Source organism: Ostrinia furnacalis, unplaced genomic scaffold (genome assembly GCF_004193835.3).
Source record: "Ostrinia furnacalis isolate ACB-3 unplaced genomic scaffold, ASM419383v2 OfSCF4239, whole genome shotgun sequence".
Classification (NCBI taxonomy): domain Eukaryota; kingdom Metazoa; phylum Arthropoda; class Insecta; order Lepidoptera; family Crambidae; genus Ostrinia; species Ostrinia furnacalis.
Window position 1 is genome coordinate 395,646 of NW_021134478.1, and position 72,089 is coordinate 467,734.

At 37.9% G+C, this 72,089-nt stretch overlaps 4 protein-coding genes across 4 annotated transcripts; all 4 read right to left on the reverse strand.

Annotated features, from left to right (window-relative positions):
- Positions 1–2,838: 2,838 nt before the first annotated feature.
- On the reverse strand, positions 2,839–5,439 carry LOC114359143 (uncharacterized). Its single transcript, XM_028313407.1, has one exon. The coding sequence runs from the start codon at positions 5,437–5,439 to the stop codon at positions 2,839–2,841; it is 2,601 nt and encodes an 866-aa protein (XP_028169208.1).
- A 1,940-nt stretch (positions 5,440–7,379) lies between these two features.
- On the reverse strand, positions 7,380–26,045 carry LOC114359153 (uncharacterized). Its single transcript, XM_028313419.1, has 3 exons — positions 25,667–26,045; positions 15,937–16,157; positions 7,380–8,415 (listed from the first exon to the last, which is right to left on the reverse strand). Exons 1-3 carry the CDS (start codon positions 25,782–25,784, stop codon positions 7,510–7,512), a joined length of 1,245 nt encoding a protein of 414 aa, XP_028169220.1. The 5' UTR covers positions 25,785–26,045; the 3' UTR covers positions 7,380–7,509.
- A 1,315-nt stretch (positions 26,046–27,360) lies between these two features.
- LOC114359151 (transcription factor HES-1) lies at positions 27,361–29,647 on the reverse strand. Its single transcript, XM_028313416.1, has 3 exons — positions 29,539–29,647; positions 29,154–29,301; positions 27,361–28,752 (listed from the first exon to the last, which is right to left on the reverse strand). The coding sequence occupies exons 2-3, from the start codon at positions 29,289–29,291 to the stop codon at positions 27,685–27,687; spliced, it is 1,206 nt and encodes a 401-aa protein (XP_028169217.1). The 5' UTR covers positions 29,292–29,301; positions 29,539–29,647; the 3' UTR covers positions 27,361–27,684.
- A 19,987-nt stretch (positions 29,648–49,634) lies between these two features.
- On the reverse strand, positions 49,635–50,616 carry LOC114359165 (enhancer of split mbeta protein). The gene has a single exon (XM_028313447.1). It carries the CDS (start codon positions 50,561–50,563, stop codon positions 49,811–49,813), a length of 753 nt encoding a protein of 250 aa, XP_028169248.1. The 5' UTR covers positions 50,564–50,616; the 3' UTR covers positions 49,635–49,810.
- Positions 50,617–72,089: the final 21,473 nt, after the last annotated feature.

The window sequence follows — 72,089 nt, forward strand, 5'->3', positions numbered from 1 at the left end:
CTCGTCGCTCGGGCAGAACATACTCGTAGATTAGAGATTAATGCGCCTACGCATTTTTGTAGCGTTACTGAGCGAACATGATTGTAAAATGTAGAGATAGGTACTTACGAGTCTGTTAATTGCTTTGGCATACCTACTAACCTACATTTCGTATGAGTAAAGGGAACCTTTCTTACTAAGGGCTGCTGAAAATCTTTTGAGATAGGCATGGCTCTATCAACTCTAGAGATACTTAACTAGTCCTAGAGATAGAGTCATAGAGTCAAAATACCAGAGTTCACAACATCCTACAGCTTATGTTACCTAGGCTTAGGATATTTAGTTTTAGGTTATTAAAATATCTTTAATACCAAATAAAATATTTTTTCTTTCTTTCTAAAATCTTTGTTTGTCACCTGTTATCCGCTTTGCAATGGAGGTAAGTCGAATCTTAATTTCGAACTCCTCCTATGTTCTTCTAATTTCGTTGCGGGTCCAATGACAGTTTAACTTTCCCCCGGGACAAACTTGACCTTCATTGGTTGGATTTTTATGGCGGTCAAGCTGTAGATCCTGGCTACACAGGAGTTGCAGTGGTGGGAACGAGAGGTGGGAATAGTCCCGTATCTAGGTTAGGGAAGAGTGGGAATTTATCACAGACATGATGAGCGAGAAAATTACAAAGCTATGAAAATGCACATTTTCTTTAAGGCTCAGTTCCATGTAGTAGAGTCCTTTCTACCCTTGGTTAATATTTATTTTCTATATGCAATATTACCTCATTGTCACATGGTATCATTTTAGCTTCATTTTAATTTTATTAAAAAAACTTGTTGGTTTTAATTTTATCGAATAGAAGGAAAGATAATATTTCATAACGCAGACGTAAACAAAGCTATTAATATCAAATTCTTAGCTCCTAAATATTGTTTTGTGCTGTTATCTCGGTCATTAGAAGATACTATACCCTTAAAAGTAATATATTTTAACTTAATTCAACAACAACATTTTAAATACTTTTAATATTTTATCATATCGAAATTTTATGTGCATAAGTATGTTGGCAAACTATACTTAGTCAATGTGTGGTCACTGGACATAATTATGATGCTATTACCTTTTCCCTTGCTAGATAATCAAGGGCCTAGAATTCTAGATTAACTGGTCACTCTAGATTGTAGGAAGATTATATTAAAAACTCATATGTACCTACAAGAACCCTTCTAGATAAACACAAGTCAGGTGGCCCCAACGTCAATTTATGCAAAAGTATTTGTTAACATGCCTCGCCGCTTATTTACAACTTTATTATTTTAATGGCAGCAAAGTTATAGAGATAATAATCCAATTTAATAACCAATTACTACAATTATTCATCAACTCGTCCTACGGCATAAGTGGGTCGGTGTCTTGTTTTACCTTGTCATAAAGCAAAAAACAATAACTACGAAAAATAAGTTTATAAATTAGTTTATCGATTAATTTTAAGCTCGGTAATGAAAATTAATAACGATATTGAAATCAGTATAGAAATAGTCTCATTTTTTTGAGTTGGCCCTAACGAGTAATAATATAATAATCAATCAATCGGTTAAAAATAATGCAACTGTTTGAAATCTGACTCTAGTAATGAAAATGAATGGCTTACTGTATGTATACTAATTAAAATATGATACTACGTTTTGAATTCAGAAAAGTTCTAAATAAATAATGTTACCCTTTGAAGTTAGACTAGAATTGACGCGAATAATTTTACTCTATCCTACTGAGTCTTCTTAAGCTGTTTATTAATAGACTAACAGCCGCCCGCAACTTCGTAACCGTTCGTGGATCCCGTTTTACCCTCTTAGGGGTGGAGTTTCGTAAAATCAGTTCTTAGTGAGCACCTAAAAGGAATCCCCAAGCAAAATTTGAGACTCCTAGCACTTGTAGTTTCTGAGATTTCGTGATGAGTGAGTCAGTCAGTCAATCAGTGACCTTTCGCTTTTATAAATATAGACACCAGTGATTTGCTTTCGTTTATTTAGGATCGAATATTTATTGATTGTTGATTATTGAGAAGTATGCAAGTATTTGTATACAATTCAGCTGCTTTATCAATATTTTTACGTGTGATAAGATAAGAAAGCTCTGTCCAAACTTTGACTCTATCAGTAGAGTTAATTAGTGATGTGACTAGACGTGTGCACGACCGCCCACTGTTGGGATCTGAAGTAGCCGCTCGGTGTGTCGGTGCGTGCACTGGGTCTGATCGGCGGAGCTCGAACCGCCAACCGTTCATCGATAGCTTCTTGATAAATAAAAACGCAATGGACTGTATAGCTTCTTTAATCTCACTTCACAAACTTTCACTACAACTATGAGGTCCTGTCCTTAACACTATTACACTTCGCCCGTCCGAATAGGGCAACCGCGTCGCGTTTAGGAGGAGCTTAGCTCGACTCGCACTTATTCCGATTTCTCTGCACTGACTGGATTCACGAACCGACGAACTGAACTAACTGCGAACTAACTCAGGAACGAACTCACTAACTCACTTTTGGGCTCGAGGCGCGCTTCTTATGTCTTGTCTGAGAGCGAGGGTTTAGTCGCGGCAATCGCCCATAATCTACACCAATCGCCATGCCCGAATGTAGGCTATCTCTCTTTCAAACCCTCCCTCTCAGACAGACGCGTCCGTGAGCGCTCACATGCCTATCTCGCTCACTCCTAAGCGATTCCCTATCTTCCTTTTCTTAATTATTTGTTTTCCTTAATTAACATGTGTCCTCTTTATTATTTTCATGTAAAAAGTAGTACATAGGTTTCGTCTTTCCTTATATATTACGATTTAACTTAGTCCTTAATAAATTACATCTTCTATAAAGAATTATTCATCATTTTCCATCTTTNGACGCCGGGTAAGTCCTTTAGACGGTTAGGCCCCTCCAGTAAATAGTCGTTCAAGCAGCGTCCGTCGCTTTGAGCTGCAGCGTCAAAAACCAGGCGTATCTTCTCTGGTTTGTTCAAATTTGTCGTCGCGAAATGCGGAAGGAACCACCTCTTTTCTTCTTCTAGTCGTGTCACGGGTTCCACATATCCTTTCTCTATTAATCTTCTTATTTGCAGCTCGTAACTTGATTTAAATGTCGGATTTCGGTCCATCCGCCGTTCGAGGTTCACGAGTCTCTTCAGCGCCTCCTTGTAGCTTGGAGGTAGGGTAACATTTCCTTCTTTCCAGGTTAACCCTACCTCGATGCGCCCGTCTGGTGTTCTGCGCACTGTCTCTCTGAACGTTGATTCGGCCTTCTCCTCGGCGGGCTTGGTGGCCTTCCTCACACCCACACCGAGCGCCTCCATTTCAAAATTCCAAGCCACTATCTTCTCTAGGTTGTCCACGATGTGGAGCACCGTTCCACCGTTCTTCTTTATTATCCTGAACGGCAGGATCCCATGGACCACCCATCCCAGCGGAGTCCTAGTTGCCGCCGGCTCGTGCTTTGCTCCTCGTCTCACGTCGGTGGCCACGAGCAAGTCCCAATGATCGGCCCCTATTAGGACCTGTGGCTTCGCCTTTCCATAGGTCAGACCTTCTATGTCCTTTAAGTGCGGGTACTTCAATACTCGGCCTGGTACTGTCTGAGGTGTCAGCTCGAAGTTCTTTATCGTCCTCAATACCAGCTCGTGCTCCTCATTCTCGAACCGGCCCTTTATGGTTAACTGCACCTCGCGGCTGGCCTCTTCTTTCGTTGTCGCATTGACCCCCTTGATGGTTATGGGCCTCGGCGTCCCGCCCTTGGTTAGCGACTTCGCTAGGTCAGCGTCTATCAGTGAGACCGTAGCGCCTTCGTCCAGAAGGGCGTAGGTCCTTACCTCTCCTAGAGGGCCTCGCAGGGTCACCGGACACATCTTTAAAAGTACCTGCCGATCCGTAGTTGCGGTCGCAGTCACGACGGTCTCCTGCACAGGCGTAGTTCTCCGGTCCGCGTGCAGCAGGTGGTGATGAGGTCTAGCACAACGATCACAAGCACGGGCTTTGCAGTTTTGCCGTCTATGAGTGGACACTAGGCACAGGAAACACAATCGGCACTTCTTTATCAGTTCCCACCGATCCGAATCACTTTTGTCTTTGAACCGATCACAGTCTGGCACTACGTGATCTCCACCACAACACACGCACTTTATTTGTCTTTTATTGTCACTAACTTGTCCATTATTGTCATTGCGTGCGGTCGTTTCACTCGCGTTATATATTCGCGCACTTTTCTTCACTGACGGCTTCGAAGTTGAGGCTTGCGTTCCGGAACTGGAGGCCATCGGCGTATAGGAGTACATCATCGCTTTGTCCGCCTCTTCCATTAGAAAGCGAGACAGTGCTACGATGTCTGATTCCCCCGGCCGCTTCCTGTCCGCTGCGAAGTCACACCACCTCGTCCGTGTGTGAGGATTGAGTTTCTCAATAACATCCCTCGCCAACATAGGGTTCATCAAATATCCACTGTTATCGATGTTCTGAATAATCGATACGATATTCTGGAGCTTGATGGCGAACTTGTTGAGATCCATTGCTGCGGCTCCTGGTTTCGGCAGATGTCTGATCTCTTCCAGCGCACGATCTATTATGTGCTCTGGCCTTCCATAGTACTGGTCTAACGTTCTCACTATCAATACTGGATCTGCTGCAGTGTAAAGTAGAGCCGCAACGACCTCTCTGGCCTCTCCCCTTAAACTTGACCGCAGCTTTGCTAGATTGTCGGCCGGTGTTCCCTTCGTTAAAATCCCGGAATCACGGATTGCCGCTCTAAACGGAAGCCACTCCGTTGCTGCTCCGCTGAATATTGGCAATTCCTGTCTGCCCGGCCGATATGCCATATCTCTGATGGCTTCTGCTAATTGCTCGATAGCGCGCCCGCTGCTTCTTTGACGTTCCCGCGCAGGCGTCCGCGTCGGCGATCTTGAGTAGCGCCCCTCATCGGGGGGCTCCCCCCGTGGCACACCCGTATCCTCAACACGCGTCGTTGTTGTCGCGGTCGCAATCGGCTGCTCGCGTAGCCAGCCTTCGACCCGCTCGTGTGCGTGGTCGCCGGTTTCGCTCGCAACTCTCTCTTCTTCTTGAATGTCTTCGATCTCGGCGGCCAAACGTTTCTTTATAAGGTCCGCTTCGAGTTCAAGTTCCTTCTTTCTAATCGCAGCCAACCGTTCCGCTGCCGCGATCTCCGCTGCTCTTATTCTGGCGGTCGCACTTGAGGTTGACCTCACTGATGGCGCACGTATGGTCACAGTTCTTGGCACCTCTGTTCGTGAGGGTTCTCTTTCTTGCCCCTCTCCTCTCGGGGGTTCCATTTCTTGACCCTCTTCTCGTAGTGGTCCAGTCGAAGGTGATTGCGGCGGCTCCGCGAACGTTCGCCTCAGCGTGGCTTGTCGCGTTCTCGGCTGCTCCTCCGCGGGTTCCCTGCCGTCTTGGCTCCGGGTAACCACCATAGTTCCAGTTGCTAATCGGGTTCTAAGTGCTCGTCGTCCGTAGGGTTCCAACTATGACCCGCTTCCTTACGTTCCGGTTTCCAAAGTCCGGGTTCCGTAGCTCGGGTTCCTTAGTTGGGGTTCCGTAGACCAGGGGTTCCGTAGTCCGGGGTTCCGTAGACCAGGGGTTCCGTAGTCCGGGGTTCCGTAGTCTGGGGTTCCGTATTCTGGGGTTCCGTAGTCCGGGGTTCCCTACCCCAGGGTTCCGTATTCCAGGGTGCCGTAGATCCAGGGGTTCCGTAGATCCGGCTCGAAGGACCTAACTGTGCACGACCGCCCACTGTAGGGATCTGAAGTAGCCGCTCGGTGTGTCGGTGCGTGCACTGGGTCTGATCGGCGGAGTTCGAACCGCCAACCGTTCATCGATAGCTTCTAAATAATAAAACAATGGACTGTATAGCTTCTTTATTCTCACTTCACAAACTTTCACTACAACTATGAGGTCCTGTCCTTAACACTATTACACTTCGCCCGTCCGAATAGGGCAACCGCGTCGCGTTTAGGAGGAGCTTAGCTCGACTCGCACTTATTCCGATTTCTCTGCACTGACTGGATTCACGAACCGACGAACTGAACTAACTGCGAACTAACTCAGGAACGAACTCACTAACTCACTTTTGGGCTCGAGGCGCGCTTCTTATGTCTTGTCTGAGAGCGAGGGTTTAGTCGCGGCAATCGCCCATAATCTACACCAATCGCCATGCCCGAATGTAGGCTATCTCTCTTTCAAACCCTCCCTCTCAGACAGACGCGTCCGTGAGCGCTCACATGCCTATCTCGCTCACTCCTAAGCGATTCCCTATCTTCCTTTTCTTAATTATTTGTTTTCCTTAATTAACATGTGTCCTCTTTATTATTTTCATGTAAAAAGTAGTACATAGGTTTCGTCTTTCCTTATATATTACGATTTAACTTAGTCCTTAATAAATTACATCTTCTATAAAGAATTATTCATCATTTTCCATCTTTACTTACGTAACTTACATAAACGGTTATTATTTCCATAAATTATATATCAAGCTATTTAATATTATTACAGAGACCATCAAATACATGTTAAAACCTTAAATATTCAATAATTAACATACAAACATACATATTTACAGTTTACGCGCAACGGTGTACGCATTCGTTCGCGCCACTATTTCGCCGATTTCCTTCTTCTCGGCGAGTCGTCCCCAACAAGACGGTAGAGACAGACTAATGATAACGAAATCTTTAGAATGTCGCATGAATCATTAAGGACTCAATCTTTATTAAAAGAAACTATTTCATACATCTTGATGACTATTTTTTGCTTCTGAGAATGAGTTATGCTGATTAATAATCGTCTTCAATATTGCTGTCACTTTAAGAGATATTTGGTTAATTGTCTGATTTAATTTGTATTGTTTGAGATAATTATGTTTTTTTCTACTCAAATGGTTGGGTACATTATACCGCACTTATGTCATTGTTTGTTTGCGGCATGAACTCTTTTTTGCGACATTGTATTCAGAAAGTTAAAAGAACAAAACGAGTCGTTTGCGGTTATGATTTTACAGAAAACGATCCAACTCCATTCAGCTCAATGGGAGCGCACAATTCACGTGACGAAACAAAAACTGTACGCGATCACAATGGGTTTACTCGACGCTCGGTTTTGTAAGAGAACGTACGCGACACAAATGGCGCGAGGGACTCAACCCAACGACCTTTAACGTACCAGTGACATTTCACCAGCGGCTCTTGTCAAAACGCTGTTACTTATTACGCCGTGTCAGGGCTGGAAACAAAGCTTAGGCAACGCTAATAATATCTCGCTCACTTACGCAATACGCAATCCACTCGCATAGTTTCGCTGCCCGCGCTCATGTACAACTAGATCGCTGGGTAATGGGTAATTGAATAAAACCACACCATAATAGATAATACATTTCATTTTATATTAGGTATCTATAACAATACTTTTAACAGTCTTAAAACGAACGACTTAGTGAGATAGACGGCGGTCAACGCCGGGGTATCTACAAATCTACAGTATGTACAGGGTCAAGCGCAGGTGAGAGATGTGAACGCGCGCGGCGCGGGGTTGGGCGGCGCGCTGTGGCGCTGCAGCCCCGAGCAGGCGCCCACGCCGCGCGCCACCGCCTCGAAGAACTGCCGCAGGTCGCTCACCGAGCGCATCGGCGGCGCCTGCAGGTCGTGCAGCGAGGCCGCGCGCCGCGGCGTCGTCTCCGCCACCAGCGGCTGCGTCAGCTGCTCCGTACTCCTAGCCAACCCACCACACCCCCCGCTCCTCGACAAATTCTCAAACAGCGCCCTTCGCTCCCTCACCGGCACGTACTTCGCCACCGCCTCGTGCGCATTCGGCGAGCAAGACCTCGCTCTGCTCTCCAGCGATGCGGTTTTCCGTCTCGCCGCCTCCATCGCGTGCCTGCCCCGCTCCGCGCCCCCCGCCGTCCCCTCCCAGCGTTTTAGGTAACGATGGCGACCTTGCTCCGATTCCCCGGAGCGCGCCGCGCGCGGCAGCGTGTGGTGTTGCGCGTTCAGTTTGCTGCAGTTGTCGCATTTGATGACCTCCGCTTTCCGCACAGGCGCGTCGACCACGTCTGTGGTTTTCAAAGCGTCGAGGGAGAGGGTCAAGTCGAGGCTGCGATCGGACGATGAGTCGTAGTCGTCGTCTTCCACGACGATGCCCTCGTCGGTCGCGGCGGGCGAGTGGTCCCGGCGCGGCAGCTGCGTCTCGGTGGAGGTCAGCAGCCTCCGGCGAGCCCGCGGCGGCGGTCGGGGAGGGCAGGAGGGCGTCTCCAGGAGCGAGGCCTCCTTCTTTGGTTCTTTGGCTGTGTCCGCGGCTGACAGTACGTCCAGGAATCGGACTTGTGGTAGCGGTGTTTGGCCGAGTATCTCGACGCAGAGCGCGCGCACCCATTTGGCATATTCCGCCGCATTGCATGTCTGCAACAATGAGAGAATTATGTTAACACAAAACTTATTTATGGCTCTATTATAACAAAGAACGAGAATCGGGTTTAATCCTGGTATAATCGGACCGGAATGAGGAATTCAAATGCGTTTGTCTAGGGTGACGATAATGAAACGGGCTATTTGAAAGAGGAAACTAGTCCTGGTTACATTATGTCGAGATCAAGTTCTAGGGATTGATCAAACGTGATTTCTTTACTTGTCAACACCTTCGCGATCTAGCCCTTCTTATGGTAAACAGCCCCATCAAAAGGTCGCCACACAAAAGGCGATGATTTACGACGTTTCGTTTTATAGAGGCATATAAAAGTGAGCGAATCGTGAGAATGTCGCCTCGAAGGGGTCTCGCAAGACGTTGCTTAAACTTCCTCTTAAGAATAAGTAGGTTTAACCAGCAATACGAACGGATGTGATAATAATTTCTTAAGAATATTGCAAGGAACGGCGTCGTGTGTCTCTAAAATTATTACCAAATCGACTCTAATTGAACTCGTGTTATCTAAACTAGATCTGTGGGCGCGCCGCTAATGTTTTTACTTTCTTATCGAGTATTGCGAGTACTCAAAAGATAGTGTCGAAAATGTTCAGTTGGGTTATCAGCGTTCGATATTTGTGCCATGTCTCAAAACATTTTATGTGGTCATTAACTAAAGATTCTACTGTGTCATTACTGGGAGCAGTGGCTATTATTTATGAAAGCATTGTCGTATAGACAATGACCACGGTGTACGTGACCGAACGACTGATCGCAAGTCAGTACTTAAGTTAAACATGCAATCAAGATTTGACTGTTTTTGTTAAGCGAAAAAACTAACGAACCGGTTTGGTGCCTTTCTAAACTACATGTGACTTAAGCACGTTGAGAGGTTGTAAAAATTAAAATTCTCATGTTTACTTTTTCACACTTGCAAATATTAACTTGGCGTTTAACAAACATTGACAAGTTTTTAAATTGTATTTTTTGCTCAAACAGTTCAGCGTCCATGGAGAGCCTTCAACAAGGCGTTACAAATAAGTAAGATTATTACTAGCTTATGAATCAAACGAGATTATATTGAGCTATGTAATTTAGGCCAGTACAAACTGGTGTTGCCTGAATACTGGTTAGTATACAGACGAAATGAATTCTAACCTACAATGTTATTCGATTAATATTCGATTTCAGTTACTCAACCACTACCAGGAACAGTACGAGTAACTTTTAATCGCTAGCAGTTAGTACAACAAATAATCGATTAGATCACGAGGAACGATCTAATAACAGACACGATGAGTTCCGATCACTATTAATTTTCACCGATTACCCAAGTTTTCATGAAGTTAATGATAATGGAAATAAGGCATTATCCGGATGCTTCGTTTTCCTGACTACTAATTTATGATGTTTCCAGCAGTAAGTAGTTATTATTTACTATCGATATTGATGGGAACATCGATGCTAACAACCTACTTAATCTTCTAATGGATGACCAATCCATTTGTTTTCAGTTTTATTGTGAAGAAGACTTACGAAATTTTATATTGAAACAATATCACAAGTCTACTTAGTTCTTGACTGGAACAGAGGTCATGTAAATAGGCTTATAAGAATGTAATTAGAAATATCTAAAATGCCTGAGTTAGAGTTAATAATAGATGGTGGCAACAAAATAGGTGAGTGAAACTAAAAACAACTTTAAAGACACAAAAAATTAAAAAGTAATAATATGACGCTTGATGATAATGATGCGAAATTTATTTCCTATCGATACTCCGATTCGCAACACTAGCCACAATGAAGACCGTCACGCGATAGGAACTGGCAGACAAAAACGTTTTCGACCGTTTTGATTGCTTTCCCGGATATCGGCAGGATGTTTTGTCGCGGAAACGAAAGTTTGCTTGCGGCTACACTAGTCTGCTGGTTAAAACGATTGTAGATTATGATGACAAGCGCATCTTCCGTCAATAGTGTTAAATTTTGTCGATAGTTGGGTCGGGTACTGTTAATCAGTATGGACATGTATGAAAGTGCGCACATTGGTATCGGCTGATTCTTCATGCTAATTAGAATCAGGTCCAACTATCGGCCAACTAAAAGTCTGCAGTCTGCGGGGAGTTTAAGATCCATTACTACGCTAGACTTAGACATTTAGGTAAACTATAGTAATAAAAATATTTTTCCTTCTTTCAAAACATATTTATGTCTCTAGATTAATAAAAAGGATATGGTTAAAAATAACCAAAAGTTAAGATTAAGGTCCGGGTTTTAGAATTGAGATGATATAAATTGAGATGAAATTTTTGGCTTGGAAATCTTAATACCGAAAACTTTACACTGAATCTATGGGACAAAACGATATTTCGGCTGCTTGCTTAACTATAAACAGATGTCGCTTTCTGAGCTCAGTCTACCTGCTTTTTAATTGGTGCAGAAAAAATAAAATTGGGAGCATGAGACGTAAATTCTTCCTTATTTATGTCTAGCAAAAACTTTAAAATGATCGCGTGACTGCCGCCTCTGAATGGACAGTTTCGTATACTCATTATAGTGAGACTGTTATGTTTAAAGTAAATAATAGGTTAGTGTTATCACGTAACACCGCACACAGAGCTTGCTAAACACCTCCAACAAATAGCTGCTGTAATAAAGAAAATGGGAGACATGGTAATACCCGGAATCAATTAATATTGATCTGATTTAACAAAATATAGTTCGTCTAGGTTCTGGTTAAAATTGAAATCCTGACCCTAAACAGTTTAAAATCTGTAATGCAGAACAGAGTTTACGAAAAACTGAATTTTAAAAGCAATTTCACAGATAGCTTGGTTCATCAAAACAAGTGGGATTATTTTGTTTTTAAATATTGCAAAAGACAAAGAAGTATTGCCCTTACTTCTTCATCCCTGGCTTCCGTGGTCACGACGGCTCTACCTTGCCCCCAGAAAATAATTGTTAAATTAAATAAATGCATGAGCCAGAAAGTTCCGACAACAGCATGCTGTACAACATTGGGGGAATAAATGAATAGAAACTTTACTATTATGTAACTGAAAAATGTCTAGAGATGACAATTCTGGGGTGACATGAGTTAAAAGCTTAAAAGTTTGCCAACCTGTGGCATTAAGCAAACACTGTATTTCATCTCTCATTAGCACTTACATTTCTGTCTGAAACCTTGACTAATGAGTGCATTAACTCCTTTTGCAGCTGACCTTATCTACACATTAGATTTAATTGCATCTTTTTATAAGAAATCGTAACACTTTATATGCGTTTAACTTAGAAATACGAGTGGCCATGGTGTTAAAGTCAACCTTCAACTGTTCCAATGTAAAAAGCCATCACAAAAATCACAAAGGCAATTCGTCATAAGCTATAACAATGGGAAACCATAACCTTATAGTGTACTGTGTAATAAACACACATTAAGTGTGTACATAGGAAATAAAGATATTAATTGGTATTTAAGAGATAAGATTTACATAATATAACGTGGCGTAAAAAGCATTTACGCCTAATCCTTTGTCGAGACTTAAATAATCAAATTAAATTTATGGTCTGGTAACTTTCAGAAAGTAATGATAGGTTTGAAAATGTGTTTGTTGTGGTGGGAAAAACCAAAATTTAGTCAAATGAGGTCAGTAACAGTCAGAACTTAGCTTTGTTCTTATAAAGTTTTTGTGATTTTTAGTGTTCACATTTTAACGTTAATTCTTTGGTTTCTTATAAGTATTCTTTTGATAAATGATCCGTCGATTATTTGCATTTTGTATAAGACGCGAATTTTTCACACTACAAGTGACAACATTAAATTTTTAGCTTATTCCTAACAGAAAACGCAGTCAATAATAAAATGTGAGAACATTATGAATAGAATACCACTACAAAGATCTCAGCCTGTTCGACCCGAAGCAGATTCGTTGAGCTTTTTATTAAGAATCTTTCAGTGAAAGCGATTGTATGAAAACGAAAGCAAACAGCTAACAAGTTTCTCTGCGGCCGATCCGTTAGACCCGGGGTCACGACCGGGGCCTGCTCATTCATACGTCGACCTTGTCACAAATGTGGGGTATATGCTTGTCAGAATTCTGGGTATTCTGTTATGTCATGAGACATTTGACAGTTTGGAAGAAACCCTGGATATTGACCAAAGAGTTTAACTTGCAGAGTATGTTTTACTATGGCCTTAATCTCTGAAAAAGAGTGCATTACATTATACTAATAATGTGGTAAAGCAAACAGCTAACCTTTCTCTGCGTCTGATCCGTTAGACCCGGGGTCACCGGGCTCATTCATACGTCGACCTTGTCAGAAATGTGGGGAATATCTTCTGGAATATGCTTGTCAGTTTGATATCAATTCTGGATTTCCTTTGATGGACATAAGTAGGACAAAGGTTTTATCTAGCAGAGTGCGTTTTATGGCCCTAAGTTCGCATTAAATGCTACAAATAATTGTAAAGCAAAGTTAAGAAGTTTTTGAGGTTCGTCTTGTTAGACCCGGGGTCACGACCGGGGCCTGCTCATTCATACGTCGACCTTGTCAGAAATGTGGGGAATATGGTATATAATATTATGCTTGTCAGAATTCTGGATATTTTGTGATGTCATGAGACATTTGACAGTTTGGAAGAAACTCTGGATATTGACCAAAGAGTTTAACTTGCAGAGTATGTTTTACTATGGCCTTAAGCTCGCCTTATGCTACTAATTAATGAGGTATAGCAAATAGATAACAAGTTTCTCTACGTCCGATCCGTTAGACCCGGGGTCACGACCGGGTCTTTGCTCATTCAGTCCTTGTCAGAAATGTGGGAAATATGGTCTGTAATATTGTTAGATGCTTGTCAGTTTGGAAGGAACCCTGGATATTGACCCAAAGGTTAACTGGCAGACTATGTCTTATGGTATTAAGTGACAAATTAATTCTTGTGGCGTAGTTTTGGGCCGACATTGTGTAGGTTTGTTGTCGACACGACAAGAAGAAGTGACGTCTACTTAATTACTTAAAAAAGATAGCGATAACGAACTTCAATCTGTCACGATTACTAATTGGTCTAGAGGCCTAGGAAAATCATAATAGATAATAAGCACGCAAGTAAGATAGGTCATGCACGCAGCACACACGACGCGTGTTAATTTGCATTAATTAATTCGCTCGATTCCATTACAAATTAATATTCAAATCGAGCAAAAACGTCACTTTCATTACTGCAACAGCATTACAAGCAACAAGAAAAGTGACTGCATGAAGATGTAGGTAGACTCAAACACCCGTAGTCACAAACATTACTATGAGGTCTCACAGTGAGCGTAAACGCACAGAATCCCAAAAACCTATTTATAGACAATACTTGAGTGGTGGAGTGACATACACGAATCAATCACAGAGCTCTATTCAACGCTGTGCGGTCGACTTCGCATAGCGTTGCTGCTTCACTTAAGCAACTCTTCTAGACGCTTTTCCTTTGCTCTACAGTGCCATAGTCGATGAGTTTGAAAGTAAAGGTGCGTTCACCTTGCTACGTTAAATAGACGCCCATGCGTGTAACAGGGCGTGTGAACACGAATGTCACACGCCACGTAATACCACGTAAACTTTAATTGACATCAGAGAGACATGACATTATAGGCGCAATGTATAAAGCGAGATAAATACAGAAGAAATGTACGAGCAGTTAGCTTTTATATATCTTATACGAGTAGTATTCTCTATGTAAAAGGTGCATAAAATCACAAAAAATATGAGATAGTTACTTAGACAATTTTCACGGATTGTATTGCATACAACTTGAATTATTTAACGTTTCAAGAAAACTTAATATGCCGAAACTTATCAGAGTTTAGCTGAGTGATGAGATGTCAGAACATTGTCAAACCAGTCAAGATTAGCCTTATCGTGCGATCGCATGCGACCAAACGATTTCACACCGGGAAACGTAAGAGAAACGTGACACTCCGAGCGGAGCCGACGGAAATGCTAATGCTAAATATAGGAATGTACCGTATGAGCAACTAACAGGTGTCATATTATCTTCCTACTTAGGGTAAGTTGTATGTTCCAAGCCAAGTTGAATAGAAATTGAAAGGCTATGATCATGTGGGTTTCTATATTTACCTCTTTCTTAGTGTAAAACACTAAGCTGACAGAATAATTTTAGCTCAATTCGGTTGTTTGAATCAGCGAATGTCTTCAAACTTCTAAGACAAAAACTTCTGAAGAAATATAAGTTATAGCCTGACCAGGAACATAAAAACCCTGGCATAGTGGCGCGTCAATTACATTTGATAGTGCAACACTGAGTACAGTCGTACTTGTGTTAAATTAATTGGCTAACTTTATGTATCAGGATTCAGGATTACGGGCTAATTTGATATTTTCATAAATTAACGAAAAAATATTATTATAGGTAACCTTATTTAAATAAATTAAATGAAACCATCAATCGAGCTAGTAGATTTATTTTATTATTCATCAATAATCAAATTCAGAACTTGAATATTCAATTGCAATGTTTGCTCATGAACGCTTCAAACTCGGTACTTCTTTCCCAATCTCATAAAATTCAACACTTAGAAAGTGTCAAAATTTTTAAAATAGGTAGTTGAAACAAACCACAGCTAATTTTCATAGTGGACTGTACTATACAATAAACATGTCAGTCCATTTGACAACCTTTGTCGGAAACATTATTCAATGAAAATATTGTCCGAACCCTTAGTATTTCTCTTCGACGAATACTTTAACACATTGTGAACCACTTTTCTTTCACGACTATAAAAATATTTTAGCAATTTAATTCATAAAACCTATTGCACACATTTAAAATAAAGTTTGTTTACACTTTGACAGCAATAGACTGACATGCAAGGTGACATGTCAATGAAGTTTTCAGTTACTGTTGCCATTAAAAGAAATTAGTACCATTAGTTTTCCGCAACATGGCGAGGGTTTTTATGTTCCTGGTCAGGCTATAAAATGATGACACTCGATAGGTAAATACAGACACTAGAGAACGCGAAATTTATTCCACGAAATATTTCTTCTCTTATAGTTTTATTTGTACCTCTCTCCTTGTATGAATTACTTTACGTGAAAACTGTCACCAGTAGTGCCTTTATGAAGCCTTGACACCAGAAAGGATTCAGGCTGTGCTCCCGTGGTAGTCACGAGCTCAACTACCGGACCTAAGTACGATAAGGCCATGAACTAGTCTTTGAAACTTATTCAGCTCTTTACCTGAAAAGTTCATTTTTTTTCTCTTGCGCCAGGCTACCTAAGTACACCTATTGCCTCGAGCGGGTTTTGGAAACTTCTTTATTTCTTTACCTGAAAAGTGGCAACGGCAGAGTCGTCGCGCATCCTCGACAGCTGGAAGGCATTAGGCAGGGTAGGGGCTGTGCGTAGGTGGAGCCCTCGCAAGGGCAGCCTGGCAGCAGGCCTCCGAGGCAGGGGACCTAAGTACACCTATTGCCCTCGAACAGGTCTTGGAAACTTCTTTATTTCTTTACCTGAAAAGTGGCAACGGCAGAGTCGTCGCGCATCCTCGACAACTGGAAGGCATTAGGCAGGGTAGGTGCTGTGCGGAGGTGGAGCCCTCGCAAGGGCAGCCTGGCAGCGGGCCGCCTAGGCAGGGTACCCTCGCGCCAGGCCAGCAGGCAGCCGCCTCGCACGGCGGCCCGCACCCACGCCCAGGATACGTTGTCGTCATTGTAATACTGACGGAGGACTCCTGGGGACAATGAGACGTCGCATTATTGATAAATTTTACTTCGTTCGTAAGTTGGATTCAGCTAAAAGACGTCCACAGCTGGACAAAGGCCTTCCCCAAGGATTTCCACAACGACCGATCCAGGTAATTCCACTTGCTTCTTGTAAAGTTAATGATTGATAATGATAACTTCAAAGGACATTGATAACTTTTCTATTGTAAGCTGCTAGCAAATACTATAATAGAGTCAATGTGCTTCTATGGAGAATCTATTTGAGTAATTGAGTTTATCGTGCCATATTTTTACCTCCTTATACTAACAAAGATTTTAATACTTAGTGAGCTGAATAGATCATGTATTAATGTTTGATGATTGTTTTGTATGACCAGTTTTCAATCGATCCTAAATATCCTAATTACGGTCACTTTTCAGGAAAAAAGGCTCTGAAAATTAACATCACAAAAGGATGGCACTCCTGTGGGTCTATTTACAAATGAAAGCTCAAAAAAGTATGTCAACTGTCATCAATTACATGTGCTTGTTCTACATTTTGGCTATAAATAAGTGCCACCGCGTGGTTGCGAGCGTTACAAAGCGTATTCGTGTCCCCAGAGATAAAGGCGCGTTTTTTCAAAAGCTATTTTAATTCCAAAGTATACATATTACATAATTACCAAACTATCCTAGATGGATAATTAAACGGTCAAATAAGATAACATTTTAAGTGGTCTACGTAATATCACAAAAATAATGAGTGTTGGTTTTGTCTATATTTTTAGACTAAAATGATACAGAAAATTTAATCAAATAATTATTTGCAGTGACGTTGAATACGATTGTCAAACTTAAACCACTCATCATTTTGGCTTCAGATTTGGCATCTCTGGAAATTCTCAATTTATCTAAGAGCCTATAGATGTGATTGGCGCGTTATATCAACACGTGAGGTGTTTCGCGGACAATCGTAGGCAAAGTGGTAGTTTACGTAAAAACTGACACAACAGAGAGAGATTTAGTAGACACACAGTTAAATTGGTTCGAATAAGTTAAGCACAGCACCACACCACACACAATAAGCGGTCAGCGCGTGAGGTAGAAAATTGTAAACATACTCGTAGTTGATTTTTTGTTCGAAGCATAAGTAACTGAAAGCTTTTACGAAATAGCAAAATTTATTTTATTGATGAATCTTCCTGAAATTATCTTTATGAAATTAAATAATTTAATGATTTGTGTTGTGGTCCATTTTCAAAACATTAAATGTGAAAATTTTTATTTCTGAAAATCGAGGATAAAGCGTGGATTGTATAGGTTATGTACTATCGGGGACTCTTCCGCCTGATCACTTTGTAGAAATTTTAGCGTAAGCGCATCGCTCCGGTCACGTGCTCACCCCGTCTCTAATTGGTTACGCATTTTACTATATTTTTACTACGACCAATAAGAGACAATCAGGGCTTAGGTTGCAATACGAAATACCATTGTGCACTTTATTGTCATAGGGTTAAGGTTTAAAACGAAATGTTTCTTTTTCTTCAATCTTTCTTAGTTTTAGGCTGAGTTGCACCATCTAACTTTGACCGTAACTATAACGGTAACCGGTGCTTTTTGTATGGAGTTTGACAGAATTTTGACGTTTGTTAAAGTTAAAGTAAGATGGTGCAACTGAGCCTTAGAATTTTAATAATAGAATTTGGTTACAAACAAATAGATATGTATTTTTTTTAATATTGTGTTTTTATACGAGGTCTGTCTGCTTTTTGCTTTGGCGATCTGTCGACATATTCTCTCCTTTGTTTTTTTGTGAAGTTTCGTGATCAATAACCGATTGATTTGTGTTGACCCGTGCTAGTAATTGGACTGTTTGATTGCCTTTTTATTGACCTCCGCTCGATTACTGAACCATGCCTCTCAAAATAATTCTTATATTTACTTACAAACTTATCTATACATTGTTAACTGTTTAAGTGTTATTTAGTTTGAAGTTTAATTGTTATAGATTTAAGACCTTGTGTAAAGACACTTAATGTGCAATAAAAAATTGAATTTGAAATAAAACTAACTTAATATTATAATATTTACGATAACCAATTACCTGGATCATTGCTACCTAGTGCAATATTTATATTAAATTTTAATAACGTAGATAAGTGTTTCTTTAAAACGGAAAACAAAATATGCATTAAAAATAAATAGAAACCTATTATAAGTTTTTATTAACATTCAAGGATTTAAGAAAGTTATAGCCAGATCTTACAATAATTGTTTTTAAGCCACAAATATTCCTTAACTCTTTACTAATTAATTCAATAACATATTGTTTTAAATTATTAGTTCCGAATAAATTAAATACCTATTAAATAAGTAAAATTCGAAAGTAATTGTATGATTTTGTATTTCTCGCCCTAACTAGCTAAACTAATATCATGAGATTTACACTCATAATATCAACAATAATTGTAGAAAGGGCTACTTTTTTCTCGGGAAATTGCATAGTTACCTCGGAATGTGCGATAGCAATTTTGTGACCCGAGCGGGCAATCGCTAGTTCAAATTTTACACGAAGCCTCATATAATATTTTGTAGCGATTCTTAATTGGGTTTCAAATTGACTAAAATGCGACGTTGCCAAACGAGCGCTACGGATGCGGGTAATAGGCAATACTCAATCCTAAGTGCTTTACATAGAGCTTGGTTTGCTAGGGCAAACATCTACAGTGGTGCGCCGACGCTGCTTAGACTCGAAACATGAATGAACTGGGAAATCGAGCGTGTGTGTGCAAACAATTTAGGCCCTTAAGGTGTCAAGGCGTTCGAGTCCCCGATAGTACCTAAATTATAAATAATAAATAGCCTGAAGTTCCGCAGATCATAATAAAATGGCGTATAGCAACCATCGTTTGTTAATTTTTAAAACAAGCACAAGATTTTCGAGGAGGACAAGAAAGAGATGAATCCATTGCTGACTATTACATTTGCTTGGCGGTTCTACTACATCCACCTAACGTGTTACAACAGTTACAAGGAAAATATTCAGCAATTTGTTGCTGGGCAAAACGTATAGGCACATTGAATGTAGGGAGAAAAATTGATTGTCAAGTGACGCAAACTGCCTACAGTATTTTCATAACAAAGTGATTTACCGCAATGAGTAACATACGATACGAGGGTGTTATGTGTGTAGCACGTACACATAATTTATTAAGAGGTATGTGCCTAATTTGGATTACTAATGTTTGGCCAAAAAACGTTTCCCAAATTATCACATGGCAAACAACGTTTCGCAAATTTTCATTTGGCAAATTCTCATTTGGCAAAACAACTTATTGCAAACTTTTAATTCGCAAATGTCTTTTTTGGCATATTATTGTTTAGCAAATTATTGTTTGGCAAAGTATGTTTCATTTGGCAAAAATATTTCACGATAAACTATTTACAAAATAATTATTTTGGTGCATAGAATGGAATACAAATTAGCTTGTGGTTATTATTTTGTTTAGTGGGTAGTATATAATATTTGTTCTAAATTTATTTTCATATTTCATTATTTTTATCGAAACTAAATGATTAATTAACAATAGAGGTGATTCTAGCGCTCGGCGGCCGCTGCCGCGGCACGCTTCGCTCGCCTTCGCGCGTTAAGGGTCACTGTTCTAACCTAACCTAACCTACTATTTTCTGCAAAACCTACTTTCGCATCCATACTATTTTCTGCAATCTCTTTGTTTTACATAAAATTCTTGTGAAAACCATGATCATTTGCCTTGTGCTTTGATTTGTGGGTAACGGTGGGTAAGCATGTGAAGTGTCAATTTGACCAAATAAATTATTTGGGATATAATATTTGGCAAAATAAAACATTTGCTATATAAACATTTGCCAAGTAAAATTTGACCAAATGATAATTTGACCAAATGAAATAGTTGCGAAAAGTACATTTGCTAAAAGTTCATTTGGGAAATGAAACTTTGGCGATAAGTTGTTTGCGAAGTGAAATTTGGCGAAAAGTAATTTGGCCAAACGGAAGGATACCGCCTAATTTGCATATTTTACGATTGGTCGTACGTAGTAGAACCTACCAGTAAATAGAAAAAAAAATTTGATGCACCAATTATTATAACATGTTAATTTTCAATTCATTAAATAAACATTTTGTTCGCGGCGTTTTGTATCAGTCATTATAATTAACAACAAAACTATTTACGTGGCTAAATGCATTAATTAGTAAAATAAACAACGAGAACAATTAAAGACAACTAGACAGCTAGTCTAGGCGTAAAGTCTATAAGTTTACTTAACTGAGTCATCAAAGAACAAATTGACCGTTATAAAAAACAGTTAATGAGCAACGTGATTTGCTAAACAATTCAAACAATTAATTGTCATAAGGTTTTTGTTATCTGAACTTCCGTTTAAAACGGATTAAAACATTGTTTTGTTGATAAAATTAAACTAAAAAAAATTTCTGTTTAGCCGAGTGGTTATTTTATTTTTTATTTATTTAACTTTAAAAAGAAATGTACAGTCAGCCTTCTTCTTTAAACAATAGCTTAAACTAAATTAATTTGGCGCTTAAATGTTCTGAAGCTTTTGTGGCTCTGGGTTCAGCTCTTGTTACCTACTACTTTAAATAAAATATTAATGAATTGCAGTAACCAACATAGGTATTTGTATTATTTTCAGCTGTAGTGTTAAACTACTTTAAAACTATTAATCCTTCGACACTCGACTAATTTAATTACATGTTATCAATGTCGTTTTATTCGCATGAATATGAATGCGCCGTATTATTTTAAAAGGGGGATTTACATAAAATAATTAATTTCACGCCCCTTAATCGGCATGGCAACAAATCAATTCGGACGCGCTTGCGCTGCATAATTAGTTCGTTAAAATAAAAATAAACGACTTCTCGAGATCGGACACATGTGGTGGACACTTGCAATTTTTCGCGCAGCGGGGAGCCTCAGCCGACACATTTTTGTTTGGTTTTAATAATCTTTTTAAGCCCCTAAATGTTCCTTATAAGGAACAAATACAACAGTAAAAAATATCTTGCCAAGGAGGAAGTACATAACGTCTGGTATTGTTAGTTTGCTTGGATAAACTTGAACCATCTTTCTGAAAAGAAAATTATTCCCTCGTATATCCGATATCCGAACGTGTCCGAACCTCCTAGTTTATGTCGCAAGCCTTCTAGGCTTCTGAAAAGAACTCTCTGCTAATGAAAAGAACCCAGTTGCCTGTTATTATTTGACAGACATTTTGGTTACTTTTATGTGACAAAGATCAGATCATTATTTATTTGACCATAGTTGGTACGACTACTTCTTGAAAAGTAAATGTCAACTTAGCTTATAGAGATAGGCTAAGGCCGATATTAGCGACATTTAAAACTCTTAAAAAAGCTTAGATTTGCCTGTGTTTGGTTGATTTTAAAGTTCAATGACAACGTGAGTAAAACTCTTATTTGATTGCCATTTCTCATCCCAACTAATATTATAAATGCGAAAGTAACTCTGTCTGTCTGTCTGTCTGTTTGTCTGTCTGTCTGTCTGTTACGCTTTCCCGCTTAAACCTCGCAACCGATTTTGATGAAATTTGGCATAGAGATAGTTTGAGTCCCGGGAAAGAACATAGGATAGTTTTTATCCCGGTTTTTGAAACAGGGACGCGCGCGATAAAGTTTTTCTGTGACAGACAAAAATCCACGCGGGCGAAGCCGCGGGCGGAAAGCTAGTACGTTATAATATCCCAATCCCAAGCACAATAATTAAACGGACAATGGTCTATCTAAGTCTCTATGATCCAGTTTCGAACATGATACGGACCTATCGTCTAAACGTTCGCTGTTATGACCATAGTTTCTGTGTCCATTCTATAATGTTAATGACGGTTTGATGTAAAAATAACCAGCAGGTTGAAGGCTACACAAATCGCATGAAATTGTGGCACTACGGTAAATTAGTATAACTCATCGTGCCAAACGTTACATTGTCAAGTTCATCCGGCCGCAATCGACCTTTATCACGGAGTTGTTTCCGAGAATGATGGACACAATACTGTTTTTGTTTGGGGGCGTTGAAGAATATTTTTTGCAATGTTATTCGTATCAAAACAATATGGCGAACTGAAATTAATTATCATACATAATTATGTTAATACAGACTGTTATTAGCATTTTTAAGGTCTCGTAGATGTTTAAAGACGGCTTCTTATATTTGCTAACACATTTAATCGGTCTGTCACTTAATGATCGGTTGGTAGCGGCCTGCATCCAGCGCCTACGTTCAGCAGTGGACGTCCTATGGCTGATATGATGCTAACAACACTTAACTGAAAATCACATAGTGCGATGGAAATGTACGAACCCTCTTTAAGACAGTCGTACTTGGCTGGTGTTTCATAAAACACATAAAAAATAGGTAAATTATATCTATGGTATTTGTTTACAAACACGCGGCATGTTCAGCATGAGTTTGCATTTGTGTAGGTGGTTTATTTTTCTCAGTATCGAATGGGAACTATAGTAAGTAGGCACAGTCAAGGTCAAATAGTTAGTGGCACCCAAAGTGGCCAAAAAGTCGACAACACAACTTTTTTTTATCCACAACGAGGAAGCTCTTGGCCTGTATCTCACCTGATGGTAAGTGACGATCAGGCCGAAGGTGGAAGCCAGCTTCACCCGGAATCCTTAACCACGGAGGAACTGGCTATCTTACCTACCTTCTAACTGCCCAAACGCAACAATGCTGTTCATATTATTGTTATGGCGACAGACTTAGGTAAGATGGTGGTAGCTAGCCAGGCGGACTTAGAACAAGCCCTACCACCAACCAAACCGAACAGAAAAATCTGCCCCCACTGGGAATCGAACCCCGGACCTCTTCGTCTGAAGCAGGTGGTCTTACCGCTAGACCACAGAGGCGGTTATGACACAACTTAGACGAACTTCTTGGCTACTTTGGGTCACGAACTATCTGACGCTGACTGTACCTATAATAACGTAACGTAAATTTGTTTCGAGTAGATTTTTATTTCGGTTTATTCAGAGTTAAACTCAGACGGATTCTGGAATACGATGACAGGTTAATAAGATAAGTAGGTTACTAATCATGATTGTTTTACTTCAGAAAAGGCAATTTACAAATAACAAAATTGCCAAGTCTTTAATTTTTGCCATAAGAGAAAAAATAACAACACAGAAAAAACTGTAGCAAGTCGACTTAAGTATTGACATTTGACGTAAAGTTTAATAATAACTAACCAACAGGTGAGTGATGTAGAAATGTCAAGAGTAATAAGCTTCAAAATTGCAATGGACCCGAACAATTTATGGTTTCGGTATTAAAATACTTAGTCCAGTCATTTCGTCAGAAAAAAAGGCAAATAAAATAAAATGAATTTGCGCTTCTAATTTTTTAATATGTTGTAAACATATTAAAAAGTAAAAAGAAAATACCTAGAAAAGCTTAACTTGAGATTGTCGACCAAGCTTTCCTAGGAGCTTTCGCCGCCATCTTGGAAAACGCTTAAAATTTGTTTTTCGGCAATAACTCGGCTATCCGATGAGATTCGAAAATTTTTGTAGGACACTTTTTGTAGCTTTCTTTGTGCTCTACAATAACGCCCGAACCATTTTTAGCGTATCATGCATCGTTATCGAGATATCGATCGATAAAGTCAAAAATTTTGGACACAATTTTTGTTTTTTTCTTTTTTTTTCTTTGGGTCTTAATAAAATGAAAATGAAAAATTCCGAAATAATTAGTTAGGGTCTTAATGAAAAATTCCGAAATAATTAAATAATTAATTAAAAAGTAAAAAGTAAAATTTCATTACTTTTAATTACTTTTTTTTAAGTAACGGCAAAGCATTTGTATTAGTTGGTTCTTGTTTTGAGTCCTTGTGAGAAACTTCTCCTGGCTAACTTTTGGAGTAGTTGTCTCATCGAATGTGAACTCCGGCGATTGGTTTTTTCTCGAACGTCGTACTCTTTCCGAAGTTTTCGTTCCAGCGAGTGTCATATCAGTCGGATAACCGTCGAATATGATTGCAACCTTTCCTTCGAAGTTATGTTGTACGTATCTGACGTTAATTATTTAATTATTCCGAAATAATTTGTGTCCAAAATTTTTGACTTTATCGATCGATATCTCGATAACGATGCATGATACGCTAAAAATGGTTCGGGCGTTATTGTAGAGCACAAAGAAAGCTACAAAAAGTGTCCTACAAAAATTTTCGAATCTCATCGGATAGCCGAGTTATTGCCGAAAAACAAATTTTACCCCTTTTTTCAACATGGCGGCGAAAGCTCCTAGGAAAGCTTGGTCGACAATCTCAAGTGAAGCTTTTCTAGGTATCCCCTACAACATATTAAAAAATTAGAAGCGCAAATTCATTTTCTTTTTTGAATGTACGTAATGACTGGACTAACTACAATTTTCACGTTTTAAGAGATAACATAATGGTTTCTTGAATATTAACGAGTCGGGTAGATAGGGGAGGTAAAACATATAAGATCTAGGTACACAGTTTAACATCATGCTGACATGTGCATGTGTTTTTTTTACTCACTAACAATCAAAGTCCAGTCTTTCGAAGATAATAGCTACCTAATTGGACATTTTGAGTTTTGAATTCCATATTTTTATAGCAAACTAATAAAGCTTTTCATAGCAATATTTGCCAGTCATAAAGCATTGCTAGAATATTGCAAAAACAATATTAACTAATTAACCGGATTTCAGTAAAGGAGAGATGGATCAAGTTTGAGGTCAATGACCTTTACCAAAAAAATTAGAAGTGAACACGCATTTTACAAAGGGTTTATTCGTTCGCCCGCGAGTCCCTAATAGACCTAATTATTTTTTTGTCCGGCGAATTGACTTCTGGTCACGCCAGGTGTTTTTCAAGTCTAGGCCAGCGCATTTACCTATGTTGATTGAAGCACACGCACTACCTACTGGGTTTTTCAAATTACCTATTTGTGATAATAAATTATAGGCTATTGTTATCTTATAAACAATAATTAGGTTAGTAAGAGGAGGAGATTCGATTATTACCTACCTATTATGTAAAAATTACTTAAATGTCCTAGTAGGTAGGTACCTACCTATGTAAGATAATTAGAATAAAATTGTTTTAAATGTAGGTTACCTAATACCTATATGTTCTTAGTAGTGAACACGATTCTTTTAACTCACGAGGGAAGAAGTCAGCTAGGAGATTAATTTGAATTGACCACTGACCAGTCAGAATGGATGGAAAGTAGGTAGGTAATTGGTATTTTTGGCATTTGGCTGTAGGTAGGTACCTACCAGAGATTCTAGTTTGATTCTCTTCTACTGTCTCTAAACTCTCTCTAAACAATGCAAGTAAAATGTTGTCTAGTGAGTGAACCTTCAGATGCCAACAAAAATGCACAGCCTGTAAGTTATAAGTAGGTAACCTAAATAACGTAGGTATGGTAATGTAAACAATAACGTATCGGCTCGACATGAACGATATTAATTCATGAACTGACCTGATATCCTCAAATTTGGATCAGCTGGTGTCGGCACAGGGCCCGGGGTCAACTCAGGGTTCAACTTCCTCAATCCGGCCACCACTCGTGGTGCCGGCGACTGTTCCCCCACGAGCATCTCACAACATTTTACCAATGATCACAACACCACAATCATAACATCACAATTATCACAGCTCTGTAAATCCAAAACTTCGATGGTCGTTGTCAAACTAATCAAAACAACTCAAAATGTAGGTAACTGTCAAATCGTTTTTTAAACGTCGAAAAAGTTCGTTAAACGCGCGCGCCTCATTACATTGTTCGTTCACAACCAGTCGCGTTCGACGACTGTCCTGTCAGGCCTGCGCGGCAATGAATGAATGAATTTGATTTGCTTGGGTTGTGCCCGCCCCTCTACCACAATCTACGCTTACTACTACGAGTAAACAAAAACACGAATGGCGGCGGGCGAACGGTTCATCACTGAAGACGTCTAACGCCATCTAGCGGTGAGTAGAATCATTAATCAAAGTTTATTAAATGTACATAGGTATAAATAGTTTGATGTTTATTCCAGTGATCAAATGGAATAATTATGGTTAAAGTCATTTCAATTTCTCATAAGTATAATTAATTAAAATATAATGTTATTAATCAAAGCATAAAAATATTAAAACATTCTGAAGAAACAAATTTTAATGATAAAAATAATAATATTATACAGACATCTATCGGTGAGTATTATAGTTAATAACCATGCTTTCAAAGCACACCAATAGTGACATCTGTCTTTAGTAAGCTAAACGAAATGTCTTGTTTTCCACTGCTAATTTAAGCATAGTGTACTTATGTGCTTTTAATCGCAAGTTGTGGATCGCTGATACTTCTTATAGTCAACAATAGATGGCAGTGTAAGTTTCATATTTTCGACGAAAGATGTCGCGACTAGTAATGAAAAAGCTTCACATTTTCGCGCCACCAAAGCTAGGCATCCCCATGTGATATAGAAATGAATTTTATTAGACATACTTATCCTATTAATGTATTTATTTTGTACTTGTATCGAATAATTATAATTTTTCTTTCTAATATTTTTCAATACACTAGGACTAGCTTTTGACAGCTCTACAAATAGCGTACCTATTGTTTTTTTTTTAATTTAAAACCTACATAACCTACATTAATAAATCACTACAACAGTAGAGAACATAGTTTTTTGCTAAGATTTTAATATCTGGGCTGGGCGTTCATGTAGTCATGGAGGTAATCCAATTTAGTTACTTTTATCATAACTTTAATAATGCAGCAATTTAGATACGAGTAGGTATGCAGGCAGGATAAATTATGTAAGTAGGCATGTACTTACTACTCGTAATTTCTTGAAAAATATAGCTAAAGAATTTTGATTTGTTTTTTTACCCATAAGGTTATAAAATGGGTCAAGAAGATATTTTTGAACATTGAAGAATAAGCATAGGTACTTTTTAATCTGCGGTCAGATTAGGTTCTTTATATCATATTGATTGAATTCAGAATTAAGGAAAATAAAAGATAAAAGTATAGTAAGGTAGTGTACTAACTCTACATTATGTAATTATGTTAATTAGGTATGTGTAAGGAAAGTGTCTAGTTGTTACTTAATCATGTTATTATTATTACTACTGGACTAGCATCAGAAGGTAGGTATTATTATTATGAAATAAAGAATAATGATCTGTTCCGAAATATTTATTAAATTATATTTTTTATTTGCGCTTACTATAACAATTTTGCTTTGCGTCACATACAGTCATTGTTCACAATTGGAAGACTTAGTAAATTAAGCTTGATATTTTCATAAAAAGGCATCGAGATCAAACAAATGGCACATAAATAGAATTTGAAATTAAAATACTACATACTAGCGTAACCTAAAACACAAACTTAATTAAGGCACGAGTGTAAACAATACGTTACATAAACATACATAAGTTAAAACAAATTAAAGCTTTGTCATGGAAGATACTAATAATATCACATTGATTGGCGAGCGTGTTTCACCAGGGGCGCCACTTGTCCTCGTCCGCCGGTGGCCCGTCGCGTTCTTTTTTCTCAGCGTAAAAAGCCTCGAGCTGACGCTTCGCCTCCTCCTGTTTTTTGTACTCCTGGTACTCGATCAATTTCCTCTTCTTTTTTGGTGGTAAGTTGCTGTAATCCATCGGCGATTCGCAGTGTTCCGGAAGACTGGACTCAACTTTGCTCTCGGGTAAAGGCGTCGTGTCCAATTGACTCGAGGTCTGATACGCGACAGGTTTTTTAGGTGAGGCACCCTCTGTAGCCTTCGATGGGGACCTGAACTTCCTCAGGTCCAAGGTATCGTTGCTCGGCATCGGCACGTTGGCAGGCGAGTACTGGTATACGAGATCGTTTTTGCACACTTCGTCTTTGTACAAATATTTTGGTTCGGCCGGCGAATCGGCGCCCATGTTTACATCGACGCCGACCGTGTCGTTACCGCGTTTGTCCATTATGTGCTGTCGGATCTTTTGAAGGATAACATCCTTCGCTTCGGCTGGCACTCTGTTGAAGTAAGCCCCGTTTCTGTGTGTGTTCGCGCCGTGTATTTGTTCAGGGGCGTGTAGAGGCGGTGACAGCTTGTCAACCGTCGTGAGTAGGCCCGCCATCGGTGGACTTGCTTTGTGAGGTAATCTAGGGTTTGGTCGAGAATATGCCCATTGTTTAGACGCGCCATCGCCGGAGTAGACTGAGTCCTCGGCGTCTGAAGAGGAGCGTTCATGGTCGCTGTAGTAGTGCTGTCTGTCGGACACCACGGAAGATGGGGACGTGGGTGGTGAAAATGGAGGCCTATCTGGTACTTGTATCGTGAGCGGCTGTGCCGTTATCAGCCGAGATAGGTGACTGATTAGGCTCTGGCTGACTTTGGCGTCTAAGTCAGGCACCGACATGATAAACCGGCACGCCTCCGCAGCGCATTGTCCGAAGCCGGCTTGAAACTTCTTCGCTTCCAAAACTGGATCCTTGGGGCTGTGTAATTTTGTGAGATGATTAACTGTTAACTCAAGGATATCTGCCTTCTCCAGCTTGCTCAGGTTGTCGTCATCGATCTGTGGACAAAAGAAAGAAAAACAATTGAGCAGGTGCGAGCGTTGGTTCTCACGGTCCGGCGGTGAACGTCACATTAATATAACTGTACAGGAGAATAGGGATATAGTCGTGGTACGGTTTATTAATGGAACTTGTACTTTTAAATTCCAGTTTCGCCGCGGGCAGATAAGTGCTCGTGCAATAAACAGAAGGACGACCGGTTGCGATAAAAATAAATGGCGTGTGAATGAATGATGGATTGCATTTTGATGATCACTAAAAGAAGACTCAGCTATATTTTTTCGTGATCCATTAAGTCTATAGTGTGAGAACTGATGAGATGCGCTAATGAGTTAGGGTTTTTATTTTTCTTTACTGACACTCAATATAAAAACTAAAATAAAATGAAATAAGCACTCACCTCTAGAGCCCCAACCATGAGGTCTTTGAGTTCATCCAGGCAGCGATTGATGCGCGCGCGCCGCTTTCGCTCCAAAAGCGGTTTTGTGATTTTCTTGTACTTTGCCGTTTTCGACAATGGTGCTGGATCAGCCGACATTTTTGTTAACCTATCAAAAGAAACGAAAAAGTTTAGTAAAATGTAACATAACGTATTGTATCGCGAGCAGGAAAATACTTAAGTTTGTTTACAAACAATTCGACAAAGTTTCAATTAAAAATAAAATAATTTATGGAAACACTTGACCATTAAAAAGTGCCCTAACTAATCCTCTCATTAACTACAATCAACGCCCTAACCACAATAATTACAAAACCACGAACAACAAACACAACCACTGACTTACCTATAAATTTTAATTCAACACACTACTTAAATTATTCACGCAAACGGTACGCACGTCTCTCTCGGCGCGTCGTCGCACACTGCCTGCGAAGGAAGGCTTCGCTCTCCCCGCGGACCCTTACCCCCCTCCCCCGGCCCTGCCATTCATGTCTGCGCAAGAGCACGTGTGCGGTTCCGAGCATGCGTAACGCGGGAATGTCGTTTTTTTCTATGACTTATTATAATTACTAGCTTTCCGCCCGTGGCTTCGCCCGCGTGGAATTTTGTCTGTCACAGAAAAACTTTATCGCGCGCGTCCCTGTTTCAAAAACCGGGATAAAAACTATCCTATGTTCTTTCCCGGGACTCAAACTATCTCTATGCCAAATTTCATCAAAATCGGTTGCGAGGTTTAAGCGGAAAAGCGTAACAGACAGACAGACAGACAGACAGACAGAGTTACTTTCGCATTTATAATATTAGTTGGGGTTGCGTGGAATTCGTAATGATTTGTAATGGAGTAAGTTTGGGAAGTTTCATAATGTTAAGGTGGTAAGGGCTTAGGTTAATGTATCTTTAACTGAAACATGATAAAATAGAGCAATGGAAAGTTCTCACTTTTAATAGCTATAATATGATTGTTTGGTTGGACTTTTCTTTATTATTCACTTAAATAGCCTTCCCGTAAAAATTATCCTATGATGAATGCCTCTAACGCATTTTGGTTTTTATTGTCTTGAAAATCTTTTAACCGTTTATTATTACGATGTTTCTTGGCTGAAAAACAAACAAAAGGGTCGAAAATAAAATAATGTCTGTTTAACGTAACAAAAAAGACAATAATAATAAACAGCACGCGTTTCTAAGTTTTACAATTACGCCAAACGATTCAGTTAAACCCTTATCCATTCTTTTGTAAACATTAAAGGAACCGCTAACGACGACTTACTTTCTTCTATTACCGTTATTCATATTTGTTATTGTTTGCGTGGTGAAAGAAATGTATCTAATCTGTAACTAGGTATTTTGATCCTGTTTAATGTATTGATAGATTAGAAACAATATTGCCTTAAAAGATTTTTTTCAGTTTAGAAAAATTACAATTGGTGACTCTACATTGATTACATAATGCAATTCTGTAATTGTACAAGTATGTATTAATTACTACTTTCAGGTCCTGTTAGTTAGACTACTAAAATAATAAAGAGTTGAACTCTCTCGATTCAGATTTTCTGGGTACAATTTCTAGGTAAAACTCGCATCGTATTAACCTAATTGTGTGGAAAAAAGTACGATTCCTCTTTCATTAGAGTTTGTATCTTCAGTTTGATCCAGGTACCTTACAGAGACTAATGTGCTGCTCAAAATGATACTAAAATTTAGTCAGCCGTTGATCTACACGATAGAGCCGAAGAAAAATGGCTGTATCCTTTTAAACAATTTCCAAAAACCTGTCGGCTTTTACAAAAAGTATGCAAATTCAACGAAAATAATGTGAATTGTATGTTATCTCAACCGCTACTCGACCCCAAGTCCAACTTGGCGGCAACTGAAAGATAAAGGCTGACGTAGACAAAAGCTTGGCACAAAAACCTTTAAATGGCACGGACGAATATGGGACAAGTCAAAAGGCCCGGCATTTTTGGGGCCAGGTAGGCGCGTTCTTATAAAACTCGTCCTTTAGCAACAATATTGAGTTTAGGAATGTGATAATTATGGGTGGATTCTGGATTCTGATTTAAAATAGCTTTTTCATTAAATTACTAGATAAGGAACGTTTTTACGCAATATTAAAAAATATTGCCATAATATTGGTACTGTGACAACATTTTAATTTTATTGTCATAAAGATAATATCTAATGTAGGTATAATAATAATACACAAATATGGTGAAATACATTTATTCCTGGAATGAAATCTGGTGATTCATAAAATAAAACATCATAAAGCTATATGAAATAAGATGGGTTGCGTGAATTGCAAAATGTAGAGACAGTACAAAATTTATTTGAATCATTGTTTATGTTCTAGTCTAATGGAATAGACAGACACCAGCTAAACTATTGTAAAATAAATTAAACTAAAATAAAATTCGAACTACATATCCAAATCTTTATCACAACTCACATTTTCTTTTCATCACAAATTATTTAGCTGTCTTTTAATTATTATGACTAAGAGTTACTATAGAGCTTAATTACTTGATCCTACATAATAAATACTAGTTTTAACCTTCACGATTTAATCTAAAAAAGTAAAATTCATATCCTTGTCCATAAATTTTCGTCTCTATCTTTTCCTAAAGTACAATAACAAAACATCTAAAATCAAAATAAACAATGACTAACATCCAATAAATACGTTGGTAATGAATTCTTTACCGCGAACGTTGAGAAAAACCTGTTCCTACCTACACAAACACAATTATGTTTTAGACGGATTGCACACGTAACGACTTGGTTATGTAAAACGAAACGTCATAAAGCTACGTCATCAAGGTAATTTTCTAAACAGGGACGTCACCTATTACGAGTGAAGATGTCGCAGTGAAACTATAAATTTGGGTATTTCAACGATACGGTGTGAATCGGCTGGGAAAGTCATTGTAAGTAAAAGGAAAATTGTAGCGTCCGGAAAAAACTCTGTTACAAACGGCTTTATGACTGAAACAAAATGATCTGTTTCAGGAAAATTCTGAAAACTTAAAAAGAATAACTTTACTTTGTTCCGCTAAAATCGATGGTAAAGTTTCTATCAAATCAAATCTTTCCTCTCTCTCAATTCAAAATGTGTTCAATAAATGGAAGGATAAACAACGGGCAATATCAATAATTTCCCTTGACTAATAGCGAGATAACAAATTAGTTATCCCTCTCTCTATATATTAAGTTATTTTTTACGTTGCTCTATAAGAGCTTTAACTTTATAACAAGCTATCTAGGCGTCGCTGCAAAACACTGAGACTTTTCCTTAAAAAATATTGAAGTTATATCTCGCTTTCGCTCTACCTAAGCACTCTACATAGGCATGTTCTAAAACACCGCATTTCCTTACACTGACTGCCACAGTCCGAGGTACAATAATGTAAATATGACGCACGTATGACTCACAGATGACCACGGCTTAGGTGACGCGTGAATTTTAATGAATCTGCGCCGCGATTCTTGGCTGGGGTCACCTTTTTCTTAGTATTAAGTGAACACTTAAACGTATTTTATTTCGGATTTAACTACGTCATCGTGAGCAGGCACCGCTCACCGGTAATTTCTTCGAGTTACGGGTGGATTATGGTATTTTTATTCTGATAAGATGACTGTTTTTGTTGAATGTTAGATTGATTTGATTGGCATGATTACAGGGACGTGTATTTCCCCTATGTTCCCCTATTTGTTTGGGAAAAAGACGTGAAGCATAGTAAAATTGAATTGCTACTAATGACTTAACTACTTAGACTTAACGATGCAAATCTTAAAACATACAAAGATTCTGGTAATTTGAGTTGTTTTCCAGACTATTCATTGGTATTTTGAAAATCTTGCCATTATCATCATAACTTTAGCCACAAGACGTCCACTGCTGAACAAAGGCCTTCCTTATCTTCATAACATAGAAATTAGTTTTCATAATTTGAAAATCTAGGGCCGCTGATTTTTGGTTTAATTGTCTTTTCAGCATTTTAAACCTAGGTAGTTTTGACTTGTTTTTTAACGAGAAATTAACGTCTTTTTCTCATACAATAATTAACCTAATTGCGTAAAGTACTTGCAACACAGGTGTGCAATAAAAATATTGCAACGTGTAGGATGTTGCAGCTCCGATGACATATAAAGCGAGTGGAATTAACGTTATAATTAAGTAATTAACGTATAATTACCCCAGTGGCCGGCGATATTCCAATAAGAGTATTATGGTAAAGTCGAGAGCACATTAACCTATACATTTTTTGTTCCAAAATAGCCTGTGTTACAACGAGATAAGATGAAACAGTAGTAAGATTAATGTGCCGTCGATTGAACTATTGGATCGGGTGTAAATGTAGATTTCTTGAATTAATTATGAAAAGTCAACACGTTAATCGGTTAAATGGTAAAAGTGAGTGTATGTTTTTGTATTATAATTTATTTAATACCATTATAATGTAAGGTGGCCGGCGACTGTAACTACCACAGAATAAAATAATATGTACTCTACAACTTTAATCCAGGAAATGAAAAAAATCATTAAAATAACAAAGTATTAATTTAGTAACATAAATTACTGAAGACTTTTACCTGTTTTTTCGTTAATAAAGAATTTAAATTTTCTTGGATTATGGAATTTGCGAACTCTGCTTAACCTCTTCCATGGTTCAATGTCAATCTGTCCTTGTCTCTTACTTTTACTACCCGTATTCACAAACGATGTTTGCATAAGTGAAGCAGCAAATCGAACGCACAGCGTTAAATAGAGCTCAGTGATTAGTTCGTGTGTCACCCTGTGCGTCCACGTGCACTGTGAGACCTCATAGTAATGGTTGTGAATACGGGTGTTGTTACATCATTGGTGCTTGGTTTATTTAAGTGACCCGACTGGGAATAGACCCCGAACCCGAGTTCAAGGTAAAACTACGGGCCGTATTAAAAAATGTCCGATCAAATATTTACTACCGATCGTTTTATCACTAACCTTGACGACAGGAACCCACGCGTGGGCGTGTGGGCGTGCTATCTATGGCACGCGTGGGAAAACCCGCGGCGCGTGTTCACACGCGACGCAGGCAGGGTTGCCAGGTTTAAAAACTAAAGCCGGACTCGGTGTTTAATTTGGCTGGACATTTTTACTGTAAAAGCCGGAGATTACCTTTCTAATCAGAGCTTTTAAAAGTCTTAAGCTGAGTTGCATAATCGTGCTTTAATTTTATCAAACGTCAAAAATCTGTCAAACTCCATACAAAAAACACCGGTTAACGTTAAAGTTTCGGTTAAAGTTAGGTGGTGCAACTCAACCTTAATTATCCTCAAAATATAAAAATATTTCTTAATTAATTTATTTAAATATTAGAAAGACCAGGGTTTACTTATTTCATTAATAAAAAATCGAGTCACGGCTTTCAATAGGCGTGGCAGTCACATGAAAAGTCTAGCAAAAGCCGGACAGACCGAACGAGAGAATATTTTCCCGGACACGTCCGCAAAAAGCCAAACATGTCCGGCTAAAGCCTGACGCCTGGCAACCCTAGGCGCAGGCGCATGGACCATTTGTTTCGCCTCGATTCGGATATGATGTCATCGATGTTTGTTTTCCATGGTGACGATTTATTTATAGTTAACGGATTATTAATAGCGTCTGTTTTGTTTTGTTGCTAAGTCAAATTGTTATTATGCGTGTATAGTTTTAAGTCCCTTTGTTCTGTTTTTCTGTTTTCTTTTGTGTCAAATAAAGTTTTTCTTATTCTTATTCTTATTCTTATTTAATTTGTAATTTACGTTAATTATTATTGTTTTTTAAAGCATATGAGCAATTTATATTAAACAAATTACTAATAGGTAAATCCGTTGAGCTAAATGTATGCTAGTGTTAGGTTAATTAGATTTGAATATTATTTTAATTAGCAGATCTTATGGGCTAACAACGCGATTAAAAAATAGATGGGTGGTCGTTACGATTTACTGACCTTTATCACTATTTATGAGTATTTCCGTTTTAAACTAGTTATTTATTATTTTTTATGGTTCAAGGTACCCAGAAGATTGGAAGCATTTTATTTTGTAATTCTAGTTTGAGTAGCAACTCTATAAATGCTAAGAAATTTTAATAACTATGCAAGCATTACGTTTCTGAATGGTCAAACTATATGTAGTCGTTCGAAGCCTCTGGCCTTTCCTATCATTTACATCTCCAGTCTTTCTTGTAATTGGTGTCTTCAAAAGTATCTTCCAACTCCAATAAAACTCCCAATAACATAAAGAATTAGCTGTTACATTACCGTCGTCAAAAGAAGCCGAAACGTGTCGGCCGTCCGATCACTTAAACATAAACCCACGCCCACGCCCACGCGTGGTCGTTGATAACAGGCAAATGCATCACTCTGATTTATATTTGACAAATTAACATCTTCGAATAAAAATAAATTAGTTATAGGTGGCGCCTTGATGTTCGACAACGTTTTTGTGTACAAAACGATACACATAATTTAATTTTATGGTATATGTTTACTCACATTAGATTGTATATGTTTACAGACTTTTATTTAAGCCAGTTGGATGGCGCTAAAAGGCTCGCCTTTATTGTAATATTATAGTAACATTTTTAGAATATCAAAATTTAAGCAAGGTTACGTTTTGCCGCTTTTTTCATTCAGCCACTGCCAGTTATTTTCTTGCTATCGGTCCATTGAGCAGAGGACGGGGTATGTTTTAACATACCGAAGGGGTAAGTTTTCTACCTTTCATCAGTTTTGCGACAGACATGACCTGACTAATGCGATTTAGGTTTTTGTCATTTTTGGAACATGCGATATAGCGAATGAACCCCCCCAAATTTTACTATACCGTAGTATTTTAGAATGTGTTTGTTCACCTAACCGCAAAACCAATTCAAATAATGTGCTTGCGTGGCGATAACAATAAACCGGCCAATTGCCAATATTTTCAAAACACGACCATAAAATATTTTTTAAAGACATTTTGCCTATTCATTTTAAGACACAATAAGTCGGAAAACCAGTAAGTTAGATTTGAACAACAATTCAACTTTTCAGTGCTGTAAAAGCTTCTTTTAATAAAAGCTTGTCAAAAACCAATGACGGTTAGATTTAGTTTTTCAATGTAGTGTAACTATGCTGACATTAGCATTATTTTATAGTCTCAACTTCTTCTTCTTCTCGATAGCAAATGAATTCACAATCCTTAAGTATCACACTGTATGACCTCTACAGGCGTCTGACAACAAAGCTCAACAGAATCGAAAGCTTCCATTTTCTACTAAGGTTTTCATAAATTACCTAATTACGTTAAAGTATCGAAATTCCCAATTGATATGATTGTTTTAAAATCTTTAAACTAAAAAAAATATTGGTAGTGGTGGACGTTTCTATAAAGATTTTAATAAAAACTCAAAGTTTTTTTTAGAGCTTCTGTTTCACGACGCACTGTGCCAGCCAGTACAGTTACATTACGTTAGCGTTAGCGAAAAAACAAAGTGTCTAGCGATAGTTAATAAAACGAGAGGCGGATAGTTTACAAAACTAGTCTGCGGCGCCCGCGCATCTAATTGCCGGTCATTCTACCTTGACAGGAGGGACAGCAAAAAAGATTTCACAAATTGAAGCTGTAGTTTGGAAATTGATTTTGTTTTTCACAAGTTTGAGTAAAATGACCAGTCGCGCTAGCATGCGCGCCGTGATTTAATTTATCGATGATTTTAGACGACAAATGTATGGCTTTATCGCGTAAAATCGATAAAATGGCGTGATAAAAGCTTATCGCAGCGTGCATCCAGGACCTAGGAAGACATAAAAGTAAGGGCAATGAGTGTTACAGCGTGTTCTTGACTTATTTTTGCAAAAAGTAAAGCTCTACTGAGCACCAGGACAGGAGTTTCTAGGCCTGATCTCTTTTTTTTTATTACTAAAATTAAAAAAAAATACTCAACAGTTCAGTGTGATACACAGAGTTTTATGACTTACGAATAAGTTCGCAATTTCATAAATATCACCTTCTTAAACTTTATTCATCATCATCATCATCATTTCAGCCACAGGACGCAGGCCGCTACCAATCGATCAACATGGAAAGCATTGGGGGAGGCCTATGTTCAGCAGTGGACGTCCTGTGGCTGAAAACTTTATTATCTTGTTTTATAATGTGACAATTTAATTACAAAATCTTATTAATAAATCTACATTATCATGATGCATGGTCCTTGATTAAAAAAATATTAAAAGTGTGTCTACCATCAATTGGAAACCACAGATTACATTTATCAGCTCGGTAGAGACTGACTTTAAGGAAGCGCTCATACTATGATTCAATTTTAAAATGTAAGAGATAAGACAGTCGATTAATTACTTTGATATAACGCTATTATCGTGTAGAATTTGCACTCTAATCATTACATTTGATAGATGAGGAGAATTTTCAGCTGTTGCTGCGGCCTTATCAAACGTTTTACTGGATTTTTGCATATATTTTATAAGTTACAGATCTGTGGGACCAAAACAAAAGACACGACACGAAATACAATAGTGACCAAAGACGATATCTTTTGATCTAGTGGTGTGGATAAAAATATATAAGTTGCTGCAATGAATGTCATGGTACTTGTCTAGCCTGTACATACTTATTTTAAAGACGTATTTAATTATTAATAGCATTTCATATTCAGGAAATACAAACATTCCTATTCATTGTTCAATGTTTTTTTTGGTGTTTTGGGCTTAAACAAATGACTGACTGGCACTAGAAATAAATAAGTATATTTCTAGTGATAAATCCATGTAGATTCATCTCATTAACTATTTTATTAAAATTGGAAGAACAAAATAAATAAATGGTGGAAAGTATAGGTGTAGACGAAGATAGTTAGGTGAGGCCTATTCAGAAGTGAACTAACGCAGACTGATGACGAGAAATATATTGAATGTTTTTTAATTTTTACTTGGGAGTAAAGATATTTTAAGATCTTCTCTGCTGTCTGTACGCCGAACGAAGTAATTCAGATCTGTCAAAATTCGCCTCGGCCGGAAGCCCGTCGTGGGAACGAGTGGCGATCGCTTTTCTCAATAAAAACAACGGCCCAGCCAATAAACTCGTTGTTTTTTGTTTATGGAGCTTTTTATTATCTTCGCGAATCAAGGATATTGTGGAATTTGGTATTGGAACTGTTTGGTTTACGCAAATATCTTCGTTTTATGTTGAGAGGTTTCGGGTCGATCGATTCGATATCGAATTACCGTCGAAAACGTCTGAAGATCTTTTCATAAAATTTTAACAGAAGATCTTATTGCAGATCATGATAACAGTGTTACTTTCATATATTAAAAAAAATAGGATAAGCTTTATTACTAACGTTCCATTTTTCACAGCATTTATATAGGGCATGTGTAAGTAGTATAATATAGAAATGAGATCGGTAAAAAAAATCCGCCTTATTTGAACCCGCAACCACTGGCATTGTAGTTCGGTTTGGCAACCATCAGGCTTGGCAGAAATTATTTGTTAGTTAGAGACAAAAATTGTGATAGATAAAATCATGTTTTTGTGACATTTCTTATTTAACAATCTTCAAGAGAACCGGTTCAAGAGCGTAACTAATACTCAAGCCTAATGATAAAGGTTTTCCGTGAAAAAAGTGTTAAGTAAATAGTTCGAGAAGCATCTGTTTGTAAACACAATTTAAGGAAAGAGTCATTGACAATCATAGTGACCAAAGTGCCAGCTTTAGACTGGGCGCAGACCACCGATTTTTAGTTGGCCGATAGTAGGGCCCGATTTTAATTTGTATGAAGAATCGGTCAAATCAAATCGGTGCAATGTGCGCACTTCCATACATGCCCAATTGCCCAATGCCCATACTGATCAACTGCCCGACTAAACTATCGGCCGACGAAAAATCGATGGTCTGCGCCTAGGCTTAGGTGCCAAATTGCCAATAGTAGACACAGTCTAACATTCAGGTCTCTGCAAAGAGATGTAGATAGTTTTATCTAAATAAATATGTAAAGAAAAGGCTGTCAAAAACTTTAGAAGAGAGTTCTGAATTTGCGGAGATGAAACAGTCCTCCAGAATGTTCTTTTTCTAGAGGATTTCTTCTGGAAACTTGCAGTGATGGATGAACAATTTATAAACTTATCCCTCCTTCTGGCGCAGTGGGGTAAAACGAGGCTTAAATTTACTTATTTCAATTTAAGTCTAGGAAATCAAATCTTTGATAAATGTTGCTTTGTCTACAGCACAGTAAAATGTAGTTTTTCGAGAACTTAACGACCATGATTTTATAACCAAAAGATCAACCGTCAAGCAAGGTTATTCGTATCCATCATTATTCAATTCAAATCTGCCCGCGCTGTCAAAAAAGAGATGATTATTTCCGAGCAGGTAATTAAAACGCTGATTAATTTAACTGCCCACTAATTTCATATGCGCTCACGACCGTCAGTCGGATTGGGCCGATCACTAATTATAGTTATTACTATATTCGTAGTTGCTTCTCTGGGTGATGCGTAATTATATCCTTCGGATGTTCTCATCGCTTCAGTTTAATAAGTTATCAAACGAAATGAATTCGTTTAATTAGTTTGGAATATTTCACTTGATTCGTTTTAGAGTCGCAGGTAGTCTGGTCTGTGAGAGAGTCCACTTGACCAGTAGTCTCTTCTCTAGACTTAACGTCTTATGTAGGTATATAAAAATGTAAATAAAATAAACAATACGTAATCAAGTTGCTCATGACTCTATTTAGAGCTTCAGTAATGCATTTAGCGCCAAGAGAAAGCAGGCGCCTCCAGCCAACTCGATGCGTGCCAATTTTTAAGCTATTAATCCAACTCCAGTAACAAACAACCCAAAGCCTGTTTCCTAATTAAAACCCAACCTTTGTCGGTGTTGTACACAATGATTGACAATAAATCACTACCAAATCTAGTTTCGCGGGGTCGTCTCAGCCAGTTATCGTTTAAATTGGTGCGATAAACCTGCCGAGTGGAGGAGTCGTTATTTGTGTGGTCAGGTTTCACCGACGGGTGCTCGGTGAGACGGTGGTGTAATACGGTAGGCAGGGAGGGGGCATGCAAATGGCAGAGCTATACTTGGCCACGAAGCGAGCCGGCCCAGACCGTGGGAAAACTATCGCCCGTGGCGAGTCGTGGTGGGGACGCACTCAGGTCGGCTGAATGTTGAGCATTCCGTTACATGTTGATGTTTATACAAGACATGTGATAAGTAGCTGTGAAGAATGTTTCTTTAGGCTTCCATGGAGAGAGGTGACAAGTCCAACCAAATTATACTATTCTGATTAGTCAAAATTATGGACGATGAGTGTTAGATTTGAGACTCTACCATCTTGCTTTTGGAGTTATAAGGATTTAACTTAGATTTATCATCACGTAGCCGATTTACTTTGAAGAATTGGGAAATTTTGTAGCTGGATTGGGGTTTTCAGTAAGTTTCAGCGTTAGCAGAAATCGTCTGTTCGGTGTTTTCCATTTCATTTTTCCAGGTTTTTCCTTATAATTTATGTCTCTTCAATAATATTTCTAATACGCGCTATTATATCGAGTTGATTAAATTAATACCTGACTCATTTCAAGTGGCGAAAGATTCTAGTTTTTCAAATAGATAATTTTATTGCAAACGTTGAGAAATCTCAGATAAATCAACAGTCATTCATGACGCACCCAAGCTCTAGCAGCACCCTAGCTTAGCATTTCTAACTGACTCGTATTCGTTCGTTCGTTCGTTTTAGCCGAAAGACGTCCACTGCTGGACAAATGCCTCCCCCAAGGATTTCCACAAAGGCCGGTCCTCCGGTCGGTAAGGTCCGCTCGCGAATTTGAGACTTGAAATTCGAACGTTCCAAAACGTCTCTAAATCCATTGTGATTGAGAGTTCACTCGCGATTTGAAATTCGAATGCTTCCAGAAGCTTCCAAGTCCGGCCCACGGCGCTCGTGCAGGGCCCACGGGCGCGTGACGGCGGCCGCGCGCGCGCCGCAATCACGCCGCTCGTCGCGCGACGCGACGCAACCGGACCGCCGACGTAACCGCTTTGTGAAGTCGGTTCTTGAGCAACCACGGTGGCGGTCCCGCGGAAAATTGCTAGTTCAAATCCGGGAAATAATGGAAGCAATGGCTTTTAACCGTTTCAATTAAATACGAATAGAATAGAATAGAAAAACCTTTATTTGACAAGAAAATACAAATAAACAAATAATTATAAGAGAAAAAAAAACATGTAATACCCACTGAAAATCAGTGTCTTGGCAGACGGGCCAAGACGATACTGGGTGGGTGTCCTTTTTGACAACATTTTTTTTTCTCACTTTCTCCTTTTCATGTAATATTTGCACCTAATTTATTATGATGATAATGTATTTGTGTTGTCAAATAAAGATTTTTACATTCTCTCTTTCTTTAATGCCAAAGGCTTCCTAAGGATTTCCACAATGATCCTGCGCTGCCGGCATCCAGGCTTTTTATTTATACTCAAATAGTGCAGCCATATTTCTGCATTAATGATAGCATTGCAATGTCATCAGTCCATCTGTGTAGAGAACGAAGGTCAAAAGATTGCGAAATCACCTCACCTTGAGGCTTCTTCTAGAAACTTTACAGATAGTTGATGGAGCTGAAAGTTCTGGCTGATCCTCATTTTAAAAAAATATGGTTATTATTTTCATTTTTTCCTCAAAGATGAGGGGACGTGTTTTAGAGCAATCAGCTAGCAGAAAACAAAGTATTTTTTCTAAGTTTACTTTAGCTGAAGAGACAGCTGGAACTCTTGTATACTTAGGATCTCAGTTCGTCCCATCGAAGAGTCAAATTAGCTAGACACTAATTTGAGATCTTTTTTTTCTTCTGTCAACTTAGACAGACTTCTTGCAGGAAGATTGGCCAAAAGTGCATTGGAAAAATGACAAAAACCGCTCGTATTTCTTAAATAATCCGTTGACCAACTCGGCCAGTGCAATCTCTTTCACACGACGCCCGTAACACGACAAAACATCGATCGTTGCGATAGTTTTTGTTCAATCAATTAATTCGTTGCATCTGACGGGTTAGGTCGTCACGATCCTAATAGCTTTTTGTTTATGTTTATTTTGTTTGGAGATTGATGCAAAATCTAGGTGACTTGGCAACAGCGTGGTGAACGCACTGCGGCGGCTCAAGATAAACTGTACTCGTAGCACCTTGTGTCGTTGGAGTAGGAACGATTTTGCAACGAAAATTAATGTTTAGGCTGATGTGCCATTGTACAAGAACACGTGTAATTAGATGCTAATGTAATATGCAAACAGTAACCTTTATAAAATTCTAGCGGCCGCCTGCGACTACCCGATCGATGATCCCATTTTACCCCCTTAGGGGTTGAATTTTGCAAAATCCCATCTTAGTGAGCTACATTCCAATAGAAACCACCATTAAAAATCTGAGACTCCTAGCACTTGTAATTTCTGAGATTTCGTGATGAGTGAGTGAGTCAGTCAGTCAGTCTGTCAGTCAGTGACCTTTCGCTATTATAAATATAGATAACAACATCGAATATGTGGAAAAAAGAGTGCCTATAAGGACTCTACACAACACAGGGCTACCTCCACCATATCGAATTACAAATGATCGAAAATCAAAATATCGAACACGTTTCATCGAACGATCGAAATATCGAATGATCAAAATATCGAACGTTCAGAATATCGAATTTACGCATGATCGAACGATCAAAATATCGAAAATCAATATAGAGGTTTTAATTAAATGACACCAAGTCCGTCGACTGCCCGGCTTTCTATTAGACTGCATTAGACAACTTGACGTTTGTAGTTTAAAGATATGGTTTCCTATCGCTTTGTTACACTATGATTTGAGTACAAAATTAGTGTTTGAGACATTATTTTAAATGCCAAATTCTTTTAAAATGAAACGCAAGGTTTATTTGCGCGATTTGTTATTTATGGTACTATTCGAAGTTGATTCGATAACACCTTTTTCCTTCTAGTAATATTTTAAGTTTTTATAACCCATTGCCCACACATCGTTTGCACCTGTAATAAATTACTATAACTTCATTAATGCCTATTTTAATTACCCATAATATACTAGTTGCCTTTCAAACGACGAGTTTAGATTACCTTGATGGCGTACCCCGCAAAACGATGTTGATGTAATTGCTTGTAACCATCTCTTTCTTTTATGAAATTAATGAAAGAGATGCGTAATCGAATTAGGCGAAATCGTAGAGTATATCGTATAGCTCAGTAATCGATAGATTCATCGATGCAGTTTGCATCTCGATTTACCTGATATCGAGTGTATAATTTTGAAACACGATTTTACAGTAACCGTCAATTATATTGGCACCCGAACCGTAATTATAAAATTGCAATTAGTTTTTTACCATTTATGTAATTGCTAAATGGAAACCATTTAAAGAGTGGATGAAGATATTTATATCTAATATTATTTTAGTACATTATCATAGAACGCTCGATAAAAAATAGATAATTTAATAATTATTATCCGTTTATAGAATGAGTATTTTTATAATACCAAAATAAGTGATTGAAATATGTATCTTTTTTACTTTATAATGATAATTTTTTACTTTATAATAAACAAACAATATTTACTACATAAGACACAGAATAGAAAATTTATTGGTTTCTTTCGTCCCTTGTTGAAGTTAGCCTAGAAACTTTTAGGTACCTCTAGACAAAATTATTTTAATGTGGATTCGACTAACGTAAACTAACTCTACCTTTTCTTAGGCAAGATTAGTTGTGACGTACTGAAGCAATTAAAACCAAACTGTCTAAAAGCTTCAGTACCTTGTGGTGAAGTTAAGTTGATTTCTTGACAAATCATACTTCTTTCACATAGATAACGGTCTCTGGCATTTGCTTAGGTAGTGAGAAGTTCTCAAGTCTAAAATTAAAGTATCAGAAAATGGGCATAACCAATGTAAATTCGCCACAGTAGTTATGCAAGTGCCATCAGCATTCAATCGATGGTCGATCACCGATTCTGATAGTATCGATTCTTGACAGTAGTCAATAAGGAAGCGGTCAACGGTCACAAATTACTTTTATTTACAATATTTTTAACCGCAACGGGGCAAGCTTTTGGCCTGAATCATACCTGGGTTTTACCTGAAATCCTTAACAAAGTAGAACTCGCTATGCTAGCGACAAACAAGATGAAAAAAAGATGTATGTACTCGTAGCTCTCTAAATCAAACCGAGCTGAATACGGAACTATTCCTACCTCTCGTTCCCACTGCTGCAACTCCTGTGTAGCCAGGATCTACAGATTGACCGCCAATAAAAACCCAACCAGTGAAGGTTAAGTTTGTCCCGGGGGAAAGTTAAACAGTCATTGGACCCGCGACGAAATTAATCAGAAGAACATAGGAGGAGTTCGAAGTTAAGGTTCGAGTTCCCGAGCTGAATAGTAATTAATATGTGGCTAAATACTTTGTCCTCACTGGGGATGAAGCTAGAAATAGCTGGGTTTAAAACAGGTGGTCTTACTACAAGATGAGGTAAATTATGTTTTTATTTTATCTAGAAAGTTAGTAGCAAATAATATTGCGGTTTAATGTAAACTCGCGGTTGAAACTTGAATCGCATGACGTCGTCACAGAACAGTTGGTTTTCAAACACACACGAATACATCTCAAAATTTGCCTTTTTTGTGCAAACCTGATTTTGACTTGCCATGTCTATTTATTTATTTAAAACTTTAATGCCAAAATTTGAACATAAGGCAAACTTAATGCACTTAAGCATTCTCGACCAGTTTACCTTCTGGTAGACCAGAAAAAAAAAACATACAGCCGAACATAGAACCTCCTCCTTTTTTTAAGTCGGTTATAAAAATGTTTGGCGGTACTTCTAGTACACTAATAGTACTCTATTGCCAAAGTCGAGTTAGAAAAACTTTAATTGATCTCCGATACAGCCTGTCGTGATACAAACGCGCTTCCGTACCAATTGTTATGGCAACTCGTCGGAAAGTGATAACATTGACAATCGGAGATGAAAGGCTTGGCTTACGTAAATTGAACCACTTAATGCTGAACACTTTTACTTTTGCCAGTGACTCGGTTTTGCACTGAAAATATTGTGTAGGCTGTAGGCGGTTCAGCGATTGTAAAATAGATTTCTTATTTTTGGCGGTCTTACCAGATACATTTTTAAACCATTATACATAGATTTGCTCATATAAGAAGATGGTGTAACAATTTCATCAGTGCTGGTCCTTTTTCGGTAAGGTTCAGTTTACGTAAGTTTAGTAAGGTAATAAATATAGATTTGCTCATAATAGTATCTTCTAGTGGTCGCTTACTATGGGTCTCATAATAAGGCCCAAGTTCACCCAAAGGGCGATGGAGCGTGCTATGTTCGGAGTTTCCCTACGTGATCGAATCAGAAATGAGGAGATCCGTTGGAGAACCAGAGTGACTGACATAGCCCGCAGAATCGCTAAAATCAAGTGGCAGTGGGCACATAGCTCGTAGAGCTGATGGCCGCTGGGGCAGGAAAGTTCTTGAGTGGCGACCACGAGCCGGAAGACGTAGCATGGGCAGGCCTCCCACTAGGTGGACCAACGACCCGGTGAAGGTCGCGGGAGGCGCCTGGATGCGAGCGGCGCAGGACCGGTCTTTGTGGAAATCCTTGCGGGAGGCCTTTGTCCAGCAGTGGAAGTCTTTCGGCTGAAACGAGTATCTTTTAGATTGTTGCAATTCATAGAACATGGTGTGGGCAATTGTGCGGATTTTTTTACCATAATGATATTTTCAAAAAGAAAAATACGCATCCATAGTAAATACAGTAAAAGTGAATGAATTACAAGCAACACCAATCCTCATTTTGTCTTTTATAATTATTATTAATTATGGAGATTGCCTTATTACTTTCCTTTACAAGATTATCAAGCTTCATTTAAATACCAAAGCCAAGTTTTTTAATCGTGAATTCGATAAAAAACACTTACAATTTGTGTATTTCATGTTGATAACAATGATGTACAAAACAGTCTGGCAACTTCACCGAATACTTATTATGAAACTAGTCCTAAGCAATTATACAGGCAATTAAATACTTAGCAGATTGATGACGTCTGTAGTGAGGCCACGCCTAAGGATTTCCACTATGATCACGCTTCGAGATTTGACTGGCCGAAAACAAGCTGTAGCGGGATTCAAAATAGTCCTGATGCATGGCACTGACTATTTTTTGTTTACAACAGAATGTTAGCTACAGAAATGAAAATATGCTTAACTGTATTTAAGATCACTTAAACCAATGTAACAGAATTATAGTGTACACCGTTGCTAGGCTGCAGTCCATAGACCATCGCCTTGCATCGGTGTTACCAGATCTGTCGCCAACATTCTCCCCCCTTAAATCTTAAATCTGTACAATTCCATACAAAAAACATCGGTTATTGTTATAATTATTAAAGTAAGATGGTGCAATCCAGCCTAAATGGTTCCAAATGATTCTACTGCTCAATTTTGCCTCTGTTGTTGTATTCTGAAACTACGCTCAAAGCTCTACTCCAACTAATTATAGATTTGAGCCTATGCTCATTTGCTGTTCATTTGAAAGCTATTTGAATCGCTCACGCTACCGCTTGCATACGATCATTTCACAGTATACACGACAATAGGTTATTAATTCAATGTTTCGTGTTGAAAACATTTATTGAGTCAAGAATCGTTGCCCGTGATAAAATTAAAATCTGTTAATCCTATTAACTTGATAACTAGACTAACCATTTCTTGAAACTTGAGACTACGCCCTTTGTACAAGTAATGTAAATGAGACAGTTTTATAAATTGCTATTTCATGCCAATAAACCTCTCGATTAACGAGAAACAGCTGAAAAAACAATGTCATTCTTGAAGCATTTGCATTGTCTTTCACAGAAATGTGCCACGGTTTTTTGTGGACACGCCTAGTTTATAGATTGATGAGATGTATTTTCTCTTCTCCTCATCGATTTTTTATTTAGCGGGGATGTGAGTTGTGGGAGTAACTCTTATGAAAAAAGCTTACCAAAGCGCTCGCTGGTGCAAAGATGCCTCTAGTACTGTCACCTAATGCATACAATCGAAGGTCATATCCTTTGTGATTATTTTTATGTATGATGATTTTTTTTTATCTGAAATCTCTGCATTTTCTTTCGACAACATTTTATCTGAACTCTAGCATGAAGTAGTAACCTCTATGATCTACTGATTAAAAGTTTCTATGTGACTTTAAGTGTGACTGGCAAAAGTAGTCTACATTTTTACAAGCTCTACTTTCTCCCATCGCGCTCCTACCATTTCAGGGCCCGCAACTAATCGAAGATATCTCCAACATCTATCACCAGCGTATCCGATCAGCACCAGATCGCCCAAAGTTATCCGAACCGATTCGGCAAGACCAATCGTCCGATTAGTCGACCCACCGTAACCGAAGCGATATTTTCACCGGTTCCCACGCCGGCGCGCACGCAACGCCCAATTAGCACCGAACTAATTCTAGGTGCGCAGACGCACGCTCCTGTCCGGTATTCGCGTACAATTACTTTTTGGACCGCAATCGTTGAAGGTTAATGTTAAAGCTCTATTTATGACGAATTTTTATTTACGAGAATGTGAAACTTAAGGTTGCTTTGCTCATTTGATTTGAATGTTTTCAGTTTAGTTGAATTTATCTGGACCTACGGGGCTATTACCAACTCTCGTTCCCGTTTTCGTTAAAACCAACTAATGTCAAGTTTGTCTTGGGCCTATTTTGAAGATACACCGACTCATGGTGAAGTTGCAAATAATTATCATAACGCTATCTAATAAATTAGGTTTACCGATAACCGATAACATTCTCTTTTCGGTAGCTCTATTCTTGGACCAGTGAAGTCAAAAGTTGCAGTTTATCTGACAGATAAGTTAGTGAGGCTATTAGAGACTTTATCAACAAGTGGTGAAACTGTCCCAATAGGTACAGCTATGTTATCTTCATCTTGGAGGAGGCCTATGTTCAGCAGTGGACGTCCTATGGCTGAAATGATGATGTCATCTTGATGGCTCAGAAGATTAGAGCGCTTTAAATAAAGATAATTTAAATTAATAATACATAATATATCTACTAAGTTCATAATATTTAAAAATAAAAAAAACTTTTTAGTTAATAAATAACATCATTTTTCATAATCTCTTTAGATCAGTGTTGTAAATAATAAGTTTTTTTACACCATTCCCTTCGCGCGTCTCCACATTCCCTTATCATCGGCTAAAGTGTATAATCGCTATCGATAAGTGAAAATTCTTAGCGGGAAAGTATACTTTTAGTTAGGGCACAGGTTAGGGTGTGAGGCTGAGAATTTGTATGACTTGTGTTTGTGTCAGTGAAAAATTTACGTTCTTGTCAAAAACGTATAGAAAGTATACCCAACTCTTAGGCTGAGTTGCACCACCTAACTTTAACGTTAACTATGATGATAACCAGTGCTTTTTGTATGGAGTTTGACAGATTATTGACGTTTGTCAAAGTTAAAGTAAGATGGTGCAACCCAACCTTAAAATCTCGGAAGACTTGATTTCTTTTGTTATGTGTAATTCTTGAAAGATTTCAGAATTAATTGAGGGATGAACATTGTCTCTGGATTCTGCGTTACATTTTTGTTAACTGATTCATGGGGTTTCCCCTTACATTGCGCAAGTATGATTTATTTTTATCATAACTTCATAATTATTCATGTTATTGTATCATTATCAAGTTTCCGGAATGTTTTTATTTTACAAGTATCATCGTGTTTAGCCGATGCCGGACATCGTGAGAATTGCCAATAAAATTATTCCACGAAGAAATTCGCTTGAATATTTCATCAAATACCACTAATTATTATCTATTGTCTTGAGACGATCCCAGCGATTGCAAGAAAATTTAAATCCTGGGCATTGGATATAAGGTTTAATTTAGAGTTTGATACGGAGAAAGCATTTTCCCATGAAGTCCGATTGTAAGGAAATGAGACCTCTTGCAAGATTATTGCACGAGGTGATTACTGATCAAAATTACAAAATTATCTTGTTAAAGTGATAATTGCGATATAAAATCTATGTTGAAGTATAGGTAAGTTAATGGGTTCATGAATGACGGGATGAGAAAGTAGCAATTAAACATAATTTAGTACAAAAATATTTTATTAAATAACTTTTATTTTAATCACTTCTGTGAAATGTTCAAGTGTCCTATTTATCTATGATAGCAACCTAACAACTTCTTTAACATTCAAGAAAACTATTTACGTATATCACAGAGATAACTTAGGTACTACACTACACTATGGTACTTTAACTTTTAAAAGTAAATGCTTTAACAACCGACGCGGAAGACGTTGAATTTAGGAGTTTAAAAATAACAGATTAGATTAAAACAAAAACTTATTTTATTTAAATTAGAAAACAAAACTCAAAGTTCAACAAGCAAAGCGAGCGCTCATGCAACGGGTCAACACATCGGTTCTAGGAACGTAAAACAAAACAACGTTTGTGATTATCACACATCGAGGCACAGTCTGTTCGGAGATCATGAGGCACCAGGCGGTCACCAGGGCCGCCACATCGACTGGGCGGAGTCGGTCTCGGAGGCGGGGCTGTGCGGCGGGGAGGGCGGCGCGTACGCACGCTTGGCGAGCGCCGCTTCAGCGTCCAGCGGCTCCGCCGGCCTCTTGAGGCCCCGCTCCGGCAGCGCCGTCCTCTGCGGCGCCGGCTGCTGCCCCGGCGCCGGCTGCGGCGGCGGCGCCGGCGCTATCGGCTGCAGCGGCGTCGGCCGCGCCACCCCATTAGGAGCGATCGGCTGCGGCTGCACCACTTGAGGGTTCTCCAACCTCCTGATACAGTTGCTCAGGTGCTGCAACAACCTCGCGCCGGCCTGCGGGTCCACCGGCCCCTGCCGCTGCATAGCGTTCGCTGCTAGCGTGGCGTTCGCGATAAACTGTGACACTTCCGTTGCACACTGCGTGAATCCGGCGCGGAAGCGTTCCGCATAAGACATTTCGGGTTTCAGGACGAGCTGGCCTCGGCGTTTGAGGCTGTGGAGGTGTCGGACGGTGAGTTCGAGGATGTCTGCTTTTTCTAGTTTGGAGACGTTTTCGCCTTCGGCCTGGAGTGCGGTGACCATGAGATCCTTGAGTTCGTCGAGGCAGCGGTTGATGCGGGCTCGTCGTTTTCGTTCGAGCATGGGCTTCATGACCTTGCGGTACTGGTAGGTGCGGGAGACGGGTTCCTCGTCGGGCTGCGCGTGCGCGGGCGGGTGGTACACGCCGTGCGGCGACATGGTTCGCGCGGGGAGGATCATGGGTGCTGCGCGCGCGGCGGTCTGTGAGCGAGTGGCGCGCGCGCCGACCGCCGCCCGCTTTTATGCGCCCTATACCGATTGTGGCAAACGCCCGTGATAAATAAAATACAGGGGTGGCACTATTGGAACGGCGAATTATTATTTTACTATCTTTGATGTAACGGTATTTTTAGATCCTTTGAGATAGAATTTAGAGATTATTCATAATTTTAGTTATTCTTAGATAATTTAAAACTATGAGTGTTTAACTTTTAAAATAATAATTATGATTGATAGTGTCATGTCTATGGCCGTGTCGTATGACGTTTCCATGGAAACGGTTTACGACACGGCCATAGACATGACAGTGTCCTCCCATTATTAAATAATAAAGTATTCTGATATTCTATCATTTTATTAGTCAACACAATCCGTTTCCATGGAAACGTCATACGACACGGCCATAGACATGACAGATAGTTAATTATTTATTAATACATATTATTAAATCTGAGACATTAAACCAAATGTATTATTATTTAATTGCTATACCATGAAAAACAGAATGCTCATAAAAGTTTAAACGAGTTACACTTTAAAAAGAAAAATACTCGTGTTTGTCATCATCAAACTAAAATTAAAGATGTTTTAATAAAAATATTAAAACAAACGCAAATATTAATATAAGCACGATTATAAATTGCTTAAAAAGTCTTGAAAAACCGAGTTATCATTTCATCATATTATTATTTTTGTTTTATCCTATTGTGTTTTATGGCATACTAATAAGGATGCATACTTATTTTTATTTTATTAAAACAGTATTAAAAAATTTAAGAAAGTCAATATAAAATATTGGCTTAAAATATATATTTTTTTAATTTTTAATAATAAAAAATATTTTTTAGTAAAAATATTTGTACCTATCCAATCTTATTGCGTAATTTAGTATAATATTCCGATATATCACAAGGCAGATGCAACAGCTGTTCGGCCAGCTGAGGCAGCACGCGTTCCCACGCGCACCCCCTGCGCTTGCGCACCCCAAGTGACAGTGACGTCAGACGCGCTATTCTTTATTAACGGTGTCTCGTGGCCGGCTATTAAGGAACTGCTACAATGTATAAAAAAGAAGCGATTTATTGTTAGCAGAAAATATGAGTGAATCCAGTTTTAAGAGAATAAGTTTAAGAAAAAAAATTTAAGCTAAAATTCAATACTAGTTTCGCAAAAATATTTTATTGTTGAACGTTTTATTTATTGTTTTTTTTTTCTTTAGGGTACTAAGATATTTTTATTTTAATAAAATATAAATGGAAACTCTTATAAATGGATATAATTTATGTAGTTTATTAAATAAATTATTAGTTGTACATTAATAAAAATATTACTAATAATCAAATTAAATAACCCTCACTCTGGCTATACTGATGATTATTTCAAGCTTCTATAAAAATATTTTGCACAAGTTGACAGCCCTAGCGGGCGGCGCGGGCGCAACTCCGCGCGACACGGAGCGTGTTATCGCTCCATCGCGGCGAGTGACGATTAGAAATCATACTACCGAGATTTTACTGCTGAAGGGTTTGCTTACATTACAACTAAGTTAAGTTTATGTTAAGACAGTTTTTTGTTAGAAAAAAAAAGAATAAATTAATTCTTCTTCAGTCATTCAGTCTCCACTGCAGGAGACTTAGCGTAGACTTCAACTTACCTTTTACTTAGCCTTTTTATACCAAAAACATGCTAACGAGAGAATTAAAAAAAAATAGGAAGTTTTGATAGGCCAATTATATTGAGGTTGGTTGTCTTTTTTTTTTCATTTCGTCTACTTAAAACATCAAAAAGTTTAGCAAGGAAATGGTGATCGTACGGCCTCTGTATTTCGCTAACTTGACAGCATGCAAATAAATTAATAACTGCACATAATCGTAATAATTACACAACTTTCATTGCGTCGTAATATTGCAAAATCATCAGAAATATAGCCACATCAATAAAGAGTCCAGAATAGTGCGCACTAAGTAAAAAGCAAAATGTAAAATGTCAAAAAACGTGAACAATTTAGTTATTGATATTGTATTGTTGAACGAATTTTAGTATCGTTGCTTTGTACCGATATTATTGAAATGCATCTCAATCAATTTGGGATGCTGTTACATAAGTATTTCAGAGGAATAGTCAAACCTATGTATCGCGGTCAAGCTGAGGTATAAAAATCTCTAGAGCCATCCTAGTCACCTATGATTGCAAATCAAACTCATGGCTTTACACTAAAAAAATGTTTAGTTACTGCCACAAGAAAGTGACTTGCGAGGTGAGTGTTAACCTATAACTTTACTAAGCTTAGATTAGTACAACCTAGATTGTTTAATTTACCCAACATTTTATTCTTCATAGCCAAAGTTAGTATGTACTTTGCAAGTCACTGATTTTAGCAGTAACCAAACAATTTTCTCAGTGTAGTAAAGCACACAATAGAAAAATAATAACTACTGAAACTAAGCTATACCCAAAAAACCCACAAATAAGTCACAACACAAACATATTTACAGAAACAAATGAATGGATTATCCTCAAATTATCGAAACATCCTATTGTTATTTGTCATTACAGTCTACTTACTACGTCTGAGCTTCTTGGTTTTTTCAGGCCAGGGAAAACCCTGAAAACATACCACGTCATGTGAATGTTATCTAGTTTTACCTAATCTTACACATAATGGGTGTAAAGGACGCAGTTTGGCGAAAACTTTTACAGTGAATAATATAGATCAATGCAATGAACTTTTTTTATTTCAAACTAGCTGACCCGGCGAACTTTGTTCCGCCTTAATGGCAATAAATAAGCAGACTTTTTTTTAAATTTCGAACGGGATAAAAAGTATCCTATGTCCTTCTCCTGGCTCTAAACTACCTCCCTGACAATTTTCAGCTAAATCGGTTCAGCCGTTCTTGAGTTATAAGTGGAGTAACTAACACGACTTTCTTTTATATGTATAGAAGTATAGTCTGTCTGTACTTACGATTTTTTTCAGTGCAATTTCAGTCTAGTCACTAGTGATTTTTTTTTCAATGACAGTAACTAGCTTACAACAGGTTTGCGACTTACAAATAAGCAAACAAACTTTCTACCTACCTGAATATTTAGTACCTAAGCCAAAACGCAAAAAATAAACAAAACAAAATTGAGAATACGAGTCAACGTGCTACCTTTTGCTTCTTGGCACGCCCCCAATAGTGCCGTATCTGTAAAAAAAAGGTTATATTCTTCCGATGGTGATCAAATGATGAGCCAATAGAGATTTTCCAATAACTTTATCTTTTTACGTGCAGAGCGTGCGCAAGATCACGTGTCATGTCGTTTGAATCGATAAAACATAGGATAAGATCAATTTTTCGCGTGACGATGTAAGATTATATCGATTTTCTGGACATAAAAATGATGGTGTACCTAAGTTTTTCTATGTCGCGGGCGGGCGGCCGCTTTTTATTATGGGAAAATCCCAAGTTTCTTTCCCATAGTAATAATGACTAGAATAATAAACATATCCACAGGCCTATCGAATATTTTACATTAAATTTTAAAACAGGTAATCATAATACATATTAATGTAACCTATGCATCACGTGTCTAAAAGCTGTTAACATGAAATCATAAATAACAGCGAAACGACTTATTTATAAACCGTACAAAACTTTATGCGTGCGCGCTTATTAGCGATTCTCATAACATAATCCCTCTTAGAACAAAACATCCATCCTAATTAGTCAGTCAAAACAATAACATTGACTATCACCTTGCAAAGGTGTGAGCCGTTCCCAGCACCGCTAGCCGAGCCGACACCGAGCCATTGTGCGGTCGAAACCGCCGTGACGCTACTTACTCCAATTCTGTCTCGGTGGATTAGACAACAAAACGTCTTAAGAGCACACGCTGCTCTTTTCCAAGGCCAGAAGTTCCTCTCTCTGAAACCACCAAGCACTTACGACGTTCTACTTTCAAAACGAACCCAACGCTCCGCAGTAAAAAGGCGTAAGTAACGGATCTTTACGAATCTAATACGACGTTTGTCGCGGCGACTCCGGCGCGTGGGAAAGCCCGTGCCGCGCGCGTTCCCACACACTCGTCGGCACAAGCCAACCGATAAATTATCATAATTCCATTGTGAGTGAGACGGTACTAAGAAATTTTATACTTCATCAATCGCCGCGTTGAATACGTTAGCGCGTGGGCCATGCTTTGTTGACACGGCGCAGGACTCGACCCACTGGAGTCCTTATTTTGCAAGGTAAAATTATTTAGTAAGGGCAAACGAAGACGCCATGGTAACTTTCGAATGAAAAAAGAAACTGCGACGAATTCCGTTCATGACCAAATGAAGCGTTGCTTTTGGTCGTCTAAGCAAATTGAATTTGTCATAATACGCATTTTTTGTGAACTGTCGTAAAGCAATCACTGTATGGCACGTGTTGTGATTGTTATAACGCTGTATTTTACATTATTGTTTGCCGCATTGTCGTGGAATCTTCCGTTGATATTGCGTTTCGTAACATAAACTTTGTTGAGTTACACTTGGTTATTGTTTGATTGAAAGATATGTAAAGAACAAAGGTGACTGACATACATAGCTTATGAAATGGTTTAAGAAACCAAAGCTGAAATGTTCAGAACTGAATAGGTGTTTAAGCTAAAAATAGTGTTTGACATACAAATATCTACCGTTACCGCACGACCGTCGCCGCTCTTCTTGAGTGCTCAATCAATTTAAACTTCTCAAATCCTAAACAAATCAACAGCCAAGAGGACGGACGGTCTCACAATAGACGCATCCTTGCTTATTGTGCAGCAGTTTTCATCATATACCACTTTTGTCAAGCTGAAGAATATACAGTAGGATTTCCCATTTCTCGTGCCTTCCCGGATCTTAGTATTTTCATGGCCTTTGCTTTAAAAATGAAGTAAAGACCGAATCATACGTCAAGCTGCGTTGTTGAACAGTCACGAACGGAATCAATCAATGTGATTTATGATTTTCATTTTACGCAATAAATTGATTTATCTTTTCAATATTTAAGCGTATTTTGCCCCTTTTAGTATTTCTCTACGCTCCTATGGCTGGGAAATCACGATCTATGGTTTAATCAGTCATATTATTCGCATTCAATGTTTAATGATTAGCACACAACTTCCTTTTGCCGCAGTCGGGTAAATAGTGCATAAATTGTGATCATATAAAAATACAAATGTATTACACTCGGGACTTAATAATATAGTGTCCAATTGACATCCTTGCTTAGGTATTGAAGTACATAAACAACAAATAGCGTACCCATGTAACTGAGATAAGTACGAATATTTACTATAGCTCTTTAACTAAGCAAGGTATGCGTCGCAAAAAATAACCTATGTCTGACCGAGCCAGTGCTGTTTGCTTGACGATTTATTAATAATTTTTTCCACTTTAAATATTTATACAATTTAGGGAGTATTGAACTTGCGTCGCGGCGACGGTCGATGTTTGTTGACATACCTTATAATATCTGGATAATCGATAAAAAACAGGCAAAGTGCGAGTCGGATTAACGCATTAAAGGTTCCGTATCCTAATTTTTCCTACATCTTTTTCCTCTAACTTTCCTCAACTACGTCGCTTAGAACATATTATCGTTTTCATCTTTAAATCTATTGTTTATGAATAATTTAAGAATAAACTAAGTTTTGCAGCTTTATCATTCATCTCCCAGGCTAAGTGCAAATGCAATTTTCAGAAAAACGTTTGAATTATCCACTGCTGCAAACAAAATCTTGCTTCTGGAATCATAAATTCCAGGATTTCCAGGTTAACAGGAAGTAGGCACCCAAAAGATATTGGTTTCCTTGCTAGTCTGCCCGTCTGTCCGTCTGACAACAGAGTGATCCTTTAGGCCCAGAACAGACGGTGAAACGCAACTGCAACGAAACTGCAACTTTCTGATGATTCTTATGAATGAAACTGAAACTGAAAGTTTCAAACTGGTCGCATCATGTGTGGTCTCTCAACGGACGCTATGGCAGAAAGTTAGTTGCAACTCAAAAGTAGCTGCAGTAGCAAAAGTAAAAGCAGTTGCAGTTTCGTTGCAGTTGCGTTTCACCGTCTGTTCTGGGCCTTTGTGGTTCTTTTAATACTTTTCAGGGAGGGATCTCTAAAAATCAACATTGCCTTGTTAATATTTACATTAAGCACTTGATAGGAAAAATATGATTATCGTCAAGTGAGCTTTGGAGTAAACAGGTGTGATAGGGCGTTTGGAAATCATCCTTTGAGCGTACTTACCTACCGTCACGTATTGGCATTAAATAAATAAATTACTCGAACTGTCACACCTTTATAGGTCTAATTTTAACCAAGGTAGAGTCAAGTCAAGATAACGCCCTTAAATGGGTAGTATAATTATCTAATGCCTACTTGATCATCCATAAAATTATGTATATGAATTTCGGGGATTGGGTTTAATTGCCTAATTTGTAATTGCCTAATCATCACTACACTACTGACAAATGGGAACACAGGAAGATTGCGTGGTCTTCACGTGGTCGCTTACTATGGGCCTCATAAGAAGGCTCAAGGTCACCCAAAGGGCGATGGAGCGGGCCATTCATAGAGTTTCCCTGCGTGATCGAATCAGAAATGAGGAGATCCGCAGGGAACTAAAGTGATCGACATAGCTCACAGAATTGCTAAAATCGAGTGGCAGTGGGCGGGGCACATAGCTCGTAGAGACGATGGCCGTTGAGGCAGAAAAGTTCTCGAGTGGCGACCACGGGCTGGAAGACGTAGGGTGGGCAGGCCTCCTACTAGGTGGACCGACGATCTGGTAAAGGTCGCGGGAAGAGCCTGGATGCGGGCAGCGCAGGACCGTGCATTGTGGAAAACCTTGGAGGAGGCCTTTGTCCAGCAGTGGACGTCATTTGGCTGAAACGAACGAACACGAAGATTGCCGAACCATTGGCAAAATTAATTGGGTTTGATAATCATCAGGTCATTAAGCCTCCACTACAGGAGCATAAGCTCCTCTGATTCATGAGGGAGAGTCTCCACTTCTAAAATGCCCATAATGGCTAGACGGGTTGGGGAGGTCCAAACGGAACGGTATCCTTTGGGTATCTCTTACAAAAATTAAATCAATAAATGACTTCCCAAACATGAGCACGAATTTGTAAGTCACCAGAGGCAAAGAAAGATTACTCTTATAGGTATTCTCCGTGGTTAATTCGTCCAAATATACTCCCTAAGCGGATTTGGGGAACTGAATAGAGAATAACATCCCATTATTGTAGCAGGAGGTGCAATTTATTTGATGCTGAGCGTAGTATCAAGAAAATACTTCCCAAAAATTTAAAATGACTATAAGACAGTCTCTGTCCACACTTCTGTACGGCACGGGCGTGTTTGCGCGCACGCCTACCGCCACGCCTGCGCCCGCGCATACGAAGCTGTTTACAAACGCGGCGATTGTTCACTACGCGGTATTCCATCGCCTGTGCCATGATAGTATGATTTTATCGGCTTTGCGATATGTCGATTGAGGACTACCGATGTAGAGCTATTTGCTTAGGCTGTAGGTATGAGCGATGACTTCAATTTACCTTTGAAATGGATTGGTAAACAGTAGTTTACCGCGTGGCAAAGGGAGTAGGTAAGGCGTTAAGGCTAAGTTATCACCATATTTGTTAAATTTTCAACCATTAATTTCTTAGGATATTGACTAAGTTTGAAGAACCATAATTTTATTATAACTGTGTAAGTTATTATGTAATTTAATAAATGAGAATGCGTTTGAAAAAAAGAATAAAGGTGAATAAGACATTACTTATGTTGGTAGTAGCGTATGCCCATCAAGTTGACTGACCTACCTATCCTAATAAATTATTATCATTAATATTGGGAAAGAATTACTGTAAATGTTCTTTTCAGCATTTAGGTTTTCCAAATCTTTCATTCAAATATCTTATTGATTGTTGGTAAAGCAGCAAAACACCATATTCTTTGCACTTCTTTGTAACGTATTTCTTGGCTTAAGTTCCCGCCTTAGGCAGTTCGATTTTTTCAAGTAATAATTTGATTTATGTTTAGTTTCATGTAGATAAAGTGCAAGTTAATTATAATTCCCAGCGCATTAGCCTCAAACTCGACCTACCGTGAACAACGGACCGGGTTTCAGTAACTCTATACTAATTGGCAGCTCAATCTGGGAGATGTGCAACTTTCTGAACTCTATAACCGTGGTAACTCACGGCAATCTCGTGTTCTAACTCGATAGGGTTTGAAGACGACTTTCTTTCGGATCTTCTTCCAGTAGAAGAGTTAAGCATTGTTTTTGTTCTGTTGTTTATTTTGCAGCTTTATGAGCTCGGATTAGGTTCTTAAAGCTACCGAATCACCTCGTGTAACCGCTTCATTTAGGTAACCAATTTTAAAATTGTGGAATTGGGATTTGGGTGCATAATATCATAGGCTAGTTTCCTAAAAAAAAAATATTTAGTCAGTCAATTTTAATATAAAAAAATATTGGACACGTATATTTTTAATTCGTAAATCGTACAAATAATTACAAAGTTATAGGGCGTTGAAGTTCCGCGCGACGTCACAAAGTGCTGCACTTTTACGCACTCACTGACGTCACGGGCCTTTTCTTTAGAACTTTGGCAAGCATTATCTCTTTACATTTTCATTAGTTTTAAAAAGTGAAAAATACGTGTCGAGTAGTTTTTGATAAGCTAATAACTGACGGACTAATTAAAACTCTTGCTTTTTTACCCAGAAAACATCCCTATTGTGTATATCATTATGTATTATGTTATCATTTACAATTGAATGAAGTTAAGAGTTGCTTAATTACTTATTGTCAGACTATTTTATTGTGATTTGTTTGAGGAATTTACAAATACAATTAAACATTTAAGAGATATCTTCATGTCTGTGAGTGATTTACACTCACGTGTTATTAAACGTTGGTAACATTATCTATGTATTACGGTCAGGGAAAATAATTTCGCTCATTTATAAATGGATTAGTAATACTTATTCCGTAGATGTTAATCGAAACATTGTTGATTGATTAGATCTATGATTGATGATGTAATATAACTTGACGGACTAACCAGATAATCAATTATCAAGCTACGGTACTTTTTTGTGTGAAAGAAGTCGATTCTCACGAAATTTCTATGAAAATTAAAAAAACCCTTAGTACTTTCCCTAGTCCCACAGGATATGCTTTTTGATTGAACACTTAACCTGGGCAAGCGAAATCGGACACGTTAGAAAAAATGGGTTCACGGGAGAGTGTCAAAGTGACCAACCCCATGGTTAATGACCTACAGAATAAACTTCCAGTTAAGGCCACTCACCTCTGACCTTAAAGGTGAACAAAATTGCAACCCATTCATCATTTGCAAAGAATTAATGTTAATCTTCATTTTAATTGTATGTGAACTCCCGCATGCCCCATTCAACCCTCTAAAACCATAGGGGTATATTATACAACAATCTGTTCTCATCCTTTCACTTTAAAAGAAAAAGACAATGACCTTTGACCGATGCGTTGTTGAATAAATCACACGTGTAGTTATTCACATCATCGCCTTACATTCACTAAAAACATAAACACGTGCCATTATTATAGATAATGTCGAGGCACGTTGAACTTTTGTTTTAATACGCCGAATTTTGTGAGCGTTTCAGTTTTTCTCGGGTATTTTAATTACGCCATCATGTCCCGCTTTCGTATTACGAGGAGGAACATAATTAAGCTGAGTGTTATCAGCGATACTGTTAAATATTTTATACTTACTTTTACGCACAAAAACGTTTATGTGTCAGAATTAATCTGCTATTGGCCGGTACACGCGTAAATTGATCGCTCGCTTCGCAGGATTGATGATTACCATCGACGCTTCTGGTTAATATTTTTAAAAATAAAACCTTTTTTGTACTCTGTTATTTGGCCGTGTATAAATACAATTTATGACGATTATCTATAATAGCATTGCCTCTAGCAGTCGGATAAAGTATGGTATTGGATTCGAAACAAAAGTCAACGTTAATTAAGCCCTTGAGCGGTACGAGTGTCTCGTAAAGAATAAAATAAAAGGCAGAACTAGAATACTGGTTGAATGAAGTAGGGCCATATTGTTTTCGAGTTTATGGGAGTGAAACGTTTCGAAGCTGCTGGGTGGTCATTTTGACCCCTACTGTGCGTAACGGGTTACGCAGCTCGGTCATGTGCTAGTATATTTTTGGTGTATTGAGAAAGGTGAGGATTATAACGGGCACGAATGATATTTGATTTATTTACTTTTATTGGAATATTTGACGCATATTCGTAAGCTTTAAGTGATAAATGATTAGATAGGTTTAGCGTGTATATCAAAGTTAATTATTATTATTTCCATTGGGGACGGCAATGCTCAACTCTACCTTCAGACACAGAATGTTCCCAAACGCGCATCTTACATTATTTATTTACATAATATTATATGTAATTCACTAACGCGCATCTTCCATTATTTATTTAGGTAGATTTAACTCACTCAAATCTTTTTTACAAAGGCTATCGAATGAAGCCACTCTACAATGGCCAAAGTTTAATTGCATCATCGGAATGCAAAACAATCTAATAAAATGGTCATCTAAAGTCACAACGAATGCATAAAGTGGCTTTAATAGCAAAAACTGAATCGCTAACGACCCCTGTCGACACGTCACTATTTACGTATTAAAATACTGCATATTCATAAAGGTAGCGCCACACAAACGGTGATCCGATTCCATTTGAGTTACTTACATCATTTAATCATATTATGGACGATATTTCTGGTGATGCTCATTGCATTAGAATTTTTACAGCTGTCCTTCAAAACATCATAGAAAGACTGACACCAATACTTAACATAAAATTAGGACACTCTAAGTAAGAGGCTTAAGTTTATAAAAAAAAATATCTATTGAAAATAGTTATTTTTGAAATATTCTAGAAAATTAGTCATGTTGCTATATGTGTGTACCCAAAATTATGTTTTTCAACCATTAATTAAATTTTGTAACATTAAAATTGTATGCTAGGCACTTACAGTGTGGCCATAGCCGTCAAATTGACGTAGACGCATTTGTATAATCGCGTGTACAAGTAATTACAGAAGTAATCACTCTGTTTGACACTTTGGCGTACTAGTAGAATCAGTGGGTCTAGACAAAGTGCAAATTATAATCGCAAACCAGTCGAAAAGTGGTTGAAAAGCCCCTTTTTTGTATGAGGTTTTGACGGATTCGGTTTTAGATTCGATCAAAAAGTGCGTTTTGTCTAGGGGGGCAGTACCTACTACTACTTGACCAGCCATCATCATCAGTTCTGCAGTACTTTGACGTTTTGAATAATAGATCTTTCTCTCTTTTGTTCTGATCTTTTTCTCTTTTGTTTTTCATTCGAATTTTTGACACTAGTTCCAATTACAAATAATTAAAAAATAATTTAATTTGGTTCTTACTTTTTGCTTACTTTTTCTTTCTTATTTTTTTGCTGGTCTTAACCAGCTCCTCCAAAAAACTGTTTTGACTTGCGTCATATCTCCCAAAATTTGGACCTAAGTTGTTCTACATTACTTATCTGTGAAACAAGTTGAAATGCTGAAATAGGTCTTAATAGTCATTATGACCATTTTAGGCAACCAGGCATTTACATAATCAGCATATTTAAAAAAACATCCCTATAAACCCTATAACTGATTCACTTGCGCTCACGCATCGGTCGGCCTGCAGTGTGGCAGCGGCCGTAAGAAGGCGTTATTGGACAAATTGCCCCCGGGGCAGGGCAGCGTTAACATTTAAATCAGACCTAATGGACGCCATTTCCATAAGTAATGTCGAGTGCACGGAGAAAGAGCTAAGAAATGATAGACTTGTCAATGATGTAGTGAAATTTAAATATACCTAGTTATATTTATTACTGGAAAAAATGTTACTTCGTCATTTTGAAATCAAATCAAAATGTGCGACCTGCTTACACTTCAAAAAGCCCAGCAATCACAAGACAGGTGACACTGAATGCCCTGCTAAAAAACTTGCAGAAACAAGATACATTAACTCCATAACACAGAACTGTTCTACTAACCTTAAAACCGAAATCATTGTACTCGTAAATTATTATTTTTGTTGACACAGACACCTGCACGCCGTATGTAATAGAAAACGCTAAGTAAGCAATATTAAGTAGCACAATGTAACCATAATAACTAATTTTAATTCTTAGATTTTGCTTAATGTGTATAGATTTTAATTTTTAGTATAAACATAATTTGTATGTAAGTGGTTTGTTTATGTATAATATGTATTTTGCTAATGATAGTTAAATAAAGTATCGTTAAGCCTTTATTTCGCCTGAGATACAGGATAAAATTTCCTAGTTCAGGCACATGTATAATTTTACCTTTTGTAGCATTAGATTAGACTAAAGTTTAAACTGTCAAATAAGTTATTCAATAAAGAATTTATTTATTTATTTATTTATTTATTTTGCCTAAAATGAGACCGCCTTTTAGCATAGTCTTAGCGTCTGTTCCGTACAGAAGAAGACACGATGATTTAAATACTGTGGCATTTTTTATTATATTTAAAAAGGTGCCATTTTGAAAAAAAAACACTTATGTGATGTGCTGGCGCTATATGTAACTTAACCCAGTTCCATTTTTGTTTTTTTAGATACGGCCAAAGACCCACATCTCAAAAGCTCCGTTTTTGTTTTTCTATCTTCACAGCGATAGGATATTGTTTCTTTCTGTCACTATATCAATTTCACGATATGACAATGACAGGCGATAACAGAGCCGTAACTTTAATGTAGTGTTCGGGCATTAACCCAGTTAAAGTGCAACTATCTTCGCCTACGTAACTTAGTATCTCTACCACTAAAATTGAGTTCCTTTGCATTCATACCTAAAACTAAAATAAAACAACAGACAGGACAGGATGTTCAAACATTACTTAAATTATAGTGCAATGAACCGCGTTCTTAAAGCTAGTATCGTATCTTTTTGAGTGATTCCATTAATTTAAAAGCCTTTGGATGTAAGTCTATCATTATGCAAGATATTGCTACCTATAATGAATTTAACTGAGTACCTATGATTTTTTATACCGGTTATTGCGTAGGCATTGCTGAAATCTTCAGACTATTGTCTTTTTTGCAACTGCTAGTACTTAATGAACATCTTAATTGAAGCACTAGAATTAATTCGGACTTTTAATTTTTAATTTCAGCATTATTTGGTTTGGTTGGATTGGTTGGATTTAATGGTTGGATTGGTTGGATTTAATGAAGGATACTGACAACGCCACTCTTTTTGGCTTTGTTGTCGACACGACAAGAAGAAGAAGAATTTTATTGATCCATCTTTTTCGTGCCAGTTCTATTTATTCCGAGCTCTTCGCGATATTTCAGTGCTTCGTCCTACGATTGAGTTATCACAGTAATGCGATTTAAATCGCCCTACCCTGTGACACCTGTGTGGGAACGCTGACACAAGAAGCGCCCTAATCGCAAGATGTAGGGTGGCCAAGCTACCGATAATCCTACTCTAGTATCACTATCACTACATTATAAAACAATGTCGCTTTCCTGTCTGTTTGTCCCTATGTATGCTTAGCAACGCAACAGATTTTGATGCAGTTGTTCTTAAATAGATAGAGTGATTCAAAATGAGAGTTTATAGTATAAAACATGCATATTAGAGAAGAGAAGAGTCGGAAAATTCCATTTCAACCGTGCGAAGCCGGGGCGGGCCGCTAGTTATGTATAAGCTTTAACGCCTTACACTACGGAATACAATACAATACGGAAAAATAAAATAAAAAACCCAATTCATCCTGAAAAGTGGCTAGACTGAAAATGTATTTAAAAATTTTAAAATTTTGTAAGACCATCAACCCCTGTATTTAAATTTTGGTGTTAAATCAATCTTAACAATACAGGTTGTAATCGCAAGAAGGTATATGACCTAAAATGATCGCATAGTATCCTCTGTCAGCTCCAGAAATATCTCATCATTCCACTTAACACCCCACTTAATACCCTATTAAAAATTACAGTAATTCTTGTTCAAATAATTTTCATGAGTTTCCCGGAAAATGAGTTAAACATGGTCGCCCTACACACGTGCCTTATTGCTACAATAGACTCACTAATGCAGCTAGTAACCAGATTGCGTTTTTGTCCGCATCTAATAATGTATTCGTTTCTGCCATTTTTGTAATGCAATTTTGAATTGTGACGGTAGCATGAACAATATGGTGTTAAATTAAAGTTTCAGATTGTCTTGGATAGATCAAGGCATACCTACTTAAAGAGATAAGCAAAGAAAAACTTGTTGACGCTTCTTTGTTTTACTTTTATTATATGCTAGTATACTAATTATGATATCAATAAAGGGAAAATGAAGTAGGTAAGTGTAACGCAAAAATACTCGTACTTATTTATTGTTTTTTTCAAATAAAGATAGAAATTAAACCATGTAATGGAAAAAACCAAGGAACTTGCGTTACACCTACCATTCATGAAATTTAACATAGGTACTTCTTAAACTTAATTGTCGGCCGTTTGGTGTAGTGGTTCAGTACGGACTACTATGTCGAAAGGTCCCGGGTTCGATTCCCGGCCAGAAATTGAAATGATGAATTTTAATTTCTGTGACGGGTCTGGGTGTTACTATGTATAATATGTATGTATTTAAAAAAAAGTATATAAGTAGTATATCCGTTAAGCTAGCACCCATAACACAAGCATTAAGTTGCTTACTTTGGGGCTAGCTGGCGCTGTGTGAAATTGTCCAAAGATTTATTTATTTATTTATTTACTAGCGGCCGCCCGCGACTTCGTACGCGTGGATCTCGTTTTACCCCCCCTTCATCTATCTTACGCGGTTCAGATTTTTTCATACAATTTTTTTTCCCGCTATCTCCCGTTCCCGTGGGAATTTTGCAATATCCTGTTGTAACTAAGCTTTAGGTTTACTAAGGTACCTGCATGCCAAATTTCAAGAGTCTATCTTACGCGGTTTAGATTTTTTCATACAAATGTTTTTCCCGCTAACTTCCGTTCCCGTGGGAATTTTGTAATATCCTGTTGTAACTAAGCTTTAAGTTTACTAAGATACCTGCATGCCAAATTTCAAGAGTCTATCTTACGCGGTTTAGATTTTTACATACAAATGTTTTTTCCCGCTAACTCCCGTTCCCGTGAGAATTTTGCAATATCCTGTTGTAACTAAGCTTTAAGTTTACTAAGGTACCTGCATGCCAAATTTCAAGCGTCTAACTTAAGCGGTTTAGATTTTTCATACAAATGTTTTTTCCCGCTAACTCCCGTTCCCGTGGGAATTTTGCAATATCCTGTTGTAACTAAGCTTTAAGTTTACTAAGGTACCTGCATGACAAATTTCAAGCGTCTAACTTAAGCGGTTTAGATTTTTCATACAAAAGGATTTTCCCGGTAATTCCCGTTCCCGTGGGAACTCCTATGTATCCTATAACCTGCCCAGGAGTATGAAGAATAATTGTACCAAGTTTCGTTAAAATCCGTCGAGTAGTTTTTGTTTCTATAAGGAACATACAGACAGACAGACAGACAAAAATTTTACTGATTGCATTTTTGGCATCAGTATCGATCACTAATCACCCCCTGATAGTTATTTTGAAAATATATTTCATGTACAGAATTGACCTCTCTACAGATTTATTATAAGTATAGATAAACTTCTGTATTACTCAAGGGTTATTCAAAAAATACTGCCTAAAATGCGTTTTGCCATAAAAATTAATGAGGAATGTTAATTTCCCAATAACGGAAGTACCAGCCGCTACTTTACAGCGGTAACTGCCGATTTCCGCTGGCACCGGCGCGCGCGCAGACGAACAGCCGGTGTATTGAGGAAACTTTACTAATTTACAACAAGCTGTATATTTCAATACTTTGTTGCTGTTATAGAGTGGTAGTTGCCATCGTAAGCTTATTTCAAACCATTGATTTCTATCATCAAGTCGATCTGATCAGTTAGTTCAATGCTGGCTTCTGTTACAACAGGCGCCTAAGGAAAGCCGAACATCGAGGGAAATGGAGACAAATAGTGAGATCTATGTAAATGGATTTTATCAAGGACAGGATCTTCAGTAATAACTATTACGACGACAAAGTATACTGAATGCGTGAATACAGTAATTTTTTTTAAGGAGGTTAGATGTTTGACTCGTAATCAATTAAAACGTTAGCTAATAAGCTGTCATTACAAATGACGTACTAGTTTGATGTTATTCTGCAAAATATGCTTATGCTAAATTATTCTTCATTATTTTAGCGTAGGTGCAGCAGTAGGAAAGCTGCAGTCTTACAAAGGTCATCACTCATCGTGATTCACAATGATGACCTCGACTATAGTGTACCAACTAGGAAGAAGATTGCAGTAGTTAAAAACTATTTTACGTACTCGTTCCGGATCACAAAACAAGCAATGTAGAAAGCCGTCATGACCATTGATTAGCTGGATTAACATCATTTGAGTTCCCTCATGACACATATCTGAACTTCCCTCCTGTGTCACCACAATACAGCTCTCCAGCAGCTTTTAGCACCGGAGTAGGTAATCAAAGCTCCCCACTAGAATAATTTATCTCATCTTAAGCGACCAGTTAGCGATTTAACGACCGAATAACCAGCTGTTTTACGACAGTTCATTTGTTTCAATGGCCGATGGTGACGGCCAGATTGCAGGATGGTGACTAACTGGTAACCATTTGTTGCAATTGTAACTGGATAATTGCAATTCAATGGAGGCATCAGGGTTTTTCTGCCGCAAGGGTCGCGCACCTGTGTTGTTGGTTGGATTTTTTTTTATTTTTAGTCAATTAAGTAGACATATCATGTTGTGCACTATACTATAAGTCGTAATATTATGTAAATAATAATCAGTTTCAATGGATTTCATTTCATTTGACTGTCAATTGTTCATCCTCAGTAAGAAGTGATCTCTTCCAAACATTTCCATAAAAGCCATTTTGAAAACAAATACCTAAACACTAAAGCTGAGCCCAGTGTGGACGCAAGTTTGACAGATTTTTGACGTTTGTTGAAGTAAAAGTAAGATGGTACAACACAGCCTAAGTATTTATTGACACTAGAAGCAACGATAAAAAATATCCGATTAAAAATTTAAAAATTCATAATCCTAACTAACTTTTACATAAGGACGCTCTAGCTTCTATTCTCAAAATGCCTTGCGGCGTCTAAAAATTGCTACCGAACTACCGTTTGGTAGGCCGCTGCGCTACAAATGATTTATATCAATCCCATGGGTGGTCCATTTCACAAGGCTTAATAATTAATTATAATACAATACTCGTAATATTGTTGCACTAAACACCTGTTGTTTGATACATGAGATGAGAGTGAGTCTATTAATTAGGCGGTAAAAAAGTTTCGACGTCGTTTTTTATGTTGAACTTTATAGAGCGATGGTGGTCCATAATCATTGTGAATATAATTATGGTAGTTAATTTAAATGATATATCAAAGGTCTTTGTTACTCATATCTTACACGGTGACATTCAGTATCAAACTAAGCAAAGACAGTAACACACAGAAATACTTAAATCCTGTAAATATAAAACAGTAGGATAAACTTCATATTTTGAAATCATACAAGTTCGAACTTGAAGCATCGTGGAAGAGTGGATTCGACTGAAATAAGTTTTATTAGATTCGGTAAAAAATTTATTGTACCTATAAAACTTTCTTCAGAAATTCGAGAAGTGAAAAAAGGTTGGAAGCAAAATGAAGAAAAGAAAAACAAAAGAATAATGAAATTGGTCGTTTTGGAAAAGAAAAGATTTTCATGGTGGCCAGTCCAGTTCAAACTAGGTATTTTTACTGAAATTCGACGGACAGCGACGAAATTTTCCCTTCAAGCCTTAAAATCAAAACAATTTCAAAACAGCCTTTGGTTAAATATAAATTTAGTTTCAGACGTAATTCTCAACAAGTATCTACATTCTACATTAAATAACAAATCCGTGCGATGCTGTGTGGCACGGTGGCTCACATCAACAAATTAAGTCCCGCCTTATAAATATTCATACGATCTTTACCAGACACGTATAAATAATTGCGTTTCATATATTAAGCGCATATCGTAGGTGTTCCACGTACTTGCTTTTCAGATAGCTTGACAGGCGACATCCGTTCCCTGTGGGAAAAGTGAACAGGTGTTGTCACTTATCGGTGACTCAAAACACGTCAACAACTTATCAACATGAAACCTTCAAGGAATTTTCTACCGTATAACTGATCGCGTAAAGTTTGAAATCATTTATAAATGGTTCACGTTTATGGTCGATAGTGGAATGGCACTCAAGTCAAACGAAGGACGGTTTACTCAAGAAAATATCAATACAGCAGTAAAACGGTATTGGTAGTAACTTTTAATTTGTAGGGCCGCGTTAATTACTCCATCCATAGTAAAATCATCGCTGACAATGGGACGTAAAACGAGACGTATGAGAGTTATTGTGATTGGATGTAAGGCTAAACCTTCGGGTCTGCCTGTAGCAGATTTCAGTAGACAGAAATTTAATTACATGAAGTAAATTTAATTACATTAAGTAAGTGATACCGACTTAATTTTTAACACCTGTAATATGTTATTTACCTATGTTCCACAAATAAACGAATTTGATTTGATTTGATTTGATTAAATATTTACAAATAAAAAATATGTCCCAAATCGCTGTCCAAGCAACGCGACATGGTGCTTAGAATGCTGGCTGCATTTCCGCGCTGAATGGCGAAATATTTCAGTATTTTAGAAAGTGAGGGTTTCGTTCGTTTGTTTCAGCCGAAAGACCTCCACTGCTGGACAAAGGCCTCCCCCAAGGATTTCCACACCGGAACCGGAAGTGAGATTTAATTGAAGATTTTATAATAGTTAACTTAGAATGATTATCGGGTATTTTCTAATTTAAAAACGTTTTCAGGATTTGAATCTGCAAGTGACAGAGTTTGAACAGATCAGACAGCCGTTTATTATGTAACACACGTTTTTTTTATCAAAAACAATGTTTTTCAGCACCAAATTCTAAATAAACTAGAAACCACCAGGATACTAAGAATAATAAAGTGGTGTTTCTAACTCTAAATAGTAAAGGAGCTTTAATACGAGGCGAGGACCAACAAACATTAGTAAAATGGAGTGAAACCAATGGCAAAGCTATGTATCGGATAGACGTAAGAATAATAAATTACTAAGACCATTTACTACATAAATAATACTGTCGTTAACTTGACTTTACGACAAATTATGCTCGTCTATTGATATTTTATGCTAAATAATAACAAAGACAATATTCCTTAATCTCACAAAACGTTTAAAGATATAGCATACACAAAGTATTATGACTATGTAAAAGATTATAATACTCATTACAGCAACACAATAACTGTTACATAACTAGTCTCAATTATGATTTTCATGAACTTTTCAATTCATAATCAGAAATTGATTTCTGAAAATAGGGAACTAATTATATTCATCGTCATCATCATCATCATTTCAACCATAGGACATCCCTTACTGAACATCAGGTTTCCCTCAATGATTTCCATAATGGCCGGTTGGACTATGTGATCTGTAGTCTGTAGGTGGGTATTTTTTTAGTGAAAATACTTAAAAAAGATAAGTATTATAGATTGCATAAAAAGCAATTGATTTCATATTTTAAGCAAGATTAAGTAATTTAGTAAGTCTCATAAAAAACTCGTTAAACCGAATCCATTTCTGCAGAAAAGAGGCTTATAATTTTTCGCTTATAAAAAGCATCGTGTGAAAGAAGCCATTTAAGATTAACCCGACTCCGACCACTTCCACTCTCGTCCTTGACGTGCCCAAAGAAAGGGTCAATTACATCACCGGTTCTCAAACTTATTTCCAAACCTAATATAAGTTAGCTCAAGTTATAGGACCTTCTTCTAAAGCATTGGTTCCTAAAGTGAAAGGGCGCAAAGTCCTTTCAAGGGGGGCCCAGGCCATCTGTAAGAAACCTGCGACCGCTGAGAGAATGTATTCCAGACTGCTCGATACGACCAATAAATACTCTTGACTGGATGAGGGGGGGCGCGGAATTTTTTGTATGGTCGAAAGGGGGCGCGTCTCAAATAAGTTTGGGAACCAATGTTCTAAAGTATTGCCAACTGTGGGCGTTTTTATTATGGTGCGGATATCATCAGAGACGCACATTGGAACGCGCACGATATTAAAAATACTCTATATTTTTAGGTTCGTTTGTAACCCCAGTTTGAGAATCGAATCGAAAAATGAGTTACTTACATCATAATTTATGAAGAGGAGAATCATTTTTAGAATGAAAAACTCAGAAAACATAAAATTGAATGACTGAATCATTGCATTTCAGACTATGAAAGACAATACTTACACATTGTTATGAAACTAACGTATGTATAGAATGTTTCATGTTAAATTGATCTAATCTAAAACAATGTTTACTGAAGTTGCAATTCTGGTTTCAGGTATTCGACAAGGAACTTATCTCTATGACGCAATTTTAATTTGTGTTGCGTACTTTTACGTATCATTTCATTAGAAACTTAAAACAAACAACCAATTGTTATACGTTTAAGTAAGCACCTAATCAGGTAGTACGTTAAAAATTGCAAAAAAAAAATCCTAACTGTCCTGTAAGACAATGATATCGGTCCATCTACTCGTACATATTATATTTATTATTTATATTAATTATATTCGTCGAGTCTTGCAGCAGTTGCTCCTGCCAGTCATGAAGAAATCATTAAAATAAATATGTCATAATATTTTTCTCTATTGCGGCCTTAGCGCGCTATATTTATATTTTCGACTTTCATTTCCTATGTGAGAGAACATAGAAGAACACTCAACTCGACCGTGTAGGCAAATTAAGTTCCTATGGATCGTCTGTTTGTTTATAAAATTCCAAAACATGCCCACGTTTGTCCCATACAAGTAAGTACCATAACATACAAAGTTGAAGCTTGATTAAATTATTATACATATTTATAGAACAGATTGTAAACATTTTGTACCATTTATTTTATCTATTATCAGGAACCATATCCTGCAAGTTTTAACTGTGTTTTATTCGCAAGTGTGGACTTCGTATTCCTACCTATTTCTTTTCTATACTAAAACTGCTCTTAAACGTTGTAAAGTTTCCTTAAAATACGTCCAGTTTTTGCATGATAGAGTCACAACCCTTTATCCACCCATTCTCACAAACTGTCGCGGTTACTATAAATTATATAAATAAACCTTTCAAGAAACATAACACGTCTTTCATACATCGCCAGTAGGTATTTAATTTGGCAGCCACGTGTGTAAGGGGGAACCGTGGGAACGCAGCTCCCTCAGGATCTTCTATACATAAGTAGGGATATTGTTTCTTGAGCACATGCCAGCTTGACGGTCGAGTAATATG

Bases quoted from the DNA above. Each gene is read 5' to 3' on its own strand.
- LOC114359165 (XM_028313447.1), bottom strand. From the start codon at position 50,563: ATGATCCTCCCCGCGCGAACCATGTCGCCGCACGGCGTGTACCACCCG.
- LOC114359153 (XM_028313419.1), bottom strand. From the start codon at position 25,784: ATGCTCGTGGGGGAACAGTCGCCGGCACCACGAGTGGTGGCCGGATTG. The intron at 16,158-25,666 runs GTCAGTTCATGA...CATTGTCCCCAG, and splicing joins TCCAAATTTGAGGATATCAG to GAGTCCTCCGTCAGTATTAC. The intron at 8,416-15,936 runs GTAAAGAAATAA...TCATTGTTGCAG, and splicing joins CTGCCGTTGCCACTTTTCAG to ACATGCAATGCGGCGGAATA.
- LOC114359151 (XM_028313416.1), bottom strand. From the start codon at position 29,291: ATGTCGGCTGATCCAGCACCATTGTCGAAAACGGCAAAGTACAAGAAA. The intron at 28,753-29,153 runs GTGAGTGCTTAT...TTTTGTCCACAG, and splicing joins TCATGGTTGGGGCTCTAGAG to ATCGATGACGACAACCTGAG.